A 54342-nucleotide genomic window follows, 5' to 3' on the forward strand; every position below is an offset into this window, starting at 1 on the left:
AGTTTTGTAAGTTTATTATTTTTATATATGTCCACCCTATTTCTTAAAATAAAACCAAACCAATATATATAAATTCCCTCCCACGGCAATTTTGAATCAGCATTTATTTTTTTAAACCTGTAACAAGATAACCGGGTGGGATATTTCGGATTGACAACAGAACACGTTTTGACGACACATATATATGGTTTAATGTGGTGATTTATATGAGCAGTAGATTATGAAGATGTGTGCGTATTTATGATCCAAATATTGGATCTATTTAACATAAACGCACAGTTTCAAAGATGGAAAAAACCCCAAATAAATTAGTTCAGTAACACTAAAACACAGGATAAATGATTTCACAAATGATTCAATAATGGAAAGATGAATATAGTTCACTCAAATAGTAAACGATGTAAGCTTTTTACACATAGTAAAAATGTATTCGCTCAGGTAGCGAAATTATGTCACTGAACACAAGAACGGATATACCATCTATCCTTCCAGTCCTGAATGACACACTGGGCCTTACTAACCCAAAATTAGCCTACAGTTAATAAAATACATGTATGGAGATGCACTCCGTTACCCATGCACCATATCCGCTCCACATTTCCTACGAATCAATTTCACAACTGCTATAGACTCCGGACCCTCGGAATACTATGATCACTCGGAACATTAGACCCTCCGGACACTTCAAATATTAGACCCTCCGAACACCCTGGTCCTTTGACGGCTCTACAGCTGGGTCACCTTTGTCACTCTTGACATTAGACACTCCGGACGCTAGACATTAGACACTCCAGCACCTTAAACGCTCCGGACAAACGGACATTTCTACACTCGGACAACACCGGACACCCCGGATATTCCTACTCTCAGACAACACCGGACACCCCGGATATTCCTACCTTCAGACAACACCGGACACCCCGGATATTCCTACCTTCAGACAACACCGGACACCCCGGATATTCCTACCCTCAAAACAGCTGAAAATATACCCGATACAGTGTACTAAACTTGATACAGACATAATAACGTAAGGACGTTATACATGGTAAGTTATAAAGATTATATTATTATGGCAATTACAGAATGACAGGTTCAATAGTAACCTAACCCTGCTCGATAAGACTAGAGTAAACAATTCTTTAAAAAAAATGTAGCTTTACATTACCAATATAAATCCTGTACTACGCTGCAACAAGAATAAAAAATAAATGCACGCATTATGCTGTATAAAGAAAACTTTATAACAAACATGCAAAGGTAAATATGGTAATACACTAGTTATCACTTAAGACCAAAAAAGTTACCTACCCCTACAGCTGAAGTTGTGCGAATCCTTTAAGCAGGCCGCTTGCTGACAAAACCATTAGTATTGTAAAGACCCTTTACATGCAGTAACATATTAATACCTTTAGAATTTTCGTTTTGCCGTATCGAAAGCACCTTGCACGTGTGGCATAGGACGAATCGTACTCACGATTTCGAAATACAATAGACCATATATATAATCACCCTCGGGTATCGTTGTACAGAGATAAAAAACGAAACTCGAGTACATGTATTTAATGAACAACATTTACACCATTCCGTGACAAAACCTATTTAAAATATTTGTTATTTTTAAAAGTATGGGGCTCGGTAGCCCAATCCCACCCATTTCTTTAGCTCTATATAAAGTTTCCTTATTAATATAATGTAATTTAAAATCCCATATATATTTAATAATTAGTTTGTCTATGTTATTTAGAGTGACGTTGTTTATATCTGTTGATTTCATAATAGTTTATATTAGTATACATGTAACTTTTTGCCACTTGGGCCCGTTCCATTAAGCATAGTGGCGTAAGTGCCCAGATATCAACATTTTTTTTTATTTCATTTTCCATTATTTTACAGTTTTCCTTTTCCTCATCGCTTCCAAAGTATATGCCTAGTGCTTTTACTATATTTTTAAACAGGTGGGCTGGTAAAGCCGAGTGTCTACCACGCCAGTTGCCTATCTCTAGAATTTCTGTTTTGTCGTGATTTATTTGCGATCCTGATGCTTGTCCGAATTTTTCATATTCCTTTATTAAGTGTTCAAAGGACTTCGGATCGTCTAGAAGGTTCGTGCAATCATCTGCATGTTGCAGCATTTTCACTTCGTCTTTTAAGTTTGGAACTTTTATACCTTTTATTTCCTTATTTAGTTTTATGCTGATACTTAGCATTTCGATTGCTATTACATATAATAGCACTGACAGTGGGCATCCTTGTCTCACTGATCTTTGTATTTCAAATTTTTCTGTCATGGTTCCATTATTCTGTACTCTAGAAGTTATGATGTTGTAGAGTATTTTAGTCCATTTTCGGAAATTTTCTCCGAATCCAAATTTTCCTAATACTTTCTGTATATAGTTATGTTCAATTCTGTCAAAGGCTTTTTCTTGGTCAAAATGTACCATAGCAGCGTTTTTTCCTTTATCCTGTAAATAATCTATAATCGTTCTTATATTTAATATGTTACTTTGTATGTCTCTCTTTTCAGGTCCACATGTTTGATTTATATTAATTATTTGGTCCATACCCTTTTTTTAACCTATTTGCTAAAATTTTACTTAAAATCTTGTAATCCATATTTAGGAGGGAGATGGGCCTCCAGTTTTTTAAATCATCTTTTTCTCCTTTACCTTTGTATATTAAAATAATAATTCCTTCTCTCATTGTTTCAGTCACTTCGTTATTTTATTTAAAGAATATTATTATATAACCATTCAAGAATGGGCAACAACTCTCCACAGAATTTCATATAGAATTCTGCGGAAAGTCCATCTCCTCCTGGTGATTTCCCTTTATTCATGGTCTGGATGCTTTCTGTTATTTCCTCCTTCGAGATAAATTCGTCACATAAGGTTTTATGTTCTGTCGTAATTTTCTCGCAGGGGATTTTGTTTTAAATATTCATCTATTTTTTCGTCTGTGATATCCTGCGATTTATATAGTTTCGCGTAAAAATCTTTAATAAGTTCCATAATTTTTTCTTTTTCTGTTACTATTTCATTTCCAGTTATTTTTAATTTATCTAGTATCTTTTCTCCCCCCATCCTTTTTTCCTCTTTTTTATATAATCCCTCTGCCTTTTTATATACTTGAGTAAATTTTCCCGCCCTGATTTCTTTCCCTCTAGTTTCTTCCCTTGATAATTCATCCAATCTGTTTTTTTTACTTTGGTTTCTAAATCTCTATTATTTATTTTTTGGAGTTGGAATCTAATGGCCTCTCTTTCGATTTCACTTTCCTACTTCTTATGTTTGAATATTTAATTGCAATTTCTTTAAATTTTCTTTTTAAAACTTCCCATTTTGTCATTACATCCAAATTTTCCTTTTGTTTAAAATTCTCTATTTCCTGTTTAATTTCGTGTGTAAAATTGGTATCTCTTAATAATGAGTTATTTAACATCCATCTTCCCTTTCCCCATTGTATCCTACTTGTAATTTCCATAGTCATGCTTATAAGTTTGTGATCAGAAATTTTAAAATCAATTAGCTCTGATTCTTTATGTATTTTCTCATTATAATTGGTACACAAAAATTTATCTAACCTACTTCCTTTATTTGTTTTATATTCATATGTATATTGTTTTCTTAATAAATTTCGCCTTCTATGAATATCTATTAGTTTATGTTTCTTTATAAAAAGAATCCATTTCCGGTTTTATACTTATGTCATTTGGAGCTAAGTCCCCTTCTCTACCTATATTTTCACCCACCCAGTTAAAATCACCTCCTAAAATTAGATTTTCCATTGAGTACTTTTCCAAACATTTTGACAAATTTTCTATAAAAGTTTTCTTTAGATCCCTATTTGCTGGCATGTATATATTAATAAGATGTGTTTTTTCAATAATAATGTGCAAAAGCCTCCCCTTGAAAAATTTCCGTTCTTCTATTCTTTCCCATACCAGACCCCTTTTATTTTTTATAAGAGTTGCTACTCCCTCCCAGTGTCATTTCCTTCATAATTATTTATTAAGAGTATGCCATCTAAATAACTTTCACATGCTATCCTGTTTTCATTATTAAACCCACTGTGCGTTTCTTGAAAGAAGATTACATCGTATTTTAAGTCTTTAGGAAATTTAAAAATTTTGTCTTTGTTTATTCCATTAACATTAATATACAGGAGTTGCAAGTTTATTCCTTCCATTCCTGTCTCTTACCAGGGTGTTGCACTGATGGTTATACTTTATAAACAATTATATTTTATATTTATTTAGAAATTATTGGGAAATTTGCGTGATGGGGGCACTGGTTTCCCCACCCCCCTCAGATGAGCTACATGTAATTTCATTCTCTGATGTTATTGTGTTTTGGGGAGTTGTTTCCTGCATTGAACTGTTTGTTTCCTCTGTTGCATCTGTCTTAATTGTTTCTTTTGTCTCTTCTTTTTTAGTGTGTTCCTCTGTGTCATTTTCCATTTCTATCCCTGTGTCGTATTCCGATTCATCTTCTGGATCACTGTATTGGTTGGTTTCTTCTTCCTCTTCATCATCAGTGGTATCTTTTTCACCCTCTCGGTCAGTCTCTTCCTCTTCCCTTATCTTCTTTTGTTTTGTTTGAGATTTCTGGTTGGTTCCCTTTGTGGGCGATGCAGCCCTCTCTTGGGGGGAATCATAGTCTGCTTTTCTTCTTTTCCTGTTTCTCTTGGGTAGAGGTGTAAATGTTAGGGGTGCACTTGTTCCCTCCTCTTTTTGGCTTTGCTCTATCTCTAAACCCTCAAATCTGTTCATGGTAGTTATCAATCCTTCAGTTCCTTGTGTGGGGGACCTTCTGGTTTTATTTGGGCTTAGGTATTTCTCCCACTCCAAAGTTTTCTGTCCTTCAATTTGTGTTATGTCAAGCTCTGGTAACTCTTTTATTTCTTCTTCTGTATTTTTTTCCTCTCTTATCTGCTTTATATGGTTGAGTATTTCCGTACTTCTTTCCAGATTTCCTGTTTGTTTGTTGTTGTTGTTGTTGCTGCTGCTGTGGAGGTTTTTGGGTAGCTACCTTGCTTGCATAGGTTCCCCCTGGTTGGGAATTTATTCCCTGACAGTCCCTAGGGCCATGTCCTGTCTGTTGGCACATGGGGCACGTTCTATCATTTTCACTCCCCTGGTACCACGATTTTAGACGAAAACCGAGGACGTAGAAGAAGACCGGAATTTTCTTCGCGTCTTCTCTGCTTACATATATGAGTCTATTTCCGGATTTCATCTGTTTCAATCAGAGGTTGGTTGCCTTTGGGATAGAGAACGTACTTGTTTATCCCTCCATTTTGTAGGGCCTCTATCTTGCCTATATCCATGCCGAGTGTGTGCAGCGCCATCAATATTTCACTTTTTCTTGCCGGGGATGTTGCGCCTCCAAAGTCTAGGGTCTGGCATCCCTCTGGGTGGTTGACAATCATCCTCGTATCTTCTATTACGGTGTTGAAATATTGCTTTATTTTCGAGCCTCTCGGTACTGATCCTGTATGCATGGTCTCAGTTTCCATTATTGCCTTGCTTGCTTGCATTCAGAGGAAACTACAGGTCTCACAACACTGTTACTATAAAGTAAGTTTTTGGAATGGTTTTATTCCTAAATTACAGCGGATAATACCCTACCATTTTAAAGCAAAACATAAATTTTGAGGCCTATCAATTAGCAGCAGAGGGGGCGAATCGGACATTTTGTCCAATCGTTATTTTGCTTAATTATTACTTTCTGCACTCAGCGGATCCGGTGTAATCAGCGCTGGTAAAAAAAAAAACGACGTCGGTCCATCCTACACGATGGTGACGTCATTTGGTTTAATTAACACCTTCTGCGCGCCGATCCCCAGCGTCGTCAGCGTCCGGTAAGCACATCGACGACCGCGTCGATGTCATCGCCCCCTCTGCTGCTAAGGAGTTATTTACAATGAAAATTATTTACAACTAACCGAATATTTGGTCAAGTCCGATACGATATCGTGTCCGAGGATCATGTAAATTTATCGTTACAAATCCATGTGGGGTCGACTGAGCATGACTAAAAAAGTTTCGAAAACCATTAAAGTCCATGTCACCGCCGCACCATGTCTGCCAAATATTTCGTAGCGTGTGTGTATCAACGCCGTTGAATACAGCAAGAATATTACAGTTATCTCTGATTACTTTTGGAATCTGAGTATACCGTTGAGTGACATATATCACGTCAGTGTTTTTATGCCTGCCTCTGGAAAATATCCTAGCTGGGTTTTTTTGATTGTCTAACATAACATCATCGTACACGACTAGATTGTTAACGTCGCCATCAATATCATCAATACCTGGTGCATCATTGATATCTGTAATAAACTCAATAACATTTTTTTTAGCGATCGCTGATGCATTCTCGTTGAAATCTTTCAACACCTCGTAGCATCGTTGATCATCCACGCTAGGAGCAACCAAATACAACTTATCCCACTTCATCCATCTCATTATTAAATTGAGTAACAATTGCGTCTTGCCGGATCCAGATGGTCCGATGATAATCATCCGGATCGAGTTTGGTAACGCTGCAACATGCTTAACTGGTTCTCTTGTTTTAGTCGCCGAAAAATCAATTATATTCATATCTCTATACATAAATTATGGATCTATATTGTGTGAAGTGTAGAGTACGTACTGGCACAAATGATATGACAACCGCTACAACAAGAAATAACAGATCGGCGCTTACTGGCAAGTGTGTACAATGCGGTACAAAGAAATTTAGATTTATTTCTATTAGACCCGGAGATGTTTTAAAAAAAAGCGAGGAGGTGACATCGCAGCCAAATTGGCAAAACTCCCCGGAACACCGTGGGCAAAGTATCCAGGAGAAAAGCACCTCCCAGGATATAACTACTGTGGCCCTGGAACACGATTAGATATCAGACTCGATGATCAAAATCAGCCCAAACCCGGTGAGTATCCAATAAACGCTATCGATAAGGCGTGTCATGCTCATGATGTTGCTTACAAAAGTAGCTATCTGCAACAGCGTCATATCGCGGATGTAAAATTAATTCACGCATTAAATGCTATTCCTGATAAATCCGTCAAAGAAAAATTGGCCTCATGGTTGGTAAAATCGGCTATGAAAGGTAAATTAATGATTGGAAGCGGAGCTTCTCGCGCTGGTAATTGAAAACGCTAGCGTTTATAATAACAACATGGAATCCATCTATTATTCTCCGAGAGGATACTGGAAGGGGAAGGCCGCAATTGGTAAGCTTGCAAGCGCTGCAAAGGTAACAAAGACCACTGCGGCTAATTGGTTATCCAAACAGGCTATATGGCAAATCTATCTACCACCGCCTAAACAAATCAACTTTTCGCGCTTTGATGTCAGCGTACCTAATGAAGTTCATCAGGCTGATATACTATTTTTGTCGCATGACAACGGTTACAAATACGCGCTAACCGTAGTTGATGTTGCGAGTCGATACAAACAAGCGGAGCCGTTAAAAACAAAGTCAGCAACTGAAGTAGCCGATGCGTTTGAGCGGATTTATCAAAGAGGTTCTCTGCGTTGGCCAAATCTATTACAAGTTGATCCCGGTAGTGAATTTCGCGGCGCTGTTCTATCAACGCTGAAACATCATAGCGTCGCGATACGACGAGGTCATACTGCGCTACATCGTGATCAGGCAATTGTTGAACGATTCAATCGGACTCTCGCTGAACGGTTATTTGGATATCAATACGCGAAGGAATTCATCCAAGAAAAACGATCTCGTGAATGGGTCAAAAGGTTGCCAGGCGTAATTGCCGCGTTAAATAACGAGATTACCCGAGCAATCAACATGAAGCCCAGCGACGCGATTAAATACGAGTATATACCCGGAAAATCAAAAATAGATAGTGTTTCCAAGCCGATTCTCGGCGATGTTACCGTGAGATATCTATATGAACCAGGAGAGCTTGAAGGCGGTAAAAAAAGAGCTACTGATCCTATTTGGAGTGTTACCACACATAACATATCAACGATAACACGATCAACTGGTAGACCACCGATCTACAGACTGGATTCAACTGCTCCTCAGCGCGGATTTACACGCGAGCAACTACAAGTGATACCTAACGATACTCAATTACCCCCACGTGGTCTTAACTAGCGCCGTTGCGTCTATTGCACTCAAGACAGGTCAACCTCACATTGTTTTTGACATGACCGAGACTGTTATCGATCCTATCCACGGTAAATTGGCGAGTGTCTTTATCCGAATAACGCCAACTCATTATACAATTGCAACTCGCGCAGTGATTATTCTGTTGTTGTCGTAGCGAGATTATTAATTCGGCATCAATATCAAAACGCCGCTGTTTTTTTTTATCCTGTTGGCGGTAACCCGAGAGTTTTCTATTAATGACGCTTGCATCGATAATGTCGTTGTCGTTGGTGACTCCGTCACTGACTTCGTCAACAACAATTCTTCGAAGCTGATTTATCCTTCGTACTCTGGACACTGCAAGATAGACTAGATTTGACCATTCGATGCGATTATCAACTATCCAAACAATTGTGTCCGTGATGGTTAGTCCCTGCGAGGAATGTATTGTTGTTGCGTATCCTAGCGTCCACGGGGATTTATCAGCACGTAGCGCGTCCTCGACGACGCTGATATCAACGAGCACGATATCATTCAGCACGAGAATTTGTTTTTCTGTCCGGCCTGGAATTTCAACTTCAATGTTCTGCCGCCGTGTGTCCGCGGGTCTATAACATAACGGCACTGGACGCGTTGGAAACTTTTCCTTATGCAACGTAAACAACTTCCGCTGAAGTGTGTCTCTGACTATCTTTCTACTCGCTACAATCAAATCGTTTGGTCTCCATGTTTCCCAGAATTCATTTAACGGCGTTTCCGGAATCACCTCGCGAATTATTTCACATTGAATTCTATCCGGCTGTAATCTGATTAATTTCTTAACCTCGCGCAGTTGTTCATCAAGTGCTCGGTAATCAGTATCGGTTTCTTCATAATAGTCCACAAAACCCCTTAACCAATCATGTGGACCCTCGCCGACAAATGGTGGTGGTTGGCCATGGTCCCCACACATGATTACCGCTGTATTCGCGCGCAGCAACCACTCAAGAAACATTTGTAAAGTATCTAACGAAACAGTACATATCTCATCCCAGATGATAATATCGGGAATAAATTTTTCACCCATTCGATCAGGAGTCCACTCACCGCCGCTGTATCGAAAAAAGCTGTGATAAGTAACGGCGTCAACATTTCGTTGTTTTATCTCTCGCGCTAGTCTATGGGTCGGTGTAAGCACGATTATACTTGCCCGCGTTCGAAATAATTCAATTGCCCGAGTCGTCTTTCCTGACCCGCCACAGCCGCTTAAATAAACCGTCTTGTGTCTACAAATTGGATCAGAACACGATGGTGCATTAGACCATTCTGACAATTTATCACCGCGTAAGTAGTTGTTCTCAACGGTGACATCTGCTGACGGGGAATAATCGCGTCGTATTTCATTTTTAATTCTCCATGTACCCCAACTCTCGTCCGGACTAGTAAACTCGGCTACGTTTCCCTTATACGCTACGTCAATATAAAACGAATCAACTGCTACTCTAACCGCGGTATCGGGGAATCTATTTATCATCGAGAATAAATTGATAGCGGCATAACCCAGCATAGACGCCCTCAAATGCGGGTATGCTGGGCTGTCTCCATCGCTGTAGGTAACAACTGTACCCAACCTTGTTCCATTGGACAAGAAAGCTGTTTTGCAGTTCACGTATCTATTTTTCGCCACTGCGTCCTTGATTACGAAATCATATTCTGCGTCATCTATAATCAGCCGTGAGCAATATCGTTTGTAGTCGTGGTTTTTTCCACCTTGTGTAAACTTACCAATTATTCTTCTACCGAGATCTTTTGCCTCGTGGTTTCGTTGGTTGAATATCCTCCTGGACCATTCGATGATATATTCCTCGTCGGCATCAATGTTTTTTCTGGACTCGTCAATTATGCTGTCTAGACGCTCCGGTTCTGGTAACCAGACTTCAGTCTGCGCCCGGTATGATATAATTGCGTCACTGACAATCAACGAAACTAGCATGCTACAATCAATCATATACCGTAGCAGCGCTATTGGCAGCCACTTCTTTTCAGCCATGTGTCTACCGATCCAAATATAGCAACAGCGATGGAGTCCTGCCGCGAATTCAAATGATACTATGCGAGCGAATCCGGTTAAATCAAAATCAGGCAGTGGTCCATTAATAGCAACACGAGTCATTTCATGACTGGGGTGTCCAAATCGTCTAAAGTACTCGGCGGCGGATCCATACCCGAGAAAACTCGCTGGATAACAGGCAACCATATCAACCGAGATCATAGCGTCGCGGTTGTATTCAGTGTTCCATAATCCACCGTGATAATACTCCAAACAACTGGATTGTACATCCGGCAGAAATTCCTTGCGCGTTGGTCTCCACGCATTTTTCCTTGCTGCAACATGAGCCGCAACCGATGGAATCGTAAAACAATTTGTTAGCAGTTGTTCATCATGCTCCTCAAATTCTATGGCGGTTTTTTTCATCCTGTTGTGAAATGCTTCAGTGCGATATAATTCACCGTTTGGCCTTACAAACTGATCAAAGGTATCCGCATCGTTTTCAGCGCTGCGAAGTAACCACACTGATACAGGATCGTTTTTACACAAGTAGGCAATAGCATCAAATAGTTTCCTCTCCGCGAGAAAACCATCCCGGAAGAATTCTTCTCCTAAAAATTCTTCGGGTATATACTTTACTGTTCTATCCCGTGGAAATATTGTGATCACGGGCGTCCATGCGTGTTCGTTATGATCGATAATTTTGATTGGGGCTCCCTTCGATTTGTACTTTGATTCGTGTAATACTTCACCGGTTATCGTTGTAACGGTTATTGGAAATCTCAGCGATGTTTCTAATCTCGCTATGTCGCTGATGGTCGCTCCACGCTCTTTTACGGTTAGTTCCCACTGGTTGATTTTGCTACGTCGTAAATCAGTCAATTTGTTTCCTCGACATGCATTTGTAAAATGCTCTATTATTCGTTCTGCTACACAATTTATCCCCGTTGACTGTTTCATCGGTTTCAGTTTTCCGATATCAGGTTTCTTATTTAACGGGTATATTCCATAAACAACTGCTGTTTCAGGATACGCTCGTTCATAGTATGGTCTGTCAATTCCGGTTAACAACCCCGGCTTGGAGTCGCGGCTGACAGTGACTGTTTTCTTGTCGCTGAAAACTGGTTCAAATTTATCACGTATGATCCAATCGCCTGATTTCACCCGGACAATGAATTTTACTCTGAAGAAATACCTTTTACTGTCAAGTTGTGATATTATCATTGCTGCGCGGTTGTCGTTCATGGTAGCATCAACAACACCATCAATTCGAAATGTTGACCAACTATGAGATGCACCATCACGTTTGAATTCATTGATACAATCGCGTATTTTATTCAACAGGGTTCTATCGTTTATTAACGCTTTTGGTGTGTCCTTGAGGACTCTATCGAGATTGAACTTAATATTTTTCCGGGGCTTAATTACTGCTAATCTCTCAAACTCATCCATATAATTAAAACAAGTATTTAAATGAAAGAATATAGTATAATGAATCACTGCAAATGGTTGATGATTGGGTCGACAACCCCGTGCAATAAATCATGTAGAGGTGAATTCTGCGGGTATCATTTACAAAGCGTTCGTAATGGTTCTCTTGGCCCCCTCCCGTGCTTGGTTTGCCACGTTGGTGTAAGAGGAAAATCGCAGTTGTGTATTAATTGTGGCGGAAAGCGATACAGGGAACTAAAACGCTATTATGACAAGCGAATTAAAAACGCCGTCATTGACCCCACCGCCGACTTCGTCATCAAAACCCCCCAAGACTACGTTGAAAGATTCATAATTAAACCAAATAATAAATTAGACAAGTAGTATTATTATACAAATGGACCAAGAATTTCAGCCGCATCCTGTGCTCGTCAATTACGAGGCGTCTCGCGACGGCATTGTTAGAAATCGTAGACTGAAGAAACCAGTTGGCACCGTAAATAATCACGGGTATTTGATGTTTACTGCTGGAGGGAAAAAATATCTCTGTCACAGAATCATCTATGAATGTTTCCACGGATTAATCGAGAATGGACTTGTGATTGATCATATTAATAGTAATAAGACTGATAATTCTCTTACAAACCTGCAAACTGTCTCTCAGAGTGAAAATAGTAAAAAAGGCCAAACCGGTAAATACCCAAAGAAAGCAAAACCCGTAAGGTCATTTGATACAACAACTCACGAGGAAAAAATATTTCAGTCGATGAATGAAGCAGGAAAATATTTTGACATTTGTATCACCTCAATACGATTTGTTGCAGAACGAGTATATCAAACAGCAATCTCAAAAAAGACCGGGTATAGAATTCGATTTTCATATGTAGATACGAAGTCACCAGCGCCATAGGCGCTGACAAGGCCACCGGCGCTGACAATAAATTGTCCATTCCGGAAGAAAACAAAGTATGAACACCTTCGGAATTGATACACGGGGTTTCATTTTTTTTATTTAAAAACAAGATGTTTTATAAGAATAATGAATATCGAAGACATCAATAATATATTAACTGAGATTTCAAAATTAAAAAATCAAGGAATTGAATTATCTGATGGTCTCGACAGTGAAAAAATATTATCCGATTATGAGATTATTAACGAACAGTCGAAACGGGGGCGTTTTACCCTGGCCCGCGAGTACTTTTTTATAAAACGATTGCAACATACGATTAATGAAAACTTGTACCACAATGACGCAAATGCATTCATTGGACTATTCACTGCCGTTGAAATAATACGAAAAAAACTCGGACGTGTTTATGAACGACGCCGGGAGATTTCTAGTAAAATCAAAAACATTAGAAGGATTATAGACGAAAACTCCGGCGAGAAATTAGAAATTGCTTCGCAATTGCAATAATGGTAGGCGAATCACTTACTACTCGGCTAGCCAGAGAGCGACTAGCAGCGCTTAAAAAGTTCATACCGTTACGAGACAGGGTCCGAGAACAACTTCAAACGCGGCAACAAATGCAAACTGATTTTACTGTTGGAAGCGAACAACTGTTTGCCCCGGTAACTAAAGCGACCAAAGATGTTACGGCGGCAACTGTACCCGTTCTTGGTGCGCTTGAAAAGATAGCGGCAGAGACCGAACAAACAAAAAGGTCTTTAGAAACACTCCCTGCGAAAATAGCGGCTGCTACAACACGGAGGCCACCACCACTCGCTATAACCGAACCACAAGAACCTTATGTTACAATGGCCGACGAGGAAGAATTAGGTGCTACTGCGAAAGAACCAGAAGAAGAAATACCCGAAGAAACACCAGAAGAAGAAATACCGGAAGAAAAAGAGGGGAATATACCCCGTATTGTACTCAAGAAGAGCACAATAGATGAAATTAGAGGCTTCAGCAACAGGGAAGAATTAATTAATTTTGCTGCCAACAATTTTGCTAAGAGCATACGAGATAAGAAGCATATCAATAGCGGTTACGAGAAAAATATAAAGTCGTTAAAGGACTGGGCAAGAATAGTGTATTTAGCGAGTAAACATAAAGATGCATTACCACATCGTAGTAAATCCGATTACGACGCATTCCACAAGGAAGTTAAGAGTATAACACCAAAAAAAGGAAAAGGATACTCTGTTGGTAAAGAATCCTACGGCGTTACCTGTCCTGGTAGTGTTCTCAGTGATATATCACGGCTAGAGGTACTAATCGGAGGAAAACGAGCCGGAAATAACTCTCCGGAAATAATCAATGAGGCCGCTGATATTTGCAAGCGGTTATTTGCAGGCGGTATTATGGACATTAATGCATATCGAACGCTCATAGACGAACTCGTGGATGATTAATTGGAAAACTGGTGTTTTTAATAAGGATGATCATACACTACAACCATGATAAACCAGTACTCGTCTACGTGGTAAACTCGCGATTGCCTGTTTACCGCGCGTACTATGGAGATGGTCTCGGTAGCACCATTGCGGGGTTATTTACAAGAATGGCTCCAAAAGTAGCGCCGTTAGCCAAACAATTAGGAATGAAGGCTATTGATGTTATTCGTGATAAGGGTATTAGTGCCATTGGAGATGTTGCCGGAAGGGCGTTTTCTGCCGCGCGGGACAAACTAATGTCGTTGGTGAAATCCAAGAGATTTTCAAGAAAAAAACAGATGCCATCAACGACAGTGATGCCTGCGAATGTCAGTAAAGTAATAAATAACGCCGTGGAAGAAAAATTAGAGTCGTTGGCGACTTCGCCATCCGCCGATGCGGCAACCAACGCGCTCATGAACGCGATAGCGGGGAGTGGTTTAAATTCAAAGAATTTACGACGAAAACGACGTTGATGGATTTCAATTGAAAACATCAACATGATAAATAATAGAATGTTTGCGCGAACCGCTGATCCCGCGTTTGATATGGACGCCCCAGTGCGCAGGGATGATTCTGTCCGTGATTATCAATTTTATTCTTATTATGCAGCGCAACCCGACCTACGATCGCGAATTGAACTTCAAGTCCAAGATACCAGTAAATATTTTTTGCCGTGTGAAGCGTTTATCGAAATCGAGGGAGAACTCGTGACAAATGCCGCCGATAATGCACCATACGCAGATGACCATCGTGTTCGAGTTGGCTTCGTCAACAACGGTATCATGGCGTTATTTGAGAGCGCCAGATATCTTATTGACGGGCGAGAAATTGAATCAATAGAACGCGAGGTTGATGTTGCAACGACGATAATTGGGTTAGCGAGATACTCGGATGATTATACAAGATCGGCGGGCCCATCTATGATGTTTGCGAAGGACACCACCAATAACGCTGACCATATTCAGTACATCAACGTGCTGGCGGAAAAAAATACCGCAGTTGACCAGGTTGAAGCAACCAATCCAGATCGCAGAGCAAAACCAGGCGCTAATTTCAATATTATAAAAAGCACCAACAATGATTACAATCTAGGATTCGCAGCACGAGTAGGAATGTTGCAAGGACCACGCCGACAGTTTTCATGCGCGATTCCACTCCATCACATATTTGGATTCTGCAGAAATGTTAGAAAAGTCATCTATGGGGCTAAGCATACAATCGCGCTGACGCGAAGGGGCGATGATAACAATGCAATATGGCATGCTGCTGGCGTCGCTGCCGGTAAAGTCATTTTAACTAAAATGGCATTGTGGATGCCGGTGCTGACTCCATCAGTTACCACGGAAGCACGATTGTTAGCATTTATGGAACAGGGAGGGAAATCGCTGTTGAGTTGGCTAGCGGTAACAACTGATGCTAAAGAGGATAACGTCGCCGATACGTTTACATGGCACTTGGCGTCAAAACAGGGTGTTTCAGCCCCGCGTCATATATTCATAGCGCTGCAGAATAGGGAACGATTGGGTAGTCAAGAACGCAGCCATATGATATTTGATCAATTAGGAGTCAGGGATGTTTCGCTGAGAATAAACGGACAACAGGAACCATCCGAGGATATACAGCTTAATTACGGCGACAACCATATCGCACGTGTGTATCATCGATTGCTGTCGTATATGGGTCGTGATCAAAACGTCGACACTGGTTTGCAAATATCACAACTTGATTTTAAAAACCTGTATCCGATTTATTATTTTTCGCTGGAACATCTTGATTTAACGAGACAATCCGTCGTTGATATACACTTCCGAGCTCGTATAGCCCCGGGTGGTGTTAATTACAGAGCGGTTGCTGTCATTCTCAGCGATAAATCAATGCTGCTAGAAGGCGTTGGTGGACGAATGAGAATCGTTGATGCGCCAGTGGAAAACATGTAATTGAAAGCACAAAACGCGTTTACAATAAATGTCGTATAGTGTCGTCAGTGTAGAGTTGACTGATGGTCAAGTCAAGAAATTACGATCAAAGTCGGCTAAACAATGCGGAACCACAATAACGCTGAAGCCGTCACAGATGGCAGGTGGTAATCATAAGATATCGTTGACGGCGCGTCAAATAAAACATTTCAATGATGCGATGAAGAATAAAAAGGGTGTTCAAATAGATTTTTCAGCCGCAGCAATTAAAAACATGGAAAAGACCGGTGGGATATTTCCGCTGTTAGCTGCGATTCCGGCATTGATTGCCGCGGCCGCACCAGCAGTGGCTAAGGCGGCGGCGTTGGGGGCCGTTGGTACCGCGGCGGGGATGGCATTGAAGAAGGCAACCGGGAAAGGCTACAAAAAAAAACGACCCGTAGCCGGAAAGGGTCTAAGACTACCGGGAACCCCGTATTCATGGTACTCGGGAAAGGGTCTAAGACTACCGGGAACCGTTTATTGACTCGGGAGTCAATGACTCCTGAGTCTATGACTCCCATGTCTAATTTTGATTTAATAGACGCCGCAAACGCGTTAGCGATAAAAAACTTCAGAGGTGTTTTTATGAGGGATCAATTGCCGGCGGCACCAAGGAATATTGAAACCGGCATAATTAACCTCGATGGGTCCTCCGGAGCGGGAACTCATTGGGTTGCGTACGCGATTGATCCGCGCGCGATCGTCTATTTTGATTCATACGGGTTAGCCCCGCCGAAAGAGTTCATGCGGTATATCCGGGCGTGTTCAGCCCGGGCGTGTTCAGCCCGGGTTTTTTATTCCACGCTGCCAACACAGCAATTGAGTGACCCACCGATATGTGGCCGTGAGGTATTGAACGTACTCGCGGCGATTTCATCATCGCGGAAACCACCTCATGTGGTTGTAAACGAATACACTAGTGGGGTCGTAGAAGCTCAACGGATTTTAGAGAATAACATTTACAATAACGATGATTGATATTTGGGGACGACCGGTTTCGGCGCTGAAAGAATCCACGGAAACGGCCGCCGCCGACATAAAAAAACTAATTGAGGATGAAATCGCTGATACGTTGAACTTAACCAGTGTTGACCCAGATGAAATAGTTGTATTTCAAGACCGCCAGGGTAAATTGAAATCCGGTAATGTGTCGCTAAATGACGTTTTATTACGACAGCGTGATGCCGCCGAGAACACCATCGCGTTGTATACCGGCGACGGACTACTCAAACCGGGTAGACATATAGTGGAGATAGAGAATACGATAGAATTAATCCAAGACGGTGTTATAAGGTTGAATAGATCAATAATCGAACTCGAAGGGCATGTGAAAGCAACTATCGATAGATTTTTTGGGTACCCGATAGTATTCGAACCAAATCTTGCAACAATAAAAAATACTATTTTGGAGTTTACGACGCTGTCGGGCCAATTTTACACGTTACGAAAAAATGTTAACAGGATCGATGACAACTTTGATAAATTCCTTGGTAAAAAAAATACCAAGCCGGATGAAATCACAATAACTATAAATGATATCACTGCGTATGGACAGGAAATAGAAACAATCAAAACTGATGTTGAAGCGAACAAAAAGGGTGTGGACGCGCATGAACGGGAAATAGAAATAATCGGCGCTAATGTTGCAACGATCATAAATAATGTAGACTCGCATGGACGGAAAATAGAAACAATCAAAACTGATGTTACAACGATCATAAATAATATGGACGCGCACACACAGGAAATAGGAACAATCAAAACTGATGTTGAAGCGAACAAAAAGGGTGTGGACGCGCATACACAGGAAATAGGAACAATCAAAACTGATGTTGAAGCGAACAAAAAAAATGTAGACGCGTATTGGCGGGGAATAGGATTAATCAAAACTGATGTTGCAGCGAACAAAAAAGGTATAGACGTACATACATATGAAATAGGAACAATCAAACTTGATGTTGCAGCGAACAAAAAAAGTATGACCGAGAATACACGGGAAATAGAAACAATCAAAACTAATGTTGCAACGAACAAAAAAGATGTGGACACGCATATACAGGAAATAGGAACGATTAAAACTGATGTTGAAACGATTAAAAACGGACTACCGAGAGTAGCAGAGCAATTCGAAAAAATAAAAATCCCTCATGAGAACATCATCAACACAGTATACACAATTCGGCATGGATCATTCGATTGGACTCCTACACAGAATACAGTAAATATCACCGCAACTGTTAAGGGCATTTATCGATTGACACTGGTTTCAATGATGCAGTTTAATATATTATCGTCGAGTTCATCCGGGTTTAACAATACAATATCAACAATTATAGACAAGAACGCAACTGAACAGTTTACAATTTATGCCGTTGATAGAAATCTAGCCCGGGCAAACATTACATGGTATGTGGAATTTGCAGCGAATCTAAGTAATTAAAAACACTAGCTCTTTTAAAATAAAAATGACCACCAAGGAAGTTGAATCAGAGGTATCACCGACGTCACATCAATATCGATTCGATACCGCAAAAGAATTTTCCGCGAACTTGAAAACGCTTTCCGAACAATACCGTGTAAAAATAAAAAAATACCGTCGTAAAATAACCGCCATCGACGCGGTCGTGTACTCGGTGTCGGGTATAGTAGCTGGCGCCGGTGTTATTTTATCCACGGTGACCACGATAACCCCGATCGCTGTTCCAATCGCTGTCTCCGCAATGACAACAGTTGCTGGAGTTGCCAACGCAATCACTAGGAAGATATCATCGTGTTTTCAGAAAAAACTCAACGAGTATACAGTAAAACATCAAATAGTATCCGACGCGTACTCGAAATTATCCGGGTTGATCTCGTTGTCAATTGATAATTTGTTCGTATCCGATGTTGAATTCTCCACGATGGTCCAGTTATATAGCTCCGCGATGTCAAAAATCGAGGATTTTCAACTGGAAGCCGAAACCACCTGGTTGTTAAAATTAGACACTAAAAACAACGAATAATAATAATGTCGCTGAACCCCGAAGGGTCTCAATTACTTCAGCGGATCGCGGAGAACACCACTCCGGTACAAACAAGTATGATATCGATAACATCAACGAAACCCGAATTCAGTGTGAACTTCCCATCACCGGTTCCAGTAAAGGAAATAGCGCTGGCAAAATTGCGAGTATATCACAGTTGGCCTAATATCCGAGCGGACGCATTTAACGGACAACAACCTAATAACTCGCTGGTTTTTGCACGGACAAATAAACCCGATGGGACCCCAAACTGGGAGGAGGTTACAATACCAACTGGGTCATACCAAATAGAGCAAATCAATAAAGAATTTCAACGCAGGATAAAATCGATCACAGGAAAGGAATCAAAAATCGCTATTACGGTTCATGAACCGACGTTATCGTCGACGATTGAAATAAGCACACCGGGGTATATGGTTGATATTTATAACAGTTCAATAAGAACCATACTAGGATGGCCTGAGAATCCACCCGCGGACACCCCCCCATCAACTATCCTCAGACACGATAACGGAGATGGTGGTAGGCATATTGCTCCATACAACGTAAATATCGCATCAGTGATAGCGATCAATCTAGTGTGTGATGTTATCGAAGGGAGTTATCAGGTGGATACCAAGCAATCAAATCAAGCTCAACAGGGGTATATCCTTTATTCGTTTTCACCAACAGCCCCTCCGGGATTTTTGATCATTGAGAGTCCGATTAATCCGGTCTATATGCGATGCCATGATCGGTTTTTAACGAGAATTAATTTCAGACTTACCGATCAGTCAAATAACCTAATTGATCTGCAAGAGGAGGAGTTAGTGATCACTCTGTTTGTAAGATCATAGCAGCAGAGGGGGCAATGACATCGACGCGGTCGTCGATGTGCTTACCGGACGCTGACGACGCTGGGGATCAGCGCGCAGAAGGTGTTAATTAAACCAAATGACGTTTGGACGATCCCCCAACGACGTCGTCGTTTTTTTTTACCAGGCGCTGACGACACTAGATCGTTGAGTGCAGAAAGTAATAATTAAGCAAAATAACGATTGGACAAAATGTCCGATTCGCCCCCTCTGCTGCTCAATTAGATTTCAACTAAGTCTTAAGTTCAGCAAGGCTACTTGTCTAAGAAAACAAGGTTTTTAGACTGTAGTACGTATATGTTGAGTATATCTCATTCTATTCCACTGCGTGCTAATCCCAGCCGGGATTATTTGCATGCAGAGGACTAGATAAAGATAAAGGTTATGTGTAATAATGAATAATATATAAAGGTATTAGTAATGCAATATCTCACCACTACTATTTCTTGCTAAATCTGCTTTGTCCTTGCCATTTTCAGACGATAAAACAACAGACTATACTTCTCAAGAAGGAGTATAAGAATCAGATTTAAAACGACCAGGCCATCTGAGAGTTTATTACAATTTGTTACTATGCAGATAGCGCAAAATACAATCCCTACATTACATCCCTAGACAAATCAAAGAACAAGATTCCTTTGTGCTGCTGTCAGACAGTCCACTAGAATATAACTTGTGATTTACAATAATTAAAAATCAGGGCTCCTGCAACAAGAGGGTGTGTGAGCAGAGGAGGAATGATTAACAAGATCATTAGCTGCAGGGATAACTACACATGTCGTGATTATTACATAATGTTGTTTTGACTGCCAAAACGTATTATGACCTTACTTTTGAACGTTATCTAACAAAACAAAATGTCATGTTTTCTGTACACATCCCCTTACGATGTGACGATAAATGATTGATGCTTTTCATAGTTAGACAATAAATCATTGAAATATCTCACTGTAGACAGCGATTATTTTTTTCAGGAATCTAGGATTTATGTAGAAGACTATATATAAAACTGAAATTGCTCGTGAAATGATGGCATGAACCTGGGAGGAAGGTTTCGCTTTTTAAAAGGTCAGTAAAGTCTCGAACTAATTTTTTTCTAAGCAGAAATGTTAATAACGAAACTAAAATTCAACAACTAAAATAGAATATCTGTATTAAGAAGCTTTTCAATTTGAGAATGATTCTTTCATCGCAGCACCATACAGTTTTTTCCCTCGTAATCATCTACATGGTAAACAGGATTTTAATCTACTGCAAGATCAAACTATTTTCAAAAGATGCTTGATGCATTTAAAGAGTGTTCAAAATTACATCTGCTGGTGCAAGGGGATTTGAAGATTTGTATAAAATATTAAAATTTCCTTGCACTAACTGATGTAATTTCGAAATACACAAAACATCGTTGAATATTATGTGATCTTGCAGAAGATTAAAACAGAAGCAGCATTGAAGTAGATTATTCGAAACAAGAGTTGAAAGTTAGTGTAGAAATGGGACATACAGGAAAATGACAGACAACACATTTAACTGACAATGAGTATGAAAAATTGGATTTAAAACGAATCAAGTACACATACGAAACGTTTGTTACTGCCAAGTCAGCAAATATATCAAAGTCGTTGTAGGTTGTTGTGATACCAGCAAATATTTGTCTTCATTGGTGGTTTCGTTGTTCGATTACGTGAGGTATTAGTTTTAAAATTGATGTATACTGCGAGTTAGGATTAAAACACTGTTAGCGATCTGGTTAATTAATTTACTGTTCCAAAAGAACAGACGAATACAAATCGAAAAAATGAAGTGAACGAAGCAAATTAACTATGAAATGTTAAAGTAATAAATGGCAAGAGAAACGAATAGCATAGTTATTTATTGCTTAACATTAAATATAGCAATGTTGTTTACTGTGTATCATTAAATATAGCATATTTATTTATTGTGTAACATTAAATATAGCATATTTGTTTATTATGTAACATTAAATATATCATATTTATTTATTGTGTAACATTAAATATAGCATATTTATTTATTGTGTAACATTAAATATAGCATATTTATTTATTGTGTAACATTAAATATAGCATATTTATTTATTGTGTAACATTAAGCTAAGCATATTTATTTATTGTGTAACATTAAATATATCATAGTTATTTACTGTGTAACATTAAATATAGCATAGTTATTTATTGTGTAACATTAAATATAACATAGTTATTTACTGTGTAACATTAAATATAACATAGTTATTTATTGTGTGACATTAAATATTGCATAGTTATTTATTGTGTAACATTAAATATAGCATAGTTATTTACTGTGTAACATTAAATATAGCATAGTTAATTCCTGTGTAAAATTAAATATAGCTCATACAGTTAGTTACAACATACTTGCGACGAGGATAATTAAAATGTCCAGAAGAAGTGGTCATGTTCATTATTCCCATGTCGCTGACTCAGTTTAATATATATTTTCTAAAAACTCACGGGATACGACAATGTAAAATAATCTAATTATTACGTTGCAAAGAAACATAAGTGCACACAGAAAAAAAACAACATAAACAATTTTAAATGTTGGAAATCAAATCGAAGAAGAGAAACAATGTCCGGGTTAAACAAACACCAGAACTTAAAACTAACATAACCAACAGCAAAATAGCAAAGCAAAAGATCATGATAAAATATATGTTACAATTGTGTATTTCATTCATGTAAATGCGAAATGATTACAGGTGCACCAGCATTGTATCCAATGTTACCTACCCCTTCCACCAATATGGTATTATGTTTAGCTACAAAAGATCAGCAAAATTAGGAATGAGTTCATAAAAGAGTTTGTACGGTACAAAGGTGGTAAAAACTACAAAAATTTGTATTTGTTTAAAACTGGGATGTGGGTAGCGTGGAATCTGTTTTTAGGTAGGATAGGTACATTAGCAGCTAGTATAGAAAATCCAGGAAAAGCAACAGTGGACTTGGTATAACTTTATTGGGTTGTTGCTAAAGCTTTCAAAGAAAAGCTAATATTCAAGAAGGTCATAAAACGCATTGAGACGGTAACCTCTGCAATAGATAAGTTGAAATAGATGGCATGGTTAGTAAGGCAATAAGCGAGAAGGAACTAATTCATAGGGAATTAAATTTTATACTTACCAGATACAACAAATACATACACTGACAATATACTACTGTACTAAAATCATTTCGCACAGGAAGAAATAAAAGAGAAAAACAAATTTTAGAGAAGCAAACAGAAAATTTACATTATTTTACAGATCGTACGGAAAAAAGGGATTGAAGTTTCTTTATTTCGTTACAGAGAACATGCATTGTTTTCGGCTATTACAATATTTCAAATGATCAGAAAGGACAAAATATATTCCATTACATTAGCGACAAAGAACTAAGGACAAGTTGTGTTTAATTCCTGATGAATTTTACAAGTCTGAAATGTAGACCATGAAAGTCAAAGAGGGAATGACAACTAATAATAAAAACTAAGAAAGTATTTATATCGAGTGTCTTAAAACACAATTTGTAAGTTCTTCTCACTCCAGGCAATAAGTCCACAGTGAACATAATATATTGTTGTTGGTTGACCATTGGGCTCGAAGAGGTCAATCCTGCGCTGCTCTTCGCTGATGGGTCCTCATGTGACTGTTGAGTCCGATACGAGATGCGCATGTCCTGGAGAAGTACACTGGAGGCATGTGTTGGTTCTTGACGTTGATGCCTTCCTGCGTTCCCTGACGTCGGCGACTTTCGTTCTGTGTGCATCCTCGAAGGATTTGTACCCAGTACTAACAGCTGCACGCCAGCCAGGTTTATCCTTGGCGCAGGATTGGAGGTTTATCACAGATATCGTGCAGCATCTCAGGCTGTCCTTGATAGTGTCTTTGAATATTTTCTTCGGGCGACCAATTGTTCTGTGTCCACTAGATAGAGCTCTGTACATGACCCATCCATCGGAGTTGGTCTCTCATGGCCATCGCTTCGATACTGGTTAAACCTGTTCTATCCAGCACTTCTAGGTTCGTCAATATGTCTTGCCATTAGACGCCCATAATTCAGCGCAGGGCTCTCGTGATTGAGCGCTCAAGCCGCTTCATGTGCTTCTTGTATGTTGTCCAGGTCTCACATCCATATAGGAGGCCTGTTAGCACAACTGCTTTATATACCTTTATCTTCGTGGACAGCTTGATATTCCTGTGACTTAACACGTGAGAGCTGAAACGTTCTAATGATCGACTCGCGTCACTGATGCGCGCCGTTATATTTTAGTCCAGCGATCCATCGGGAGTTATAATGCTCCAAGGTACTTGAAGGGATCGACAGCTTTCAGTTGGGTGTCTTCGATAGACACAATTGGGGGTCGAGCTATGGTGCCTGGGACAGGTTGGTGAAGTACCTCTGTCTTGATCGGACTGATAGTGAGTCCGAAGAGTCTCGAGGCTTCCGCTAAGCGTGTAACGATGATTTGGAGATCTGATGCTGTGTGTGCCATGAGATCACAATCATCCGCGAAAAGTGCTTCAAGAATAAGTTTTTCCATTGTTTTGGACCGGGCATTCAGTCGGCGAAAGTCGAAGAGAGAGAGAGAGAGAGAGAGAGAGAGAGAGAGAGAGAGAGAGAGAGAAATCCAGTCTGTACTTTATGTACATTCATTTCTGGAGATCACGTGTAACATGGTTCGGGACACATGTGAAAAAAAGATTGTATAATACTGGGGCGAGAATGCAACCCTGCTTCATGTCGTTAGAAACTTTGAATGGCTTGGAGACATCCCCGTTGTAGAGAACGAGTCCCGTCATACCGTCGTGGAGAAGTCGGATCATCTTATTAAACTTCCTAGGGTAACCTAGTCGTGCTAAGATGACCCATAGTGCAACCCTGTTGACCGCATCGAAGGCCTTTGTGAGGTCTATGAAGACACTGTAGAAGTTCATGTTTTGTTTAATGCCCTTTTCCTGTATTTGTCTCACTGTGAAGATTACTTCGATCTTGTTCCGATCTGGTCAGAAGCCACATTGGGCCTCTTCATAGACCTCACAAAGGCTTTCGATACGGTCAACAGGGTTGCACTATGGGTCATCTTAGCACGACTAGGTTGCCCTAGGAAGTTCGTTCAGATGATCCGACTTTTCCACGATGGCATGACGAAACTTGTTCTCTACAAGGGGGATGGCTTCAAGCCATTCAACGTTTCTACCCAATGCGTACCTGATCCGTCTTTAAAATATTGTATATTAATCACACACCATCCTGACATTGAAATGACCTTGGTGCGGTATCAAGTTCGTCTTTAGAATATACTCTGTGAAAATCTTTTACAGTTTTTAATTTGTTAAGTATTTCAAAGTTGCTTAGTGCGTGTGGAGTCAACGTCTGGTGCCCGGCAACATTAATCCGAGACCATTGACTCCCCAACCAATTCCTAGCAGATTGGAAAGTAGACTTCCTGCTATCCCTGCTAACAGTTGTCCTATAAATCAGCCCTCGACTGCGCTGCGGTCGCTGAGAGATCGTGTTATCTATTTTTTCGTTGGTGATTTTCTTGATTTGGTTGTCTTTTTTCTCGTTAGCAATATTTGCTGATGTTAGACAAAAATGTAAAACAATTTGTTTGATACCATCACCCGATACCGCTTTTTTAGATGCTCCTGATATTGTACCTGATGCAGCTGCGATACCTAATGTTCCGAGCACCGGCAGTAATTTTGGAAACATTGTTTTGGCTAACATTGCCAGGGCTGGTCCAAGAAAACCGCCGTGTCGTACCATTGCTGTTACTTGAGCCAAGCTGAGGTTGATTACAAATGGTTTTTTGTTGCTGTGTTAACATTAGTTTAATTTTTCTGTCTGTTGTCAAGTTGGGATTTATCTTAAGAGAAACCACATGTCGCTTGGCAACTTCAGCTGACAATTTCTTAATTTGTCCTTGAGTCAAATATATTTCTTTTGTAATGTATTTTGTTGTCATTGTTGTTTATACTTGTTTGTCACACAATATTATTATTAACTGTCATCTGGCCCTTTGTTGCGTCAATTGTCAAGAATCTGTCACTGACAACGAGTGTCCAAGTTACTTCAATATCAGCAGTTAATCCAATAACTCGTTCTGAATGTTTTGATACGTTAAAGTAAAAGTTCGGTAGAGTACGCGAAAAAATTCCTCAATTGATATTTGAGGGCCGCTGTCAGCGTCTTTATGCGTTTGTATTGCTTCTATCAGGTACATCTACGGTCGTGATACATGTCTGTTAGTATCCGCGTAAAAGTTACATTCGTTTTGCTCGTTCAGGATACTTGTACAAGTTGATTCTTGCAAACATTCTTCTGTTGTTAGTGTTTTCGAATACAGCATTGTTTTGCAATTACTATCACGCCTTACCTGTTGTTGAAATACTACAAATAAATGTATTTCCAATTGTTCGCTAGACGTGGTTGTAATACGCCATGTGTAATCGGTTGTGATTGGAATTGCGGTTTGGTATGTCTTATTTTGCTCGAAATATATGTTTTTAGTGTAAGCAGCCAAAACTGACTCAAGTTCTATTGACTTACTGATTGACGGTACAGTTCTTGGCATCCACAGTGCAAGTCTAGAAATCACAAATTGTGCGTCGGCGCCACCAACTCGAATCAAACAATCGGATTGTTCTGCTCGATCAAGAACAAGTGTTTGTTTTGGTCCGAGAAATACTTTGTTGCATTCGCGACAAAAGCCAAAGATTATGCGTAATGACAACATCATTGCTATTTTATTTGATCCTGCGGAAATGCTTTTGGTTTCGCATAACCTCCATTGTACTGCTGTCGTCGTATAATTGTAACTGCCAATCTTATTGCATCTCCGATATCAGATACATCATTACCGGCGGAATTAACGATTGAATTATCATTTTTATCCGCAGGAGCGCCAACACCAGTACAAAACTCAGTTGATACACCCGTTCCTTCTCCAATGTCTTTAAACCACAACATATTTGTTGCAACATATCTTGAATAATCTTCGCTTAACGAAACAATATTAAGAATAGTACTTGCAACAGGCAAGTGCATTGAAATATCTTCAAAAGTTTGATTGGCCAATTGATATCGTGCACTTCTAAACAAGCTCCATCCGTTATTGATATCACCACCAGCAGCATCTAAGATTTGGCCACGTACTTCAAGTACGGCTTTATGTGGGAGAAGAAACACATCTCTTCTTGTGTATTAAATGTGCGGACGCCAGCCTTATTTGGCTCGTTCGAGTTTTTATCGAGATATTCGACGTACTCAAATTCATTTGCACCGTCGTCAGTATCAAATTCTTCGTCCAGATCAAGAAAATTTTAACTGACATTTTTTTTATTTGTTATCGTCACACAAAATGTTTGTGTGAGACAAAATTGCTAGTCACTCAGACTAGAAAACCGCAACGATTACATTAAAATGCTGTAATATCTGATTGAATCGGTCTTGTTTTCTTCATTATTTTTCGTATTACATCCGCATCGCGTGGCGACAACAGTTTACTGGTTGTAGCATCATTGCCTGTTTGGTATCTGCCTTTGGAGCATGGTTGATATTACTTGTGCTACTTCATTTGGCTAAATTGGTTTGACTTTTATCTTGTCGGCGATCTTTTACCCGACTGCAGTACCTGCCGTACATGCGGCGCCAGTAAAAAAAGCTTTTGATGCATCAATTGCGATTGGTGAAACTTTATGTCCGATACCTGGTATATTTTCAAAAATGTACTGTTTCCCCAGAATGGACGACCTACGGGGAAACAGTAAACTTCTGGTTAAAAATTAAATGTCCTGTTGCGGTATCTATTTGGCTATTTCATTTGCGCGGCCGACTAAATTCTGGTATTGGTGGAATGTGTAACTGGCGGTAGGAGGATCTACCGATAACGCAACTAGGACAAATTATACAGCACAACAAACACTTATGTTGGAGCAAAACAATATTTTAAAATACAACCCGCGAACACTGTCAATAAATATCAATATTTCAGAATATATGTTGTCGCTGCGGAAAGTCCGTATCCTGGTCTAACCGCATTTCAAATACATATCGTTGACGATCAAATTGAATCAGGCATTGTAGAATAATGTCAGACAAAACGATATACCCATCAATTGTTACTGTGGCAAAAGAATTTTACGATAATATTAGTAAAAGCAAAATTTATATCGGGGTTAGAAATATAAATAATTTGACTGACGATTAAATATCAGAAGCAATCGATAAAAGCCAAATCAAGGAAATAAAAAAAAATATTTGATTTATCAAATCATCTAAATAATAACCGATTTGACAGCGATTAAAGATAATTATCTTCATGTAATTGGAATGAGAACCCCACAACTCAACAAAAAGCTATCATAGACTTTGACCTAATCAGGAAATGCTGATGATTGTCGAGACGAACAGAAAAAGTAGAAGATTTGATGAAATGAAATTTAGTCGAGTCAGCAAAGAAAATATTGATTTGATTATTAAATCGAATCTTGTAAAAGAACGAACGCATGGGGGAAAGAAACATGAGAAAAATCGAATAAAACGAGCACACAAGGAGCTTAATGACTTGGCAAATAAAACAAGAAAAAATAAATTATCAAAAAATCCAAATTGTAGCGAAAGAGTTAGTAAGCGCCGAATATTTCTTGAGTTTGGTATGGATTATCCTGATAAGAAAACTCTGCTTGAAGTTTTAGATGATGGAGCAGTTGCTAAACGAATGTTTAACGCATACACTAGTTCAACATTACCGCTTGTTGATGACGATGTAACTTTTGATCCCATTATATTAAACAAATCATTAAAAGTAAGTGAAGAACTTGGTTCATTGATTGATGGTTATAATGAGACAGAAAAAATATTTTTTGATGAAGTTGACGATATAAAAATTTCACGACGCGATCAAAACATAATACAATATTCTAGACGATATTCCATTACCAACAATAAGACATACTAGAGAATTGTCAATAAGAAATTATTACAGCGAGATTGAAAATATATTAACTGAAGAATACAAAATATTAAGAGAAAACTTGGTGTTCCATTAGGTATCATTATCTCAGAAAATATTGTCAAGCGAGTAATGTTACCAAACTTTGTGACCGCTTATGTGATTATCAGAAAACATCTAACACTTGAAAGTCTTAGCATGGACGATATAAGTTTAGCAGCTGGTTTTATTGATAAAGCTGAAATCGACTACGGGGATCTTGTCAATGATGTAACATCTGTAAAATCTAAATTTAAGTCGTACAGATGGGTAAGGAAAAGAAGTGGCGTCGCTAGGGGGTACGGGGGTGCGGACCGCATCGGGTGACACCATCTCAGAAGGGTGACACCAAAATGAAAAATTGCAAATTTTACAGAGCACACACTGCTCGGTCTGGTCGGATTTCATAAGCGGATAACCGATCATAGTTAAATACATGACTAGCAGGCACAGCAATGGCGTCGCTAAGGGTGTGCGGGGGGTGCGGACTGCACCGGGTGACACCATCAGAGGGGGTGACACCAAAATGACATTACTAAGGATTCTGTATGGTCTGTTACGGAAGGAGGACCATGGGGGTGACACCATGAGCTACCGCACTGGGTGACACCAACCCGAGTGACGCCACTGAGGAAAAGTGAAGCATTGACAGATGAGCGATACAAGGATACTTCGTCGGATGTTTAAGTACAGAAATTTTCTTGCAGATTCTGCCAACGAAAAGCTTCGTCAGTTATTTGATTCATTTGTTGGTACTACAATTTTTACACTACCGTAATCGATAATAAATAAAAAACAAATCATCGATTTCAGTCATTTATCGGAAGATGTTTCGAGATCCAAACTTGATGCGTTAATGTAATACTACAAGTTTTATCAGAAGAAACTCTGGTGAGTAAAACGTTGTTACAAATATTACAGTAGGATCCTTCGGGTAATTTCTTATTTACCTTTGCTGTAGACCGACTCTTGTATTATCTCAAGCAGAGCATCGTTAAATCTTTTGTTGATGATAATATCTGGTGTTGGTGTATCTATTGCAGCAGCGTGCAAACGAATTGAGCCGCGATTTGAGACCATAAAAAGTGCTTGTAAAACAGCAAGTGTTACATACCAAAACTTGTTCGATCAAATACGATCTTATTTCCGAGGTGTCAAAATGCATGGACGATTTAATACGTGAGTTTAGAATAACTGACAGTATGTTAACTGAGTTTCTCCCAATGAGAATCGGCAAGTATGAAAATCGTTATGAAAAAAACGTATCAAGTAGAATGTGTTAGTGATCCTAAGGCTGACCTTAATAAGGTTTGTCAAGTATAAATTTTGTCCAAACTTTAGAATTAGTCAGGTATACATTTTGTCTAAAACATTAATATATCAATCATCTGACAACCAAGTATAAATTTTGTCTAAACTTTATAAATAATCCGATGATAGCTATTTTCAGTAGTTGGTAAATAGGAGGGTTTCTGAATTAGTACCCAAACAAAGGTCCAAACAAATACATTTCGTACAAGTGTCACAATATTGTCATCTCCAATGCAACCTTCGTTTCGGGTACATCCTGAGCGTGTTGTCACAGGGGGTGTAAAAAAAGACGTCGTTGTACTTATTTGGACGTAGTTTTCGTTCTCTCAGACAGAAACCTCCAATTCTATTTCTGCTTCAACATCAAGAAGTTAGTGTTATGACCGGTCTATATTTATACTACATGTCTGCGACATGATGTCTCTGTGTTAGACATCACTATAAACTGCCACACTGCAGATATCGTAGCAATATGCCTGAAAAAAGTTTTAAAGCTAGTTAAAAGCTCTCTCTCTCTCTCCCACACCCAGACCCACGCACCCATCAGTTGCTGTATGAAACCAGTTATCGCAAGATCGTTATCTTTATTCATTTTGTGCAGACTGTTGATAAGCTGCTAATATAAGATTTTCCTAACTCTTTGGGCTTGTTTTGTTTTGCCCTTGTTAAACAAATATTTCACAGAGTCAAGAATAAGTAATTATCATGTGGTAACCGGTTTGCGTGCGTCAGTTTTTGCAGGCCGTCTATTTACTGTGTTATTTTAGAGTGAACTAATTGCCTCGTGATCCCAGCATATATAATTAATGACAGTATATTAAAATTCAGTACAAACACTTTCCTTAAAAAAGTTCTAAGTTTCGTACTTAGGCACCTTGTAATTTTCTCACTGTAGGTAAAACTTGCAATGTATTGGATTGCTACTGAAAGAAATCCATACTTTTTCAATATTCATGAGCTTGCATGTTATTTCATTTTACTTTGGCTAAAATGTGATTTCTTGATATTACTTTGAGAGTCAAACTTATATTTGATTTGAAGTGATTAAGTGATTATTATATAATTAATGTTCCCGCTATCTACATCAATTGAGTGAAATGACATAATCCAGAGGCATATACATCGTATCATGCTCGCAATACTGATGTCTACTAATTACTTATATATATATATATATATATATATATATATATATATATATATATATATATATATATATATATATATATATATATATATCACAGGGAGTTTTTCAAGCCTTTGTATAGTACCCACGAAACAAATCAAGTTGCAGTTTATACTGTAAACTAGATGTAATATATTTTAGAAGAAATACGTATTTTACCTTTCCCTATGACGTCATATTTATAGTGCTTTTTGTCAACATGATATTTATTTACTGCGTAAGTACGTTTAATTTACTGAGGTCACAGAGAATAATTAGCCTTTCCAGTGATTAACAACTTTTCAAGGTCAGAACACGGCATTATATTCTATATTTGACGAAAATCTGCCTTTCCTTCCTTTACAAACAAATTTTGTCTCTTTCTCTTATGATAAGGTCTTTATGTGCACTTCTTCTAAGATAACGATGATTTTAATGCTGATGATAGTGAAGATGGTAATGCCGCTGATCATTATTGTAATCAAGAAAATCATCGTCATTTACAATATTACACTATTCACATTATGGAGATACTCATACTTGTAATGACGGAGATAATTAAGATGATGATTCATTCTAAGGATCAGCGAACACAATATATATTTGTTTGTAGTATTTATATATCTCAGTTATCATTAATTTTTAATTGAAATGTATTCACGGCGTGTTGTTTCAATACACTTCTATGTAAAAAAAAGTCTAAATTTTATGGTATATATATTTGACACAGACTACTGCAACAAACGAAGAATCATTGATTTCTTTTTATCTTTCGCTTAAAAAAAATAAGTAAGTTCGTTATCCCAGCTTTTCAAATGCAATTAATGCTAACAAGTATCCTAGGTCTGACTTTGATCAATTATTTCCCCAGAGGTATAATTTCACTGTTACTTCTCATTGCCTTGTCTTCATACCATACTAGTTTCAAAATTACCATGTTTAATAAAATTGTGTTTAATGCAATGTTTGGTAATATTATGTTTAATGCTATGTTTAATAACATTATTTTTCATGCTGTGTTTAATAAAATTATGTTTAAAGTTATATTTAATATGTAAAAGTCTATCATTCAAGTTTACGATTCGGTTTAATTCCAGAATCGCGACCCATGAATAAAATTCATCATTTATATATATATATATATATATATATATATATATATATATATATATATATATATATATATATATATATATATATATATATATATATATATATAAGATGTATGTTTATGTCGTGATTAAGCGTATCCTGTTTCATTTGGTTTTTAAGGAGATACGTTTTGCATTTTAATGAGAAGTGTACGTTTGTTAAAGAAGTAAACATCATAAAACTCAAGAGTTCTCAAATAACTTATGCCCATACCACTGTTACATTTTCTGTTCAACATTGCTTATTAAATCAAATCAATACATTGATAAGAATACAATCTATTTGTATACTAGAATTGTATGGTAAATAAATAATACGGAATCCTATGCAAGAGTTAGATCCTAAATTTGATTTTCTCCTGCACGTGCACGCCTCTCGGAATTATACGGCTTGCAAAGTTTCGTCCATATAGCTCAATGGTCTACGTCATTGCTCATAGTTAAGAAAGACAGCAAATTCGCAAGTAGCAGACGAAACATAAAATTTGAAACCATGATTGGTACCACAGTCATATTGCTGTTTGCATCTGCAGCCATATCCAACGGGCAAGGTTGGTAATAATGGATATTTTCTAATCATTATTTTTAATTAGTGACCAATATTAATTATTTAAGAATTTATGTGTATACTAATAACTATTTCTGTGATTCGTTCGTAATACTGACACTGCAGCAATCATTCGTTTTTCTTATAAACATGAAACCATTATTTTAGACCAAATAATCTTGGGGAAATGTAAATACTAGCCTATATAATCTAAAGTCTATACCATATGAGAGAATTCATATGCTACGCGCTCATGGGTCATGTTCTGGTGACCTTTGCGTGAGCCAATGGAAATGCAGCTTTCTGAAAATTTGAAAGTCAATCCGATTGATAGGCACATACTGATATTCTTCAGCTATACTGCTCAGTCTCCCAAAAGCGAAAATATAAGACTTCATCTGACTGGCTGATAAAATTAGCGATCATGGTAATAACATAGGTCACCAGAACATAATCCCTAAGCTGTCGCTGCCAGATCTTCACGTAGCACAGTGGAGATCTGATTTGAATCATATTGCAACCAGAGAATCATGGTCCAGGCCGACGGGCCGGGGCCGAACTAAACTTTTTAATTTCATAAAAGAACAATTTTGTTTGAACAAGAACTAGGAGAGGCCCGGGTGTTTTTTTACCCCAGGGCCCGTGATCACTCTCTACGGCCCAGATCATAGTTCCAATAACAAAGCAATTATCTTTTTCTTATCTAAGAGGAGGGTCGTTTGTCATTTGAAAGCGCGTGGCATCAAGTTTTATGTTAGAATTTTACAATGCATTGGAACCCCTACAAATTATAATAATACGCTTAATTTCAGCCAAGTACATGAAAAGACTAATTACCATATAATACAAATAATTGGGAGTCATTCCCCGTTTGACTCAGATCATCTACATTTAAAACTTGTAAAATCCTTTTTACCCCAGAATAAACCCCATAAACAAACAAAGTTGGTGACAAAACTGACTGTGTCCTAAACACAATTATTTATTTTGTATAATAATTTCCATACATTTTAAGTCAAATTATAAAGATTATGTAAAAAATAGCCCCCTCTCCACCTCCACCCACGCCTTCTAGCGTACTCTATGATGAAGAATAGAGCCAAGACGCATTCCTGCGTGTCATTACTTTGTTTTGATTTAGTGTTTTACGACACAACAACACAAGAAGGTTATTTAGTACCGAGGCTATTTGACTAAAGTGCCTTGCCGAAGGACACACCACGATAGCTGATCAGGCTTGTCCGTTCGTACGATTCGAACCCTCACCCTTTCGGTCGGGAGTTCGGCACGCTAACCACTGAGCCACCGCAACTCCCGCAGCATCTCGAAAGAGGTGATTACTGGATGAAACGTATTTGCTTACATTCAGTGATGATGTTTATATTTTAAGGATTTTACCCCTTGTACTTTTATCTTTGTTTTGTCTGCCTTGCGATGGAACTAGTTTCAACAGTTTGCATTTTATCTTTTGTTTCCTGCTGCATATTAACTTTACTATTTAGCAGTGCACATGGTCTTATATAGCTAAGAAAATGGAAACGTGTATTAAAACTTGTTTCTAAATCTTACATAGTTCAAAGCTGATTGGCAATGAGAACATTATCTAGGTCACATAGTTCGAAACTGATTGATTATTAGAATACGGAATCTAGGTCACATGTTTGATAGTTTGAAGTCGTATGAAAGGCCAATGTTTTTCATGGTGTTATTTGATTTATATTGTATATTTGACTTTTGTCCGTGATTGAGGAATGTATATAGAGTTTTGAATACCTGACATTTTGTTGTAAATGCAAGTGGTAAACAAGATGTTTTTTAGAATTTGAGTTCAACACCTAACATTGTTTATGAATTAGTGGAATTTTCAATTGTGAATGGTAGGTTTTCCAGACCATTCTATTTCATCTTAGGTCAAATGAAAGAATTATAAATAGGGACTTGGTAAACAAATAATTCATTTCTATTTTAAGATCTGTCTGTGGAATCATATACAGTTGTGCTTAGATATAATTAGGGATGAATAACGTATCTGAATTATTCATAGGGATTACATGAGGTTATTCAAGACTATTTTAATTCCTTCGGAACGTTCTGTACATTTGAACTTGTAATAGGACATTTAGGATTATTTGGGATTCATTTCACAATGCTATAAGTGTTTTTTAAATTTTCACTTTGTAACTTAGATAAATAAATTATTTGTGTATTCTACTAAACTTGTTCGTTTCGTTACATAACTTGAAACCTGGTCATAACAATGGACAGTCATTGGTATTTGCATATTAATTGGAAATAATTCTTCTCATTGCAATAAAAAAGTGAAATATGATCCGGATTTAATGCTGATAAACGTTATCAAGACAGTTTACGGGGTTCGGTTATCTATCATAATCTAGCACTTGCAAGGATCGCAGAAGTACAAAATTGAAGTATAATCGAAAGGGCAGATAGACGTGGAAATGACTCCCAAATGTATTCTATAACTATTTAAAGTCAAAAAGAAAGCTAAGTAATTTTATGTAACCTCAGCTATTTATGATATGATATGTTGATAATGGTTATTACACCTGTAAGAAAATAGTGCTCTGCTTTAAATAAACACATACATGCAGCACTAATGCGCACGTACGTGTGTGTGTGTGTTCTTGCTAAGTTAAGGGGGCATAGAGGGTTGGCAAGGCGATGGCTGCCGTAAATCGCAGATCCAGGGTCAAATCTCACTAGAGTACAAATTTAAAATTATCTAACTCGTACGATAATATTCTTTCACCATATTTAAAAATTGACTTCGTATTATCATCCATCATCTTGTAGGATCCGCTCTGTTTCGTGTATATTTGTGACTTTTTGTATTCTTGGGTCAAAATGCTAATGTGTCTGTTACGCAGAAATGCCTATATCAGCGATTTTGTTCCATCCTTCTCCATGGATGCGTTTCTAGTCAAGCAGGAATTGGTGCAAGCAAGGCGATGGGTGCCTTAAATCGCCGACCCGGGTTCGAGTTTCAGTAAAGTACAAATTTAAAACTCTAGCCTGAATGATAATATTTTTTCTATATATTATAAAACTTGATTTCCTGTTATCAATTATCCTCCAATAGGATCCAGGGATAGAACTTTCCGTTCTGTGTAACAAGATAACCGGGTGGATATTTCGGATTAACAACAGAACACGTTTTGACGACACATATATGGTTTAATGTGGCGATTTATATGAGTAGTGGATGATGAAGATGTGTGCGTATTTATAATCCAAATATTGGATCTATTTAACAAAAAACGCACAGTTTCAAAGATGGAAAAAATGTACAAATAAATTTAGGTCAGTAACCCTAAAACACAGGATAAATGATTTCACAAATGATTCAATAATGGAAAGATGAATATAGTTCACTCAAATAGTAAACAATGTAAGCGTTTACACATAGTAAAAAAAATGTATTCGCTCAGGTAGCGAAATTATGTCACTAAACAAGAACGGATATACAATCTATCCTTCCAGTCCTGAATAATACACTGGGTCTTACTAACCCAAAATTAGCATACAGCTAAAAATACATGTGTGGAGATGCACTCCGTCACCCGTGCACCATATCCGCTCCACAGCTCCTCCGAATCAATTTCACAACCAATATAGACTCCGGACCCTCGGAATACTATGATCACTTGAAATATTAGACCCTCCGGACCCCCTGTCCTTTGACGGCTCTACAGCTGGGTCACCTTAGTCACTCTTGACATTCCGGACGCTAGACATTAGACGCTCCGGCACCTTAAACGCTCCGGACACACGGACGTTTCTACACTCTGACAACACCGGACACCCCGGATATTCCTACCATCAAAACTCAGCTGAAAATATACCCGATACAGTGTACTAAACTTGATACAGACATAACGTAAGGACGTTATACATGGCAAGTTAAAAAGATTATATTATAATGGCAATTACAAAACAGAGGTTCAATAGTAAACCTGACCCTGCTTGATAAGACAATAGTAAACAATTCTTTTAAAAAATGTAGCTTTACATTACCAATATAAGTCCTGCACTACGTCGCAACAAGAATAAAAAATGCACGCATTATGGTATGTAAAGAAAACTATAACAAACATGCAAAGGCAACTATGGTAATACACTAGTTATCACTTAAAACCCAAAACATTACCTACCCCTACAGCTGGAGTTGTGCGAATCCTTTAAGCAGGCCGCTTGCTGACAAAACCATTAGTATTGTAAAGGTCCTTTACATGTAGTAACGTATTTATACCTTTAGAATTTTCGTTATTCTTTATCAAAGGCACCTTGCACGTGTGGCACAGGACGAATCGTACTCACGATTTCGAAATACATAGACCATATTATAATCACCCTCGGGTATCGTTGTACAGAGAAAAAGAAACGAAACCCGAGTACATGTATTTAATTAACAACATTTACACCATTCCGTGACACTCTGTTTGGTACATATCTGTAACCTTTAGTAATAACCTATTTATGATTTTGTCAGTTTTACAAATGCATTTTTCTAGACATGTATTGTACATAGATGTGAAGACGTTGTTTGTGTCTCGGTCACTCAGCAATGCCACAATATACATAACAATAATGTCAACTTGTTTATTTGCAAAAATACGTCGAAATTTAAAGTGTATAATATCTATACACACACTTCTTTCAAGTGTGCAGAGGAGGTTCCGAGTGAACCTGGTCCCTCGTCCGCGCTGTTCTCTAAATAAAAATTCCACTTGAAGTCATCATCCTTTTGGAAAAGTCTTCTAAAATAACATCCAAAATTTATCATCTGATGTCACAGCGATCATTTATCATTACAATGCATTAAAAGTAAAGATTGTATTCTTGAAGACAAAATCACAAAAAATACTTATAAAGAAACACTAAAGTGTTTCGGCAGCGCGGTTATTTTCTTTTCAGATCCCATGTCGCTGCAGGTGACGTTTATGTAAAATTCTTGACAACATTAAGTAGATGTTTATAAACAATAAAATTACAATGTCACATATTATGTTTTTATGTTCCGCCCGAAACTTACAGAAATACTTTTCACTCATCATCGCTGTTGTTGAAATACGAATTCCGTTTGAGTTCAAATCCTTTTGGAAAAGCTTTTTGATATGCAGACGCGAACATCTTCTAAAGTATAATCAAAAAAGCAATCGATGATGATACAACATCTAGTATTTATAAGACAATCCATTTCAAAGTAGATATTCTATTCTGGAAAACTAATTGAAAATAGGTAAGGTTGGAATTTTTGCTTTTTTATATGTAAGTGGCATATATATATATATATATATATATATATATATATATATATATATATATATATATATATATATATATATATATATATATATATATATATATATATATATATATATATATATACATGCAGGTTGGAGAATTTTGAATTCGTTCTCCACGGAGATTCGAACCCAGGAACGCCTGCACGCACCAGTCCATATTTCCTCACGACTAAGCTCCCGTCACCAAAAATGATGCTTGTGAGAATTTAAAACTCTCTAACCAGTATGATAGAATTATTGGTATGTACGAATTAAAAATTCCCTAAAGTCTGAATATATCTCCCCGTTTGTTTGTACTCCTCTACTAATTCAAAAAACGAAAAACACAAATCAAATTAAAGATGCACAGAAGTTCATTCATTTATTTATAATTTCAAACCTGATTATGCCCAGGTAGGACCTTAACACCATTATCGCCTGCGCTTTTCATGCCAAACGGAAGTTTTCAGTGTAAAAGACGACATTGTTCGCCAGTCATTTCCAGTTGCTGGACAAGTCCAGTTTCAGCGAACGGGAGTTTGCACGACTACACATGTATGTACAAAGAAGTAAAATAATATGTCGCCTGCTTCGGATATTTACAATGTCGAACCAAGCAAAGGGAAATATTGACAATTATAAATTTGCCTTTCACATCGATTTAACAAGCGGTGTACTTTTATATGTACATGTGAGCAAAAGATATATCTCTAAACTCTGAACATTATGGTAATTTACGGAATTATTCGGCAGTTACCGAATAGGATGAACTACGTCACAATGTTTTCTGAGGAAATCAGCTTGCCAATAGTGTATGCAACATGGCGCCTTGTTAGTATGGAAAGTCGTTTGAGCATGACAGGCGCAGAGAGTGCCAGTGTTAGGGCCACTCTGATCACATTCAGGTTAGAAATTATAAATCAATGAATGAATTGACTAAGTTCTTCACTTTTTATCACAATTAAGATTTCCATTAGGAAAGGAGAGAGAGAGAGGGGGGGGGGGGAGTCAGTAAGTTTAAAGCAATCAAAGAAAAGAAGTTCAGTATCATATAAAATTTGTTTAAAAGTTTATTTCCAAATGGCGTGCTCACACAGAGAGAGATTGAGAATCTTTTTAACGACACCTATTTGCCGACTATCTGTATAGAACGAATTATTTTTAATTTATGTTTCCATTTTTCCCTTTTCCATATATTTTTATCGGAAACGTCTAGATCTGGAGTCGCTCGACGATTTTGAACTCGCAAGTAAGGAGGTTCCTTGTCATTCAAATTGGAGCTATGATAGAAATGCTCCTAATGGTATGTTACAGTGTATTACAAGAAATAGCTGATAATGCTTATGCGTTATCATATTTGCTTTTGCAGATAATTTGTTTGTTTTTATTTTTGTAAAAGAGTGTGATATTCCATTCCTTATATTATAGCTTACAATAAAGTTCACATACACATATAATTGGAAATTTGATTTAATTTAGCTCATGTTACTTGTCAACATTGCTATAGAATATGGATCAATCAAAGCTACGAACAACTCGTGAACCTCTTGTCGGACATTCATCCCGTCAGAAGCAGTTATAATTGTAGGGTTCAGGAGTGCTCTGCTAAATAAATCTTGCTTCTGTCTATTTTTCTGAAAGAGCGATCAAGCAAAACAAGTCAGGGATTTTAAGCACTGATGTTGTTTATTTAAATAATTACAGTAAATACAAAACTTTAGACCTTTCTCCTGTTGTTTCTATTCTATTTTCATTATCATTGTATTAACTGTATAATTATTGTCATGTTAGTTACCGTAATAATAATAATAATAATAATAATAATAATAATAATTATTATTATTATTATTATTATTATTATTATTATTATTATTATTATTATTATTTGCAGGCCCCTACTGTTGGCACACTATAGGTTATACAGATTGCAATGGCTCCGAGCAGTCACCGATCAACATAGAAACGGATAAAGTATGCTACAGTTACTTCAAGCCACTATATGACGATGTATCTAAAGAATTACATGGAAACCTTTCAAACAGTGGTAATTGTTTCTACATGCTGCATTTGTGATAATGATAACAAACCTTCATGTTGCAATTTTTCAAGTTGCCTCAAAAGCAAGGAGTATAAATTCTTTGTTATAATAACGATGATCACTATCGTTTGAGATTATGGCCGGACAAAAACAGGTTGTCATTTTCTACTTCCTGAATCATCAGATTTTATCATTGCTTTTGCTTTTTGTGAGAAATAGAAATAAAGCTTCAGAGCAACATTCAGTTTATGACATATATCTACAATCCACGTGCAACTGCATTAAATCCGTAGGTAGATATTTATTTTTCTGACAGATAGGTTGTATGTTATGTATGCATAATATCATATATATATATATATATATATATATATATATATATATATATATATATATATATATATATATATATATATATATATATATATATATATATATATATATATATATATATATATATATATATGTAGTCAGTTTGTTATTGGCACTAGGTCCATAAGATATGGTCTATATTTCTTTTCTCCAGACGGACTCAGATTCAGTTTATGTGGTGAATCCACAGATAATGGCGAAAATAGTATATTCATTTACATTTTAGGTGTTTGACCTTAGCTTTAAAAGCTGTGTTAATTTCGAGCATTACCCTGCCACTAATTCAACACAAGAAATTGTACTGAAAACAAAACATTGCAAAAGTACCTCTGTTTAAAAATATAAACGATCTCATTCTAAATAACGATCCATGAAAAAGTAAAACAAAATCGATAAAACGTGAGTCAGATTTGGGTTCTGTTCTTGAGTTCATTATCGTCATCATCATCATCATCGTCGTTATTTTAATAATTATAGTCATTGTTTGATATCATCGTCGTCGTCATCTTGATTGTTGTTGTTGTTATTATTATTATTATTATTATGTGCTCTGTAATCCCAATTGAATGCAGTGGAGAGTTGCAATCGCTGATCAGCATGTAAACAGACAATCAGATTATGTAACCGGTGTTACATTTTTTACAGTGCTAAAATATCTTGCAGATTTTAAAGGGCAGGAGCTAGCTTAGTTTGCAGCTGTCTTAATTCACCTTGTAATGCTTATGTTCTGACATTTGTTTCAAAGATATAACACTATGCACGATTATGTTGCTTCTTAGCTCTGAATCTTTAACACTTTGGTCATGGAAACGAATTCTTCAGTGTAACTGTTTTTAAAATTTTGGTCGTAGAAACGAATTCTTCAATGTAATCATATTTTTTCATTTGGGTCATAGTAACGAATTCTTCATTGTACCTTTTTTTCTCATTTGTGTCATAGAAACGAATTCTTTAGTGTAACTATTTTTTCATTTGGGTCATAAAAACGAATTCTTCAGCGTAACTATTTTTTTTTCATTTGGGTCATAGAAACAAATTCTTCAGTGTAACTATTTTTTCATTTGGGTCATAGAAACGAATTCTTCAGTGTAACTATTTTTTTCATTTTGGTCATAGAAACGAATTCTCAGTGTAACCAGGGCCGGCCTTAACACATTAACCCTTGGCGACGAGTTTACGTGGCAGGAGGTAGTAGCCTACTGCCGAGCTCTGAAGCGTCAAGGTCATGTAAGACACACTAACGTGGGTGGTATTATAGAAAGGCAGACAGATGGAGCTCTACAATGATACCAAATAATTTGGAAGTTATAATTGCATTACAAAATACAGAGGGAAAAACCTCATTTTTTGGACCCGATTTTTTCCAACAAAATTCGCCCGTTGTCGGAATCCGATTTTGTGTCCGGATTTTAGACTCTTTGGTCTCAGATCTAAGGCAGACTGGTATGAAATGCAAACAGACAGATGAACCTTTGCAAAAAGTAGGATACGATGGGCATTTGGAATAAAGAATAGTTTCGATACGAAAATAATGGGTCCGTTAAGCAAAAAAAAAAAAAAAAAAAGAAAAAATAAAGAACTCCTACTTTTACCATTTTGCTCATGCGCGAGCCAAATAACCAATGAAAAACGATGTTTCTAACACAACTAGGCATTAGGTTATTGGAAAATCACATGGAAGTTGATATATTAGGATGTATTCAGAAATAGCTTTCAAAATGTGTTTCCTACTCGAATTTCAGGCGAAAACGACAAAAACCTCCAGGGGTTGATGTGTTAAGCCGAAGTGACTGATTTGGCTGACAGGGTCCCTCGCGTTTATTTCCAAATGCCGTGCTCACAGGTGGGCCCCATGCGTATGTCCAGGGGCCTCGCCAAAATGATCCAAATCGGGTTCTGCGTTTGCTAAGCCGTTACTGAGTGTTCTTGTTTGTTTCACTTGGGGTCATATAAACGAATTCAGTATAACTATTTCTTTAATTTGGGTCACATAATGATTTCAGTATAACTATATAATTCATTTTGGTCATATAAACAAATACATTGTAACTATTGCTTTCATTTATATAAACGGATTAAGTGTAAACATTTCTTCATTTTGGGTAATAGGAACGAATATAGTATAACTATTTATTTCATTGGAGGAGACATTGTAGCACGAAAAAAGTTGTATGTATAAATATCGTACCTGATAAACCTTTTCTTTTAACCTGAATTTCAGTGTGTGTCATTACCTTTTGAAAGTCTAATATTTTCCAATCTGCAGGGCATGACCCCAAGTTTTCGGTTGCTAAGTCGGAGCTTTCATATAATTTGTATAAAGTTCCGTCCCACCCGAATAAAACCTTCAGACTGAAGCAGTTTCATATGCACTTCCATGAAGAGGAGGGCAACGGATCCGAGCACATGATAAACTGCAAAGGATTTGACGGAGAGGTAATATTGTTTATGGCGTCGTTTGTTGTCCCTCAGTTGGATATTAAAATTGTTTGCTCTTTTTCAATTAGGAACTTTCAGACGAAAGCCAGCCAACACAATTTGGAAGTCATTCTAATTCACACTCCAATCGTTCTTCGATTTGAAAAAAAAAATTGATTAGTTAAAATGTTTGCTTCATATCACTGTAGGTGATGTAAAGTCACCATTGATAAATTACCACAAAGATTATATTCTGTATACTGATATCAATAACGTGTCCTGTTGTACATTCGATTGTCCTTCTGATCCAACGTAGATCAGCTAACACGAAATCACAATAGTAAGCATAGAGTTACTATTATTAGAATGGGTTATAATATCTGTTATTGGCTGTTCTTTCTTTGTGGACAACCAATCGTTATGATTGCATAAATGATAATAAAGTGCTCACGTTTAAACTTGAAATCTAAGAATAGAAAATGAAACATGTCAGGAACGTTCTTATGATAAAACTCAACCAGGCTTTGAAAGTTTAAGATTTATTTTTGAATTCCACGCTATTTCAACTGTATAGCCAGTCAGAATGTTGCAAAGAGACAAAATATGGTTTGTTAGTGACCCAGTATGAAAGATTCGAAGTCGGTAGGAAACTAAACGGATGATGTCCAGTCTGCGAAAAGTTCAGTATGGATGGCAAACTCGAGATGGTACATTCTTAAAGAATTTCTGGAAAGTGAGCTCAGCGTATGTATTGAATGTGCAACTCGAACTACAAATCCATAGGCCAAGAAGAAAGGCCATCGTGTTCAACGCCATATTTAATGAATGATGTAATAGATGAAAATCAAAACCTAATACACAACGGGAAAAGAACGTTCATAATACGTTCGAAACAAGAGCGACCCCTACTGGAGGAGAAGAACATGATAGTGAAAGGAAAATACTACGAATAGTGGAGGCTCCAAACATCGAAATGGCAATGGCGGCAAAGTATATGGATGTGTATCACACGGGGAAATGCCGCTATAAGAAACAGTAGAGAGGTTCAAAGAAAGATTTGGCATAAGCATCATGGAATCCAAAATGGCGACCTTTGCATTTTTTTGCCAGAGGTACAAACAGAAGCAAGAATCTTGACCATCGAGAATGAAAATACCACAAATCTCAGTGCGTTCTTCTATATTCATAGATACCTTGTGAAAAGTCATGATTTAGAGGATGTATATTCTATAGAAATTGCAACAAGAAAATAGACACAGTCCCAGAAGCTACAGCAAGGTGAAAGAACCAGAAAAAGGACCAGAAAAGACTATAATTCAGGAACCTTTCGTGATCATTGTAGCCATAATTCAATGAATACAACAGAAAGTGAATCCCTAGAGAAAAACCCAAGAAATGAAGAGGACCCCCAAGAAAAAGGGATGAGAATAGAAGAGAAGACGACGAAATGAGCGAAAACTTAGACAACAAGAAACACCAAAATATACCAAGAACAAAAACAACCAGAAGACCGAGAGGCGAGTACCTTACCCGAATACAATTATCATTAGAGGTAGTGATGGCCAGAAGACAGCATATCAACAAAATAGCTACAACAAAACTACAATCTTACAATCTTTGTCAATAGCGAGGATTTAAATATTATGACGAAGGGGCCATGTCAACCCTTAACAAATTTTAAGTAATGAAACTGTTCGAAATGTGTATGATACATTCTAACTACGTCAGAGGTCATGTGAGAACTCTAATATTGTTAAACTAGTCAGATAGGATTGCTTTGGGTCGACTCACGATCATCTCCCGTATCGTTTAATTTCGACTTTGAATTACTCATATAGGGTCACTAGCAATCCACATTTAGTCTGGCTTTGCGGGTTTTATACCATTTTGAAGAGAAGAACCACCAACCCATGGGAAACTACTAGCAAGCTTTCTCTCATACCCACGTTGGCCGAGCCGAGATTAGAACCAACGCGGACAGGGGTGAGATGTCCGTGATCTGTAAAGGCGAGCGCCTTGGACCACTCTGTCTACCTGATTAGTTATGAAGCTAACATACTCTATTATGCAGATATAATTTAACAATATTCCTCCAAGGCGCATTGCATAAAAGTATATTGATAAAGAAATATGCGTGGCTCATGGACCTTGCTGTATATCGTTAGGTGTTAGTGTGCGTATGTTTGTGTATGTATGTGTTTGCGTGTGTGTGTGTCCGTGTGTGATTTGGATTTTGAACGTAGCTTTAACTTAAATAAATTCACTCATATCGCTACGATGTCCGCAGTGTGACAATTTATAGTGATGTCTAGCACTGGGACAATATACCGCAGACATGTAACATGATGTCCCATCCAGTCACATTATCCTGACACCAGGCCGACAAGTCCTTACACTAACCTGTTGATGTGAGCGCCGAGCGAGACAGCTGCGAGGTCCATTCTTACGTCTTTGGTATGACCTTCCGCATCCGAGGCGGACGCTCTAACCACTTAGGCAACCGAAACGGTCTGGGTTTTAGTATGTACATTTGTATGTACTTTGCTTCTGGATGGATGGATGGATGAATAGATAGACGAATGCATGCGTGGAATAAGAAAATACAACGTTAATATCAGATAATTTGCTTCTCCAATTTCAGCTACACTTTGTGCATCATGAAAATGAGCTACCTGCTTGTATCCCAATTGCGCATGAAAATGTCGTTGTCTTAGCTATTTTTGTGAAGGTAAGTTTTCATAGCAGCTGTTTTATGAATCCAGATTGTTGTAATTACATTCGTCTTAAATAATACGGTATCTCTCTGCGTATTTGTCACAACCGATTCAATCTATTTTGTGTCATTGACGGCTCAATACGTCATCAAGTCTCATATTCCAATTAGTAACATTTTGTAGACTGCTGATAGCCCTAAAACTCTATCTAAAACACGCAGTGAAATATGTGTACTGGAACAATTGAATATGAGTAACATACTTCATATGTGACACCCATTATAACATCTTGTGACGTCCACTATTTAATGACGTTCGAATGCATTTCAAAGTCATTTATAATTTGTATCCAAACACCTTTGGCAGATCTAGTATTTCTTGTAAGCGCTACTCGGATTAGGTGCATGGAAAAACGTTTTCGTTTGTGACGCAATAGTATATATATATATATATTCATTTCAGAAAGGTGGAAAAACACATCAGAGTCTTCAGCCTTTCTTTCAAAATTTAAAGTATGTGGAGCGATGTGGTAAGTATTTTTCAGTATATTATTTAGCATTACTTTAGTGCGTTTGTTTTAAATAAACTAAATTGTAAATAAACTAACGGTTAAAATAGTAGGTAAGCACCAAAATAGTATACAAATATCTTTCTCTCTATCTATCTATCTTGTTTCAGTTTGCTTATTTAACACTAGATGTAACAATCGAGTTGTCTTTTTCTACCCATACTTTTGTGTCCATTTGTTAGATAGATATATAGATAGATATATAGATAGATTGTTGTTGATGTTTTATTGTGTTGTTATTGCTGCTTCTGTTTCTGTTGCTATTATTAATATTATTTCATCTGGGCCGTATTTGTCGTTACTGACAATATTTAGTTACAGATAATCGTTCTAATCGGTGTTTTTCAAGTTAAATCTTTTTCAGAGCACGTAAAGCACTACAGTAGATAAAACAGTTCTGTAGTGATATTTTTAAGACAGCGTTATCTTTGCTAAGTATTCTCTGAGATCTACTAATGCCTAACATTGTACATTCATAGCATACCAGTGTCGTATTATATCTGTTATATTGATTTCTGCAATAAAAATGTTGTTGTCCTACATTATATAGCTACTAATCCCAGCCATAAAAGTGCAATCGTGTTATAACTAAATAGTCCGTCTTATTATGGGGTAGATTACAGTGAAAAATAGAAATCAACCGGTATGACGGGATCTATGACCAAGCCAGTGTTATATCTGGGACCGTGTTATGCTGGGTTTATTTCCATGTATGATGCTTACTTATGCAAGAAGTCTATTATCAAACAATTTTTATTATTTCAGGAAGTCATATAAATTTAACATTAAGTGCTTTAACGTTCATGAAGAACCTTGGAGACCTATACACATATAAGGGGTCACTGACGAATCCAGATTGTAGTGAGGGCGCCACCTGGCTCGTTAAAAGGAAACCCATGACTGTCTCAGAAAATGATGTACGTGAAAAGGAATTTACATTAAATCCATGGCTAAAATACTAACAAAACAAAGTGAATAACAATTTTCTGTAGATATTTTTTGCCATCAGCAAAACGCTTAACTGAACTATAGCATGACTACTGTACTATACACGTTAATATAACTAATAATTTTCATATATGTAACACGTGCAATATCACATCATGACGTGGATAATTACGTCACAGCATCATCCAAAGTCTAGGCGTAACGATGCAGGCAAACAAATGTATTTAGAAGAGATTTCACTACACTATTCTACTGTTTGGTTTAAATAAAATAAAAAATACAGTAATTTGTCTTTGCAACGTGAGTCGTGTTAGGTTTTCTACTATGATGTGACTAACTTGATTTTTCAATTAAAGAATGAAGAAAATACTGAGATACAATCTGTACATTTCTATGGTTGCATAACAGGATAGTTCTTTATCTTCCTCCTGTGGTATAAATAAATAAATAAATAAATAAAAGAGTATGTTCTTCATTTTATTAAAGTATATAAAAGTCCAAAAATGAATTTTTCTTCGAGCATATTGGCTAAAACATAATTGATTAATATAATCTTAAGTTAAAAATAAATTTACGACATTTTCTAAGGCAGGCAAAGAAATTATTCACTTAATGATTTGACATTTATATTTTAACCACGGATAACCCTTTCCTTTCAGTTTCAGATGCTTAAATGGTTGATGCGGGACAACCATACTCACATAGTTGAACATGGAAATGTTCGACCAACGTTTCCTATGAATGCTCGGCGGGTGCTTGCCAACTTTAAAGCACCAAAAGGGAACAATAAGTGTAACTATGACAATAACTATGACAGTGACAAAACAAGGCCTCAATGTACGAAATGGTACAACAAAAGCCAGTGCGGTTATTACTTATTGGGATTACGATAAGACGTCCTTCCACTCTCACGAGGATTATTTAGAGGAGGAAACCCTCTGCTACGCGTTCAGTTTTTAAGTTGCGCAAAGCGTAGTAGACAAGCACGCGAAGCAAGGAACATTTATGAAATGCTGTTGTGAATTGCACGTTAAGTAAAAAAAAACGAATTATGTTTTCAGTTCATATTTTCCTCTGTTCGATTCACTTCGGTCTATTATCCAGAGCTATCTGTGTGATGGGAAAATTAAGTTTTAGAAGAGTAGGTAACAAAATAATCAATGTTATTGTATAGTATAATCAAAGGTAATTATATTGTAAGAAAGCAAACAAATTAGTGTAAGAATGACAGATTTTGAAAATATCTCATACTTTTCTCCACATTTTATAGGCAATCGACAGATCGTAAGAAATATCACAATAATATATATACCTATGAAAGTTATAGTATTTTCCCATTAATTCATCTATTGCAATATTTTAAATTACGGCATATCTTTTTAACAAATCAGTAGAAACATGATTTGGAAAAAAAATGGTAAGTTTAACAATTTTGATTTAGATACTGAATAGAGTCCGTACTCTTTCATGTAACCCATTCACAACCAAAATGTACAAAAACGTGAAGTACGTAACAATCCGGACATGTGGTATAGCACTCAGGACCTGAAAAGGAATGTATGCATATGCATACTTTGAGATAGAGATTTGTGTTGTTTGAAAAGGATATGTGCGTACTTTGAAAAGGATATGTGAGTTCCTTGAAAGGGATGTATGCATGCTTTGAGGCTTTGTTGAGTTGTCCCACTGGCAGAGTGGAACTAACATCGATAAATGTGTATATCCATCTTCAAATCCCGACTGTGCGTTCGATTCATGTTCATGGGGAACAGTTTAATATTCATATTATTTAGTTATGAGGTACAATTCTAATTTCAGGTGGAATAAAAGTATAAAAGACGTCATATGTGCACTATATGTAAACTGAGCGGCATTCGTTATTATATACCGATTATTCGACGCAGGGCCGTGCAGAGGCCGAGATACCCGAGCACGAAGTAACCAATGACAATGTGAGACAGGAAGAAGAAAAAAGGAAGTGGAATGACGGGTTGAATCATCCTGCTATATAGTTTCTACCGGTAATGCGACTCACTTGACTGACGTGAGTTTTATATGACTTCGTCAGTTTGTCATTTTCTCGTGGTCTGAAACGTCATTCGTCAGGCATATATTTTGCATGAAAAGGATCTGTGAGCGGTGATCTGCCGATGTTTTCCAAATTGAAAATAATTCCCGTGCACCGTGTTTAAAAACGGAAATATGGAAATACTGCTGAGAAATGAGTGCTTTCGTTGAAGATTCAGCAGTACTACAGTAGTACTCAGCAAGTACTGCATTTCAGTACGTTACTTTTCAAGTTGGAATATATACCCATGAAGTCGTCAAAGCATTGCATAGTATGTGGAACGAATTGAAATGAAACGCACATATCCATCAGGTACGTCAAAGCTAAAAATCAAAAAAGCAAAAAGTAGCAGCTCTGCAAAAAGGGAGGCAAACCTTATGTTTGATGTTATAATTACGACGACTCCCAAGACCTCAGATGCCCCTTCCAGTAGTTCATCAACTCAGAAAGAAGATGACCCTGACATCCCATCTTTTGTTGCAGCAGCTATAGACAGTTTAAAAGCTGATACCACTGGTCATGACTTAGGAAGTTCAGCAGAAAGCCAAAGTACAAGTGCATCTGTTACTGGTAACAGTGCTGACAGTGACAGTACAAGTGCACCAGCCATTTTTGAGGACAGTCAAATCACTGAAATTGGTGAGAGTGATAATACTTCTGCAAGGCCAACTGGATCAGTTTTGTTGCAGCCATTTGACATTGGGGAATTTGAAACTGAAACATTCTTACCCACTCAGCTGGAAACATTTGTCAAGGCTGGTCACGTTTCCTTTCCACTGGAGCTGCCAAAAGAATAGGATATCACATATTTCCAATGTCTGTTTTGAAGGGTAAAATGACAAATGGGGAACCATTTTCGAGAGATTGGCTTGTATTTAGCCGAGCAAAGATGGCACTATTTTGTTTGCCATGTCGATTATTTTCCCCTGAAAGTCAGGTTCAACGCTTGACTTCATCACTTGCAATGACGGAAGGATGGAGACCTGGAAAGAAATGGAAGAATCTTATCAATCGTATTCCTGAGCATGAGCATTCAAAAGCCCATAAACAGTGCTACATTCAGTGGCGTAAATTAGAAGATCGAGTGAAGAATGATCGGTCAATTGAATATTTTCTGGATCTCCAAATCCTCACCGAAGCAGCTACACGGACAAAAATTCTAGAACTAATCTTGGATGTGGTTCTGTTTCTTGGTGAACGTGGATTGGTTTATCGCGGAAAGTCCGACATTATTGGAGATCCTCATAATGGAAATTTCTTAGGATTGCTAGAACTGATTTCGCATTATGATCCAGTTCTCAAGGAACATGTGATGAAAGTTAAACGGTCACAGGAAAAGGGTCATAGGTTTCAAGCGCATTATCTCTCAAATCGTTCTCAAAATGAATTCATTGGACTTTGTGCTGCTGAAGTTCGGAGACGAATCGTAGAAGAGTGTAAATCTGCAAAGTATTTTTCAATTATGGTTGATGCCACCCCAATGTGAGTCATGCCGAACAAACTACTTTTGTCATACGATACGTACATGAAGAACTTCGAAACTTTTCCATCGAAGAGTGGTTTTTGATCTTTGCAGATTGTGCAAAAAAGACTGGATCTGATATTGCAAGATTAGTCCCGGAGACTTTGGAAACTTTGAAAATTCGCTTTGAGAACTGCCGTGGCCAAGACTGTGACAATGGGGCCAACATGTCAGGAAAGTACAAAGGTGTTTAAGCAATTTTCCTAAAGAAGTACCCACTTTCTATATTCTCACCATGTGGCTGTCATTCATTGAATTTGTGTGGACTGAATGCTGCCTCAAGATGCGCAGATGCCGAGACCTTCTTTGGGATTGTTCAAACTGTATATACCATCTTCTCTGCTTGTCCACAACGCTGGGAAATATTACAAAAGAAGCTGCATGGGCAATCTGGGACGCGATGGACAGAGAGACTTGATAGCATTCGCCCCTTCTCTAATCACTTGTGTGGAATCATTGCCTCTTTGGAAGAAGTTCAGAACTTGAATCTGACTGCAAAAACACGAACTGATGTGAAAGGTGCCATAAAATATATGAACTCCTTCAAATGTGTTCTCATGGCAGGCATTTGGATGAAAGTCCTCACATTGATTGATCGCTGCAACCAGGTCATTCAGGTAAGAAAGGCAACTATTGATGTCGAGGTGAAAAATATTGAGGCATTGATCAGTCACCTCAAATCTGTTCGGGATGACTGGCCAACAATTTTGAAAGAAGCCAAAACAATGGCAGTGTCTGCAAAAATCAGTTCTAAATTTCCAATCCATCGGAAAGTGAAGCGTAAACATTTTGCTGGAGAACAAGTTGAAGGTGATTCAACGGAAAAGGAATCAGAAGAAGAGGCAACATTTCGGAGAACTGTTTTTTTATATATATCACATTATTGATTCAGTTATTGGTGGACTTACAGTTCGTTTCACAGCCATTCAAAAAATCTTGGCTACATTCTCTTTCTTGTGGGAGTATCAAAAACAGTCTGAAGATGAAATTAAGAGCGCCTGTTCTGATTTTGCGAAGAAATATTCATGTGACGTAACTGAAACTGAACTGTCTGAAGAATTGCTTCATATGAACCAAATTCATGCAGCACATTTTGGTGAGAAACCTCTTTCTCCATTTGACCTGTTGAACAAGATTTCAGAACTGAAGCTTGGTGAACTTTTCAGAAATGTAGTGATAGCGCCGCGTATTTTCTCTTCTATACCAGTAACAGTTGCCTCAAGTGAGCGTTCTTTCAATAAATTGAAACTCATCAAGAATTTCTTGCGCTCAGCTATGGGACAAGAACGAACTAGTGATCTTGCCATTTTGAGTATTGAGTGTGAATTAGCCCGAAAACTTGATTTCCATGATACTGAGGAATTTGCAAAAACAAGTGCAAGAAAAATGACCTTGTCACAAAAGAAAGCTGGACTTCTTATAATCGGCTCTTTATTTTTTTTTTATTTTTTTTTTTTTTGGGGGGGGGCAAAATCTAAATGATGCTCGGGGCCCCCAAATCCTCTGCACGGCCCTGATTCGATGTTTATGTAAAGATCTCATTCGAACAAAAGAAACAAGAGAACTTGCCGAGAGCTGGTGGAAATTAATATTTGTTTACATAATTTATCAAAATCTGACATAATTCATCATCCATATTGAATGACATAATTGTAGCACAAAAAAGTTGACCTTATATACCACGTATGATGGGCTATAAACTTCCCTTGGATGAAATATCGATAAATATTCAAGAAACATTTAATAAAATGTCAAGTACTCGGTAGTAGTATTAGAAACAGTATCTTTTTAGTCACCATAACTCCCCACCCCCAAACACACGGAATTCTCTCAGTTTGTTTTGTTGATGCATGAAAAATTAAGAATTGGACCTCAACATTTACGAAAGGAACAAACTACACTTTATCCGTGCCCTACAACTCAGTATTTTCAACAAGTATTAGGTTTTCATTAAAGCTTGCCTTTTCCCACCTAGCCCATTTCTATAACTGTTGTATCGGAAGAAACTTATGTATGCGGAGTTTTTGTTCCCCAATTTTCAAGTATTCATGGTGTTTGTATGTTGCAAAGGTGACATCTGTTTAAAAATAATGCATAGGGAAAGGTCAAATTAGGGAAGTATTTGAAGAAAAAAATACCGAAAGGTACGAACACGGGCCGGAAACCGTTTGTAAGATGAATTATATCGAAAACTCAGCATGATATTCGTAATTTTACAATATGGGTTAAAGCGCGATTTCCAGTAGGTGAAATATTTTGAAGATGTTACGTTTACTCGATATTTATTCTTGATTTTGTGCGTACATTAGTAACGTCATACCTTCCAAACTATTTCAAATGAAACTAAAAATTAAATTTAAAAAAAAATATTTGAGTGATTTTCATGGCATATATATATATATATATATATATATATATATATATATATATATATATATATATATATATATATATATATATATATATATATATAAAGAAACAAAGCAGCGGCGGTTCAATTTCAAGATTAATTTCAGGACTGAAATTACAGGAACTATAACGATAAATACAGAGTAAATCTCCATTTACCACGGATTACTTCGCACACTTACCCAGACAGCTTTAGCAAACCTATCCAGTCAAGCGAAAGTAACACATGCGGAGCCGTTTTAACTCTCTAGGTTTCACACACATTTTGTTAATTCTGCCTCACTGGTATGTAGGGGCCCCGAGTGGACGAGTGGTCTAAAGCGCTCTCCGTTACGGATCACTGCCATCTCACCTCTGCGTGGGTTCGAGTCTCGGATTCATCCAATGTGGGTATGTGGAAAAGCTTGCAAGTAGCTTCTCGTGGGTCGGTGGTTCTTTCCCGGGTTCTTCTTCCACCATTAATACTGGCCACCATGTATAGCCTATCGTGTGCTGAAAAATGGCGTTAAACCCTACAACAACAACAACAACAACACTGGTATGTCCACCTTGCCACCAGAAACAAATAACGTCAGAAAAATGTACCGCCTTCTTCCATATTTTCTTCAATATATCACATAGCACCCAAGGATGTAACCTGACACCATTATAGTTCAGCTGAAAGGCAACAAACAATTTTGAAAAACCGCTACCATTATTATTGCCGATGGATCGAGACCTAGTATATACAAAAACATACGTAGAGATTATTACCAGCGGTGAGCTTGATAATGGGAGATAATCCATCCTTGTTTCCGTGAAGTAAAATGCCGGAGTACGGCAATGGTTTTAGCGCCTAACAGTGCGATTTTTCACAATATGGTTTGTGTGCTAAAGACAGCATTTAGCGGATGAAATGCATCATGCTTGAAACGCGTGAGGACAAATATCTTGCATGTGTATGAAACTATTACTTACCATTCTGATTTCATTTTTGAACTGCTATA

At 37.5% G+C, this 54342-nt stretch overlaps 2 protein-coding genes across 3 annotated transcripts; both read left to right on the plus strand.

Annotated features, from left to right (window-relative positions):
* The first annotated feature begins 32860 nt into the window (after nucleotides 1–32860).
* On the plus strand, nucleotides 32861–48409 carry LOC149780512 (carbonic anhydrase 13-like). 2 transcript variants are annotated; one of them, XM_089937508.1, is made up of 8 exons: nucleotides 32861–32997; nucleotides 39516–39602; nucleotides 40191–40343; nucleotides 42976–43145; nucleotides 45769–45855; nucleotides 46304–46370; nucleotides 47175–47380; nucleotides 48017–48137. In XM_089937508.1, the coding sequence occupies exons 1-7, from the start codon at nucleotides 32940–32942 to the stop codon at nucleotides 47369–47371; spliced, it is 819 nt and encodes a 272-aa protein (XP_089793634.1). In that variant the 5' UTR covers nucleotides 32861–32939; the 3' UTR covers nucleotides 47372–47380; nucleotides 48017–48137. The 2 variants fall into 2 exon arrangements, with proteins under 2 accessions (XP_089793634.1, XP_089793633.1); XM_089937507.1 differs by having other exon boundaries at nucleotides 32862–32997; nucleotides 47175–47326; nucleotides 48017–48409.
* Nucleotides 48410–50389: 1980 nt separating this feature from the next.
* Nucleotides 50390–50911, plus strand: LOC149780513 (zinc finger MYM-type protein 1-like). The gene has a single exon (XM_089936214.1). The coding sequence runs from the start codon at nucleotides 50390–50392 to the stop codon at nucleotides 50909–50911; it is 522 nt and encodes a 173-aa protein (XP_089792340.1).
* Nucleotides 50912–54342: the final 3431 nt, after the last annotated feature.

Source organism: Sinohyriopsis cumingii, chromosome 16 (assembly GCF_028554795.1).
Source record: "Sinohyriopsis cumingii isolate HCF-2022 chromosome 16, ASM2855479v2, whole genome shotgun sequence".
Taxonomy (NCBI): Eukaryota; Metazoa; Mollusca; class Bivalvia; order Unionida; family Unionidae; genus Sinohyriopsis; species Sinohyriopsis cumingii.

Coding starts and splice junctions, on each gene's coding strand:
- LOC149780512 (XM_089937507.1), top strand. CDS start 32,940: ATGATTGGTACCACAGTCATATTGCTGTTTGCATCTGCAGCCATATCC. Junction 39,603..40,190: donor TGATAGAAATGCTCCTAATG/GTATGTTACAGT, acceptor TATTATTTGCAG/GCCCCTACTGTTGGCACACT. Junction 47,327..48,016: donor TGACTGTCTCAGAAAATGAT/GTACGTGAAAAG, acceptor CTTTCCTTTCAG/TTTCAGATGCTTAAATGGTT.
- LOC149780513 (XM_089936214.1), top strand. CDS start 50,390: ATGACGGAAGGATGGAGACCTGGAAAGAAATGGAAGAATCTTATCAAT.